The sequence below is a fragment of the Cetorhinus maximus genome, chromosome 6, assembly GCF_964194155.1.
Source record: "Cetorhinus maximus chromosome 6, sCetMax3.hap1.1, whole genome shotgun sequence".
NCBI lineage: Eukaryota > Metazoa > Chordata > Chondrichthyes > Lamniformes > Cetorhinidae > Cetorhinus > Cetorhinus maximus.
In genome coordinates this window covers 69,106,201-69,178,289 of record NC_135884.1, presented here as the reverse complement: position 1 = coordinate 69,178,289, position 72,089 = coordinate 69,106,201, and the positions used below count along the sequence as shown (strand labels likewise).

At 44.4% G+C, this 72,089-nt stretch overlaps 1 protein-coding gene across 1 annotated transcript; it reads left to right on the top strand.

The window, feature by feature from the left end:
- Nucleotides 1–42,593: 42,593 nt before the first annotated feature.
- Nucleotides 42,594–71,863, top strand: LOC144681809 (MAP kinase-activated protein kinase 3-like). Its single transcript, XM_078543828.1, has 10 exons — nucleotides 42,594–42,671; nucleotides 43,567–43,706; nucleotides 53,009–53,073; nucleotides 53,982–54,061; nucleotides 56,195–56,321; nucleotides 61,395–61,470; nucleotides 62,863–62,987; nucleotides 65,385–65,470; nucleotides 66,187–66,267; nucleotides 70,721–71,863. Exons 2-10 carry the CDS (start codon nucleotides 43,600–43,602, stop codon nucleotides 70,874–70,876), a joined length of 903 nt encoding a protein of 300 aa, XP_078399954.1. The 5' UTR covers nucleotides 42,594–42,671; nucleotides 43,567–43,599; the 3' UTR covers nucleotides 70,877–71,863.
- The last annotated feature ends 226 nt before the right edge of the window (nucleotides 71,864–72,089 follow it).

Below are 72,089 nucleotides of genomic sequence, written 5' to 3'. Positions count from 1 at the left end.
CTAGTCTGCTGAGTGACTGCTGAATCTCAGCCCGATGTTCCGCGCCTGTTGTTGCATCTCCAGCTAAGATTTGGCGGCCGCTTCCAGAGGCTCATCATCTGACTTGGACTGAGCAGGTGGCTGGTCTCCAGCAGCCCTCTGAGTGCCGGAGACCTGGGCTGTCCCTGCCTCCCACTGCTGTGGGGTTGTGTCAGTGAGGTGTTCCTCAGAAAGTGAGCCTGAAGCCTAGCCTACATCTGTGCCCCACCGATGTGTGTGTGTCTCTGAGCTGGCGGAGGGTGTGTGTGAGCACCATGACTGTTCTTCTGGAGCTCCCTTCTCAGATGTAGTCTGGGCGCTTGCACTGGTGCTGGACTGGCTTGGGGACCTCGATCTGCTGGTGCCTAGAAAACAGAAAATAGAGTTTCAGCTAATGAGCCTGAGCTAGATGAGACTGCATGTGACTCGCTGTGATTGTCAGGGTTTGATGAAGTGATGGAGCTGTGATCCATACTAGGTTGCAGGGAGAGGCCGATCTCCCCTTCCCCACAGGATCAATCCCTGTCCTCCCCAGCCTCCTCAAACTCAGTGAGGGCGATGATGTCGGCCGTCCCTCACCCGTTCTGCGCTCTCTCGTGCCTGTTGTGCGCTAGCTTGGCCTGTATGAAGAAGAAAGAAAGGCGTGTGATGAGAAGGGATGGAGCAGAGGTTGGGTGAGATGCATGTCCCCTGTGTGTGGTGAGCCCTCCCCAGAAGGGTCAGAGGATGGGTTGTGAGCAACATGACAAATGCAATGTTGGTGATGTGAAAGTGTCGGTGAGAGAACGAGTGTTGATGTGTCCCCCACTAATGGTTGTTTGAGACCCTTGAAGGGAGTAGCCATTTGAGTGCATGACGCCATGATGAGAGTTTGATATCGGAGGGTGTTGAAGGTTGACTTACCCTGGCGGTGCAGATGAGATCATTCATCCTCTTCCTGCATTTCAAGCACGGGTGCCAGCTGCACTGGCCTGCTCCATGACGGCCTCTCAGGCCGAAGAGATGAGGCTGCTGTGCTTCCTACAACCATCCCTGGGATAGAGCATGTTGCCTGTGAGCCTGTACCCCTCTGATCAAGGCCTGGGGAGCCTGGTGCATGAAATGGGGTGGTGCCTTCCTGTTCAGGCTCTTGGCCTTCCTCTTCTGGCTGCCAGACACGGGCTGGGATAAGTGAGTGAGATAAGTGTGTTGGACTGGCCTTTAAAAATGGCGCCTGGACCTGCAAACCCACCAGCTGACGGCGGCCACAGAAATCGACTCCAAACCTGCCGGGTGATTCGGACTGATATGTGCCTTCGCATAATTGCTGAGACTCCAAGCGCAGAATCAGGCGTGAGCCCCCGCCATTCCAGTGGGTAGGGTGGGCAGTGTCAAAACTGCCCGCCACCGCACTTAGTCTCATTTATGGAAAATGCCACCCTGAGACTCATTCTCAATTGCAACGGCAAATGGAAAAAATGATCTGCTCTGAAGACCCGGGATTTGTAGAAGTGCATCGAAAAGATCAGAGACTCTGGGTTTGATTCCCTGCTCATGTGAAATTAGCTGATCTCGGAGTGGCTTTAAGGAAGTTACTATTGACCTCGATAGCTCTGGGGCTACTCTCACAGCCTGGGTGTGTTTTTTGCTCTCTTTCTCTCTCTCTCTGTTAAAATGTTAATTTTTTTAAAGTGGAAAGTAGCTCAGTATACTATTAATTACCCCTCTTGTAAAAGTGAACTGCAGCTGAGAGCACCAGTAAAACAATAATTTAGTGAAAACTTAAAAGCAAAGAAAACATCCAAAATCCTGAAACATATTCTCCAGGTTATTCAAAACTCACGTGTTTTCAGCTCTGTGAAGAGGATGTACAGATTTGTGTTTAATGTTCCTGCTAAACTGAATGGATTCATTGATACTTGCAGTGTGTCCCAGATGGCGTTAATTGTGTTAGTAATAATACGATAGTTAACCGAATCCTGCTGGCTCCACTGTTTGGGTGGTACTCTCACCCAGGTTTCCTGTCTTTGGCACAAAACAAACCAATGCCATTGGGACATTTTTCTGCAGCAAAGGAGAACAAGCAGCGACTGGAGATCAGAGGGTTCAGATCAGACAGCTGGTGTGCTGCGGTGTCTATCCACCTCCTTTACATCCCTGCTGCCACTGATGGCCTCCATTTTGACTTGCTGACATGGGAGCAGATTTTCCAGTCCCCGGTGGGGTGAGAACAGAGGCAGGACAGTAGAAAAATGGCCAGCGAGGAGCACAGCCAGATGTCCAGCCTCCGTTTCTGCCCTCCACCAATTTCCTGAGGCAGGGAAGGGAACAAGCCTAACAGGCCTGCTCCAATTAGTGAGGTACTTTGTTGTGGGTATGTTTAAGAGCCCATCCCCACTAAGTGTTTTTAAAATTTTTAGTGAGGCGGCTGGACTTCAGCTGTCTTGTATCAGACCAGCTCAGTGGAGGGACGGGCAGGGTTGACTGTAAGCTTATAGGAGAAGTTGCAGTTTGAAGTGGCAATGAAGAGGCTGAGTGTGGCGGAGGGGTTGATGCCTACTTTAAAAAAAAAAATCATAAACTTTAAAGAACACGACACCAGCCTAACCTGTCTCAGGTCCCAGGCCTCCCACTGCCCTCCGAAATGTGGGAAATTTTAACTTTGCCAATTTTTGTCCTAAAACATTCATACGCAAACAGCAGCTGCGGCATGAGCTGCCGAGCAGGGTCAAAACATGACCCACCTTTTTGACTGACCCGTTTCTGTTCCCACGTTCTTGTGGCGGCTCATTGAACGACAGGCCCGTCCCGTAGGCAATTAACTTGCCGACTCGGTCAAAATAGCAGCCGCCTCCTGTTTCATGTTGGTGCTGGATTTGTGACCCAGAATTGAACTCGTCTCCCGATTCCCACCTCCAACGGAAAAACCAGCCCATAGTGTCAGCAGTGGCTCACCTCTGAGTGGGAAGGTCGTGGGTTCAAATCACATTCCAGGAGCTGGAGCTCTAAATCTAGGCTGACACTGAGCACTGAGTGCTGCACTGTTGGAGGAGTTGGCTTTAAGCTGAATTGTTAAATTGGGGCCCAGTCTTCCCACTTAGGTGGGCGTAAAAGATCCCAAGGCACTCTTTAAAGAAGAGCAGGGGAGTTCTCCCCAGTGTCCTGGCCAATATCTACCTCTCAGCCAACATCACTAAAGCAGATTATTCAGTCATTATCGCATTGCTGCTTGTGGGAGCTTGCTGTGCACAGATTGGCTGCTGCGCTTCCTACTCTACAACAGTGACTGCACCAAGAAATACTTAATTGGCTGAAAAGCACTTTGGAGGTCATGAAAAGCAAGTCTTTCTTTTTGACTCGCTAATGGTATTTTTTTAAATAAAGTTCTCAATTTATAAAGGCCAAACATCTTGCACACAGCAGTGCACAGCCACTGTTTGTTTGTCTTTGTATTGCTGGTAGTATGTGTTAGCGTGGTTCAGTTCATAGCACTCTCAACTTTGAATCACAGGATTCCTGGTTCAAGTCTAATTCCAGGGCTTGAGCAGAAAAATCAAGGCTGACACTCCAGTGCAGTACTGAGGGAGAGCTCCACTGTAGGAGGTGCCATCTGTAGTATAATGGAATATTTTAGACTAAGTCCCATCAAAGGTCAACTGTAACAGTCTTTGATGTCATGGAAGGAAGTGACTGATATGATCTGAGGCTTGAGGAGAGTATAGTCAGAAGCTAGTGTAGGGTTTCCTTATAGCTGTTAATATGTTGCAATAAAGTTAGTGTTTTGCAGCCAGCAGTCTGAAAATTTATTGAAACTACTCCAACCCTACAGCACAATAATATACCATCTTTCGGATGAGACATTAAACTGAGGCCCCATCTGCCTGTTTGGTTAGATGTAAAAGATCCCATGTCATTATTTCGAAGCAGAGCAGGGGAGTTATTCCTGCTGCGCTGCTCAATATTTTTCCCTCAATCAAACTTACACAAAAAAAACAGATTATCTGGTCATTAGCACAATAAATGCAAGCCTTTTTCTTTTCTTTGCAACCCACCTCCAATGTAGGCGAAATAAAAACAGAAAATGCTGGAAAAACTCAGCAGGTCTGGCAGCATCTGTGGAGAGAGAAACAAAGTTAACGTTTCGAGTCCAATATGACTCTTATTCCAATGTAGGTGAGGTAGGTTCAATGGAACAAGGAGCACCAGCTCTTCTATAATATGAAAGTGATATGAGGTTAAAAAGCCAACACTAAGCATCTCATCTCCCTGCTTTTTCCCTTATCAGACCCACTGTTCCTCGTGTGTTGCAGTGCTCTCCATGCACATAACTGTGGAACTTTTATTATGCAGGCTGTCATTTCTATGGGCCTGTCCATAATTCAAGGGGAAATGAAGGGAAAATCCAGTCAGTTGAAACCTACCATAGTCCCCATGGAGGGTGGGGATTTCCTCATTTACAAGTTGTGCAGAGTCATAAACACAAATGTAAAATTGAACACAGTTCTTGATTGCACAGGTAATCTTCACCCTTTCCTCTTGAGGTGGCAATGCAACTGGCCTTAGCCAGATCTTTCTACAATAGAATGGCTTTTTCAAGTTGACAGGAGTTGATGGAGAGGCCTCCTGAAGTAACCTGTGCCAAAAACTGGGAAAGTGTAAAACTGCAGGATTGCTCTTCCAGATTGGGGAAGGTAGTCAAGAAATTAGAGAGGATTGCTGTTCGAATCTTAAGAGTTTATCACTGGGTGTGAAACTTGAGGGTCTGCCCCTTCACAGGTCTATGGTATGGAGTTATGGGTGTGTACATAGTTCGGGGGGAGAGAGAAGTTTTTTTTTGAAGAGTGTGGTAATTTCCCTGCAGCTCTGTCTGTGTTGATAAGTTATAGATCTACCACATACAGCTTGTGGATGACTTTGATACAAGTTATGTGTCTCACTTCCTATGGGCAGTGAGGTGCACAAGAAGAATTGCACAAAGCAATTGTCACTTCAGGGAAGAACCGGCCAAGAGTCTGTAGGATGAACAATACACCACAGAATAAAAGCCGTTCGGCCCATCTAATTAGCCCCATGAATTACAAGCTTTTCCTTTTTCAAATACCTATCCAATTCCCTTTTGAAAGTTGCTTTTGAACCTGCTTCCACCATCTCTTCAGATAGTGAGTTTTTATTATCTGGAACGTACTATGTAAAATAGTGGTCCTCATCTACGTCCTCTGGTTCTAGTAGTTATTTGGTGGTACAGAACTTGAGTATTGCTGAGAAAAAGACACTTTTTTTTGTTGAAGCTTTTCATCTTGCACTCATCAGGACAATTTTCCAGAAAATACCAGGGGAATAGTCAGGGGAAGTAACATATTTATATGGTATGAGAAAAGAGTGCTGATTGGTTGACAAGTGGACTCTGGTAGAGGCGTTGCCATGGAGAATGCACCAGTGGATGGAGACTGATAGTTCACTGCCAAGCATTGTTGAATTCAAACCAGGGAGCATAACTCTGGTCAAGACATTGCCCTGGGGGAATGAACCAACAAATGGCTGTCATTTATTTTGTTTAGCTGAAACAGGTTCAATGTGTGTACATGTTATTTCTGTCTGCAAAGAACAGGTATTAATATACGTAGCTTCCAGTACACGCAAATGTGCCAAACTGAGAGCCCAGCTAACAATCTTAAATTGGTTGTCAGCGTAATTCTTAACAAACTGAGGATTATTTAGCAAATGTTGTCCAATCACAGAATCACATCTAATGTTGGACACTGTGTTTTGAGTTTTGCAAGCATGGGCTGGTTGGATACAGTCCGAAACTTGCCAGTTGCAAACAGCGGAAGGGACATGCCATTTTGATATGATCTACCAGTCTTTGGGATGTACAGCCTACATATCTAGCATCACACTGGCACTGAAATTCATGCACCATATTACTCATGTGTGAGATAGGCAAAATGTCTTTTTGGCTTGACAGCAGTATCCTTTTAGTGGCAAATACCACTCGTGTTGCTACTGCATAGTAGCAGCGTGAACCAGCTGGCTTCACCTGTTGCTCAAATTTATGAGATAGCTTGCCCTTCCAGGGTAATCAGAGGTAGACTGGACACTTTTCAGGCTGAAATTGAGGGCCTTAGGCCTGTTCATGAGTTTGTGTGATATACAGTGTGAAATAATCTGATCAGGATAGCCATTATCCCACATAATATCTTTCTTGGGCCCCATTTCAGCATTAAGCTTGCATGGTGAGCAAATGACTCAGCCCTATTTATGATATTGCCAGTAAAGCCAATCTTATAGCGTGTGGAGCTGTAAGAATCCCAACGTGTGTATTGACCAGTGAAGGTAGGCTTGCGGTAGACCGTGGTAGAGAATTCCCTGGTAGATTTCTCAGCTAGTACATCAAGGAAAGGGAGTTCATTTGACTGCTCCATTTCATTGGTCAATTTGAGCGCAAGATGGAGCCCATTAAGACATGCAAGAAAATTATTACATGCAGCTGTAGATTTAAATATAGCAAACATATCATCCACATTTCGGAACTATGCGGGGGGTAGGAGGTTGGGTGTCATTCCATCAAAGACGTGTTTCTCATGGAACCCAATAAATGTTTGCAAGAGCTGGGCCTAGAGGGGATCCTGTGGCAACACCGTCTATTTGGGCATACATGGTGTCATTAAAGCTGAACTCAACTGCGTGAGTTGCCAAGTTCATAAGTTTAATGAATACTGATTCCCGCAATGGTGGCGGGTCTAGATCACCATGATATAGCGCTGCAGCGCAAATATCTATGGCTTCCTTAAGTAGAACATTGGTGAATAGGCTAGCAGTGTTAAATCAGCACATGGACACAGGATTGCCATTGATAAGCAAGTCCTGTATGGTCTTTGCAAATGTGAAGGAATCCTTTACTGTGTATGTGGAAAACTTACTCAAAAAACTGGTTGTAACAAATTGCCCAACCATTTGGCCAATTTGAGCTGTCCAGAACCGGTCATAGATAAGACAGGGCATAAAGGGACATCACCTTATTGTGTATTTGGTAGCCCATTAATACGCAGACACAGCAAGCCGTGAGGATGAACCCTATCTTATATATCGCGTGGCAGCCTATCGCTCTTACATAAGTCCAGTAAGAGGTTTTTTAACCACATTACTCATTTGTGTGATAGGTAGAATGTCTTTTTGACTTGATGGCAGCATCCTGTAAGTGATGAATACCACTTGTGTTATTACTGCATACTCACAATGTGCTTCATCTGTTGTTGAAATTTTTGGGTTAGCTTGCCCTTCCAGGGTAATCGGACGTAGACTGGGCACTTTTTTCAGGGTTGAAAGTAAGTTTAAAAAATCTCTTGTTGGACTTGTGTAAGAGCAATGGGCTGCTGCGTGATATATTTGACAGGGTTCGTCGTCACGGCTCACTGCATCTGTGTATGTATGAGCTGCCCAAGACACACACAAGTGACGTCTCTTTGTGTCCTGTCTTATCTATGACCAGTTCTGCATAGCTCAAATTGGCCAAATGGTTGGGCGAATTGTTACAACCAGTTTTGAGCAAGGTTTCCAAACACATGGCAAAGGATTCCTTCAAATTTGCGAAGACTATACAGAGACTTGCATATCAATAGAAATGCTGTGTCCATGTGCTCATTTGACACTGCTAGCCTATTCACCAATGTTCTACTTAAGGAAGCCATAGATATTTGCGCTGCAGCACTATATCATGGTGATCTAGACCTGCCACCATTGCGGGAATCAGTATTTATTGAACTTAAGAACTTGGCAACTCTCACAATTGAGTTCAGCTTTAATGACATCATGTATGTCCAAATAGACGGTGTTGCCATGGGATCCCCTCTAGGCCCATCTCTCGCAAACACCTTTATTGTGTTCCATGAGAAACATGCCTTTGATGGAATGACACCCAACCTCCTACCCCTTTCATATTTTCAACATATGGATGATATGTTTGTTATATTTAAATCCGCAGCCGCATGTAATAATTTCCTTACATGTCTTAATGGGCTCCATTTTGCACTCAAATTCATCTATGAAATGGAGCAGTCAAACGAACTCCCCTTCCTTGATGTACAAGCTGAGAAATCCACCAGGGAGTTCTCTACCACGGTCTACCACAAGCCTACCTTCACTGGTCAATACACACGTTGGGATTCTTACAGCTCCACACGCTATAAGATTGGCATTATTGGCAACATCATAAATAGGGCTGAGCCATTTGCTCACCATGCAAGCTTAATGCTGAATTGGGGCCCAACAAAGACATCATGTGGGATAATGGCTATCCTGATTAGATCATTCACACTGTATATCATGCAAACTGATGAATGGATCCCAGGCCATCACCTTTGGCCCTGAGAAGTGCCCCATCTACCTCTGATTACCCTGGAAGGGCAAGCTATCTCAAAACTTTGAGTAACAGGTGAAGTTGGCTGGTTCACGCTGTTACTGTGCAGTAACAACACGAGTGGTACTTGCCACTAAAAGGATACTGCCGTCAAGCCAAAAAGACGTTCTGTCTATCGCACAAATGAGTAATGTGGTATATGAATTTCAATGCCAGTGTGATGCTCGGTGTGTAGGCCGTACGTCCCAAAGACTGGCGGATCGTATCAAACAGCATGTCCCAGCCGCTGTTCACAACTTGCAAAACTCAAAACACAGTGTCCAACATTAGATGTGATTCCGCGATTGGACATCTACGAAATAATCCTCAGTGTGTTAAAAATTATGCTGCCAACCTATTTAAGATTGTCAGTCGGGATCACAGTGTGGTGCATTTGCGTGTACTGGAAGTTACATATATTAATACCTGTTCTTTGCAGACAGAAAGAACATGTACAGACATTGCACCTGTTTCAGCTAAACAAAATAAGTGACAGCCTTTGCTGGTTCATTCCCCCAGGGCAATGTCTTGACCAGAGTTATGCTCCCTGGTTTGAATTTCGACAATGCTTAGCAGTGAACTGTCAGTCACCATCCACTGGTATGTTCTCCATGGCAACGCCTCTAACAATCAGAGTCCACTTGCCAACCAATCAACACTCTCTTCCAATACAGTGTGTATGTATATATTGTTTCCCCTGACATTGATATTTTCTGGAAAATTATCCTGGTGAGTGCAAGACGCAAAGCTTTGACCAAAAACTGTCCCTTTATTTTTTCAGTGATTCTCTGGTTCTTTTGCCAATTGTCTTAAATATGTGTCCTCTGGTTACTAAACTCTGTGCCAAGTTGAAACTGTCTATTTACTCTTTACAAAAAGAGTTAAATTTAATCTGTTAATGGGCGGACTAGTGACCAATGAAACTCAATAAGGATAATTGTAAAGTGTTGCACATAGGAAGAAATAAACCAGCAACAAATACACTTTATGACTGGTGTTGAAATAGCTCAGAATGAAGTTGAAAGAAATCAAATGATTGGAGTAGACTCCCTGTGCGGAGCATCAATCACTGAGAGAAATCAAATGTTTAGCTGTATAGCCAAATCAAAAGAGCATTATCAGGAAAAGAAATCATTTTTGACCCGTATTATGCTCCAGTTAGACCATACCTTGAGTACAGGGTAAATCTGGCACATCACTTCATTAAATAGGACAAGATGGCAAAAGTTGAAATTTGTGAACGATAGATTTATGACCAAAGTCAAGAAGCTCTTCAAAGAGTGATCAACCTGTGGGATGGAGCTCTAGACAGGGTGAAACCCTGGAACCAATGAGATGTTCTGATGGGGGAAGGGGAACAGTAGGAACGGTAATGAATAGACTGAAGGGTCTTTTTTGCAGGCAGAGATCTGATAACAGATCCCCTTATATGCCACAAACATCAGGGTGAAGAGAACCGAGAAAGTAGAAGCCCAATGCCCTTTGTTTACACAATACATCAACTGAAGAAAGTCCAAATAATAATCAATAGAAATGACCAAATAATTAGGATGAAAGGTTACAACTTTGTTCTGTAACCTTCTGTCTTCTACTTTCCCTCATTCATGTTCAGCTGCTTGCTGACCATCCGTAGGCAGAAGTCAGCTTCCGTGTCTATGCCAGCAGCAGTAACTGTACCTCTCTATCATTTCCTTTCACGTCCTGACAACTTGTGTGCTGCCTGTCTAAAGGCGTGGCATGAGCTAGAATTTGTATCAATTGAATGTCAGAAGCTGTTCCTTTCTTGTCAAAAAAAAACCCTCCACTCCCTTTCCACTGTCCTCATCGTGATCTCTGGTTGCTCTCAGGCTGCTCCAAGCAATGATGTCCTATTCAATGCAGGTGAGTTTTAAGTCCCCAATCCTTAATCCCAGTTTTGCAACATTAAGACCTGTCTCTGCCCTTACCTCATCCTCACTGCTTCCAAAGATCTTGCCCACAGTTTTGTTAGCTGGTGTCTGCGAGCTAGGTCATTACATCCAATTTTTAAAATAGATTCAACAACACAAACTTTGGAAAATAGAATCATCAGTAAGCTGTACTTTATAACATTTTGTGCTCCTCGTCTAATGGATTCAAAGGTAATAGATTTCAATTTTTACCTACAGTTGGTTTCTGCCCATGATAAAAATATAAGGTAACACCGTCATCATCAATGCCATGGTCCTACTGGTAGAGGGTCTGGATGAGTAACAAATTACTACTTAAGTATTGCTGAAAAAAGAGACCCCATGTTGTTGAAGCTTTTTCTCTTGCACCCCACAGGACAGATGCAAAAATGCCAAATATCAAAGGGAGCAACAATTTATATTGCATGAGAAAAGGGTGCTGAATGCGCCTTTTTATTTAATTTAAACAAAAGCACGGGGATCATTCTCCATGGCAACATCTTGACCAATCACAGTCAGCTTGTTAACAGCTGAGCTGTTCCAGTATAGCTACAACACTGACAACTACCCGACAATATGGAAAATTGCCCAGGTATGTCCTATCCACAAAAAACAGGGCAAACCCAACCTGGCCAATTACCAAGATGACAACTCTCTATCATCAGCAAAGTGATGGAAGAAGTCATCATCAGCGCTATCAAGTGTCACTTGCTTAGCAATAACCTGCTCACTGATGCTCAGTTGGGGTTGTGCCAGGGCCATTCAGCTCCTGACTTCATTACAGCCTTGGTCCAAACATGGCCAAAAGAGCTGAACTCAAGGGGTGAGGTGCGAGTGACTGCCCTTGATGTCAAATGAGTATTTGATCCAGTGTAGCATCAAAGAGCCCTGGCAAAATTGAAGTCAATGAGAATCGGGGTGGTGGTGGAGGGACTTTCCACTGGTTGGAGTCATACCTAGCACAAAGGAAGATGGTTGTGGTTGCTGCAGGCCAATCGTCTTGGACCCAGGACATTGCTGCAGGAGCCCCTCAGGCCCAACTATCTTCATCACCTGCTTCATCAATGACTTTCCTTCCATCCTAAGGTCAGAAGTGGGGATGTTTGTTGCTGAGTGCATAATGTTCAGTACCATTCACAACTCCTCAGATACTGAAACAGTCTGTGCTAATATGCAGCAAGATCTGGACAACATTCAGGCTTGGGCTGATAAGTGGCCAGTAACATTCGCACCACACAAGTGCCAGGCAACGATGATGATCTCCAACAAGAGAGAATCTAACCATCTCCATCGCTGAATCCCCCACTATCAACATCCTGGGAGTTACCATTGATCAGAAACTGAACTGGACTAGCCACATAAATGCTGTGGCTACAAGAGCAGGTCAAAGGCTGGGCATTCAGCGGCAAGTGACACTGCAAAGCCTGTCTACCATCTACAAAGTACAAGTCAGGAGTGTGATGGAATACTCTCCACTTGCCTGGATGAGTGTGGCTCCAACAGCACTCAAGAAGCTCAATGCCATCCAGGACAAATCAGCCGCTTGATCGGAACCCCATTCCCCAACTTAAACATTCACTCCTTCCACCACCAGTGCAGTGGTAGCAATGTGCACCGTCTACAATAGGCTTGTCCAACCCATGGCCTGGGGGTAGATTGTGGCCCCCGGAGCGATTGTTCAAAATGCTAGTGAGACCGGTAATCAAAATTGAAGATTTCTGCAAGGGCCTTCTCCTCCATTCGCAGGCTGTTCCTCTCCCGTGTTTGCTGCCTATCAGCTGCAGATGCAGGAGAGGAACAGCCTGTGATTGGGGGAGCAGCAAACAGTGGCAGCTGCAGGTATATCGAGGAAAAAAAGAGAGAAATTCAGGACGGGCAGAGATAGAGAGAATGTGTGTGTGTGTGTGTGTGTCCTGAGAGGGAGAGAGAGTGTCTTTTCCTCACTCCCAGTCTCAGGGTTCTAATTCACCCTCACTCCCACATACCAACACATGCTCTCGCCCACACTCAATGGTCATCTTTATTAATTACTCTTAATTTCATTTATCAATTTATTGCTTTAACATTGCTCTATTTTTGCTCAGCAAGTTGTTTCTTTTGTTCATAGCTCATTTTTGTTTTGAAATTCATGGTGGTGAGATTTGCTCAACAGCCCCTTTAAATGAGAGAAAAATGGAAATGTGACCGCGCCCCCCCCCCCACCCCCAACGCAAAGGTTGGATAAGCCTGATCTGCAAGATGCACTCCAGCAACTTGGCAGGGTTCCTTCAACAGCACCTTCCAAACCTGTGACCTCTACCACCTAGAAGGACAAGGGCAAGACACATGGGAACACCACCACCTGCAAGTTCCCCTCCAAGTCACTCACCATCCTGACTTGGAACTATATCACCTTTCCTTCAGTGTTTTTATCTCCAACTGCACTCTTCCACCCCACCTCCCATGACCCTTGCCTGATTTGATCCTCCATTGAAGTCAGTGAAGACTAATATTGAGGGGGGTGGGGACAGCTGACATTCCACCCAATCATGTGGAGTTCCTGCCCAGCCAGTTAGTTAAAGAGAGCCCCTTTCTGTCTGTTCTCTTAAACTGATCTTTCCCACTTCAGAAAGCATAGCTTTGAGTATATTTGTACAGAAATTTTATGTTCCCATTGTCTTCCTTGTACTATCTTGTTGAAGAAGGAATAAAGGTTGATGAGATCATGTATTTCATCTGATTCTAATGATTGGACTTTTGAGCTTTGATTGCATCATGTACCTTATCCATATTTTATATAAAATAACAGGAAGGGCAAGCTGTTTGTGTAGTTTGCTTATTGAAAGTTTTCAAATCCCTGCCTCCACAGTCTGCTCAAGGTAATAGAGATATGATTAATGTGTTACCTGATCCTCTTGAGGTTAATGCAATGTAATCAGCTCAGAGCTACGCAAGCAGCTGAACCAAAGAGCTGTGACAGCTCTTCTGTTGAAAGCATGAGGCAACTGTGCTGGGAAGGTCACATCTAGCTCTCACTGAAGTGTGTGTGTGTGTGTGTGTGTGTGTGTGTGTGTGTGTGTGTGTGTGTGTGTGTGTGAGTGTATGTAAGCGTGTGAGTGTATGTAAGCGTGTGAGTGTATGTAAGCGTGTGAGTGTATGTAAGCGTGTGAGTGTATGTAAGCGTGTGAGCGTATGTAAGCGTGTGAGCGTACGTAAGCGTGTGAGCGTACGTAAGCGTGTGAGCGTACGTAAGCGTGTGAGCGTACGTAAGCGTGTGAGCGTACGTAAGCCTGCTTATGAAGCAGATAGAACTGGGATAAAAAAGGCTATCATGAGAAGGAAGGCAAGACTGAAGATTCAATCAGAGAGATTCTGACAGAGTGTGATAACATAGATTAAAGGAAGAGAAGACATTGAGAGCAATACATAATTCCGAGGGAGAGGAAATCTGTGGTTTTTTAATGTTGGGCAGTTTCACAATTTACAACTTCAAAAACTGTAACCATGCAATAAAAATGTAATGAATTGAAAATATGGCTCCGTTGCAGAGAGTTAGTGAGTCAAGAGATGAAGAAGCCCAAATTAATTCAGACAATGCTGGAAATATAGTGCCGTACAGTCATCAGTCGTCTGTAAAGAGAAAAGACAAGTGAACACTTTGGTGTAAAATCTTCATTAGATTCAGAAACCATAAAGATAACCATACCTCTTACTAGAACTGAAAGGATGAAAAAAACAAAGGGGGAGACAAAGCAAGACAGTGGATTGAAAAACTGTGAAGAGGTGAAAATGGATGGAAAATCATCTTCGTTAAGAAGGCCACAGTTTTTCCTGATTCCATCCTTCAAACGCTCCTTAGAAAAATGGGAAAGTATGAAGGAAAATCTGGATTTAAAAACCAGAAAATGCTGAACCCACACAGCAGGCTAAACATGTAAAGAGGACAGCCCTATACCCTGGGAGCAGACCCTGTCCAAGAACTGTATTTCAGTAAAGAGTTCACACTATCAGTGCAAATCTCTCTCCCAACCCCATCCCACCTCTAGATAAATGGGAGACATAGCCAAGGTCTGACTGCACAAGTGCCAGGCAAGGACCATCTCCAACAAGAGAGAATCTAACCATCTCCCCTGGACATTCAACAGCATTACCATCGCTGAATCCCCCAATATCAACATTCTGGGGTTACCATTGACCAGGAACTTAACTGGACCAGCCGCATAAATACTGTGACCACAAGAGCAGATCAGAGGCTGGGAATTCTGCAGTGATTATCTCACCTCCTGACTCCTCAAGACACAAGTCAGGAGTGTGATGGAATACTCTCCACTTGCCTAGATGAGTGCAGCTTCAACAACAGTTAAGAAACTCAACACTATCCTGGACAAAGCAGCCATTTGATTGGCACCCAATTCAGCACCTTAAACATTCACTACCTCCACCACAGTTGCACCATGGCTACACTGTGTACTGTCTACAAGATGTTCTATAGCACCTTGCCAAGGATCCTTCAAAGGCACCTTCAAAAATGCCACCTAGAAGAACTACGGGAGTAGGCCACCACCTGCAAGTTCCCCTCCAAGCTACATACTATCTTGACTTGGAAATATATCACTGTTCCTTTGCCACTGGGTCAAAATCCAGGGCAAGGCTTTTCCTGTGGGCTTCTCAGCCCCGGCATCAGGCTCAAATATAGGTCAGAAGCCCGTTGAGTGTGGGAGTTAGTCACTCAATGTGATTTTCCCCAGAGGGTCAATTAATGGCCAAAGGGCAGAGTCACTCTGCAATTAAGGATGGCAGATGTGCTCTTGAAGCTGGAGAGCCAGTTGGTTGCCTTTGAGGTTGAAAGTAGCAGCAGGATATGGTGGAAGAGGTAGGTGAGGGGGAGGGCCCTTTCTCCAACTCCTTCAAACTTTAAATAAACACTGGCCTTTGCTGCTGGACCACCACTACTGGGAAGGGGAGCCCCTCTTGGTGTCCTGTGACTGCTTACCCAGGCATGCAGGAAGGGCCTCTGGGCATGCCTTGAGTGTTGGGAATATCTGCCACTGGGAGGCTATCTCCGGGCAGCTCCCCCACCGGCTTCCGGATGGTGTGTGGCTTGGAGGGGAACTTGCAGCAGGTGGTGTCCCCATGTGCCTGCTGCACCTTGTCCTTGTAGTGGTAGAAGTCGCGGGTTTGGAAGGTGCTGTCAAAGGAGCCTTGGTGAGTTGCTGCTGTGCATCTTCTATATAGTGCACACTGCTGCCACTGTGTGGAGGGAGTGAATGCTTAAGGTGGTGGATGGGGTGCCAATCAAGCGGGCTGCAAGTTATTCCTGTGTAAGTGTCGTTTGATAGTACTGTCGACATCACCTTCCGTCACTTTGCTGATAATCGAGAGTAGACTGATGGGGCAGTAATTGGTCGGGTTGGATTTGTCCTGTTTTTTATGGACAGGACATACCTGGGCAATTTTCCACATAACTGGGTAGATGCCAGTGTTGTAACTGTACTGGAACAGTTTGGCTAGGGGCGCGGCAAGTTCTGGAGCACAAGTCTTCAGTACCATTGCCGGAATATTGTCAGGGCCCATAGCCTTTGCAATATCCAGTGCCTTCAGCTGTTTCTTGACATAATTTGAAGTGAATCGAATTGGCTGAAGACTGGCATCTGTGACGCTGGGGACCTCAGGAGGAGGCCAAGATGGATCATCCACTCTGCACTTCTGGCTGAAGATTGTTGCATATGCTTTGGCCTTGTATTTTGCACTGATGTACTGGGCTCCTTCATCATTGAGGATGGGGATATTTGTGGAGCCTCCTCCTCCAGTGAGTTGTTTACTTGTGCGCCACCATTCATGACTGGATGTGGCAGGATTGTAGAGCTTTGATCTGATCTGTTGGTTGTAGGATTGCTTAGCTGTGTCTATTGCATGCTGCTTTTGCTGTTTGACATGCAAGTAGTCCTGTGTTATAGCTTCACCAGGTTGACACCTCATTTTTAGGTATGCCTGGTGCTGCTCCTGGCATGCCCTCCTGCACTCTTCATTAAACTGGGGTTGATCCCCTGGCTTAATGGTAATGGAAGAGTGGGGGATATGCCAGGCTATGAGGTACAGATTATGGTTGAGTACAATTCTGCTGTTGCTGATGGCCTATTGCACTGCTAGTTGCCTAGTTTTGAGCTGCTGGATTTGTTCTGACTCACCCTCCATTGTGTTGTGTGGCACTACTACTGTACTAAATGGGGAATGTTCATTGTGAAGACAGGACTTGGTCATCACAAGGATTGTGTGTTGGTCACTCCTACCTATACTGTCATGGACAGATGCATCTGCAGTAGGTAGATTGATGAGGACAAGATCTAGTAGCTTTTTTGGTCTTGTTGGTTCCCCCACCACCTGCTGCAGGCCCAGTGTGGCAGATGTGTCCTCCAGGATGCGGCCAGCTTGGTCAACAGTGGTGCTGCTGAGCCACTAGGTGTACAGTCTACGTCCTTTCTACTCTCAATGCTTCCTCCAATTGGTGTTCAACATGGAGTCAGCTGAGGGAGGGCAATCGGTGGTAATCAGGAGGCTTTTTTTGCCCATGTTTGACCTCTTGCCATGAGACTTCATGGGGTCCAGAGTCAATGTTGAGGACTCCCAAGGCATCTTGTTCGTGACTGTGTATCACTGTGCTGCTGCTGCTGCTGCCTCTGCTGGGGTCTGTCGTGCTGATGCGATAGGACATACCCAGGGATGGTGGTGATGATGTCAGGGAAGGTATGAATCTGTGTTGATTTGTTGATATAAGGTAAAGTTCCACTGACAGAAGGTTAACTCTGAAATACACCAGCCATTAAGAATGTTGGTTAGCATGGCACAGTAGAACACCAGACAAAGCAGCATCAAATTGTGCAATTTTATGTCCCGTTATTTTCAAACAATAGGTATTTGTTCAGTTTCTTCCACAACAACTCATACCCTGATGGTAGAATGGCTGTTATTCATTGTGCCTGACAGGGGCTTAATTGAATGACTATTTAGGTGCAACTAAATTCTATGCCAGTACAATAACTTTGATTGGCAACTAGGCACACCAATTCTTGTCTCTCAAAGTTAAAGGAGGGGTCCGGAGACATCTGTTTCTTCTGTTTTTTTTTTTCTCTCTTTTGCAATTTTAGTCGGTCAGTAACATAGGCCAATCTCACTCTAGTCATGTAGGCAAGTTGAAAGACTCCGGGCTGAGGTATGGACACCAAACCGGTCAGAGAAAAGGTTAGTGTCTGTTTGTTAAAGACTGTTGACTTGGAAGTTTAACCCATAACAGGGGAACAACTTTTCTATTGGGCGTTATGATGTAAAGAATGATAGGATGCTTTTTCAGCATTATTATCACATTGTGCTTGTGAGACCTTTGAAGAGTGCTGGTTGCTTTAAATAAAGTGAGTGTTGGTCCTATAGAAAGTGTGTCTGGGGAATTGATAATGGAAAGTAGGGAGATGGCGGATGAATTAAACAGGTATTTTGCTTCGGTCTTCCCTATAGAAGACAGTAGTAGCATCCTGGAAGTAGATGTAAATCAGGAAATGGAAGGGATGGAGGAACTCGGAAAATTACAATCACCAGGGAAGTGGTATTGAGCAAATTGTTGGGGCTGCGAGCTGATAAACCCCCAGGTCCAAATAGACTTCACCCTAAGGTATTGAAAGAAGTACCTAGTGAGATAGTTGATGCATTGGTTTTAATTTTCCAAAATTCCCTAGGTTCGGGGAAGGTCCCATTAGATTGGAAAATAGCAAATGTAACTCCTTTATACAAAAAGGGAGGGAGACAGAAAGCAGGAAACTACAGGCCAGTTAGCTTAACATCTGTCATAGGGAAAACGTTAGAAGCTATTATTAAAGATGTTATAGGAGAGCACTTAGATAAATTCAAGGCAATTAGGCAGAGTCAACATGGTTTTCTGAAAGGGAAATCATGTTTAACCGATTTATTGGAGTCCTTTGAAGGAGTCACGTGTCCTGTGGATAAAGGGGATCCAGGGAATGTACTGTACTTAGATTTCCAGAAAGCATTTGATAAGATGCCTCATCAAAGGTTATTGTGGAAAATAAAAGCTCATGGTGTAGGGGGTAACATATTGGCATGGATAGACGATTGGCTAGCTAACAGGAAATGGACAGTAGGCATAAATGGGTCTTTTTCCAGTTGGTGGGATGTGACGAGTGGTGTTCCACAGAGATCAATGTTGGAGACTCAACTTTTTACAATTCATATGAATGATTTGGATGAAGGGACCGAGGAATGGTTGCTAAATTTGCTGACGACACAAAGATAGGTAGGAAAGTAAATTGTGAAGAGGACACAAGGAGGCTACAAAGTAACAAAGATAGGTTAAGTGAATAGGCAAAGATCCTAGCAAATGGAGTAGAATATGGGTAAATGTGAAATTGTCCATTTTGGCAGGAAGAATAAAAACGAAGCTTATTATCTAAATGGTGAGAGGTGGCAGAGCTCTGAGATGCAGAGGGATCTGGGTGTCCAAGTGCATGAATGACAGAAGGCTAGTATGCAGGTTTAGCAAGTAATTAGGAAAGTTAATAAACTGTTATCGTTTATTGTGAGGGGAATTGATTACAAAAGAAGGGAGGTTATGCTTCACTGGTGAGACCACATCTGGAGTACTGTGTACAGTCCTGCTCGCCTTATTCAAGGAAGGATGTAAATGCATTAGAAGTAGTTCAGAGAAGGTTTACTAGACTAATACCAGGAATGAGTGGGTTGTGTTACAAGGAAAGGTTGGACAGGTTAGGCTTGTATCTACTGGAATTTAGAAGAATAAGAGGCGACTTGATTGAAACCTTTAAGATCCTGAGGGGTCTTGACAGGGTGGATGTGGAGATGTGGCAAAGATTAGTGGTAAGCCAGAGGATTGGGAAAGTTTTAAAAACCAAAAAAAAAGGGAGAAAATAGACTTTGACGGTAAACTAGCAAGTGATATAAAAATGGACAGTAAGATCTTCTTTAAATATATAAAAAGGAAGAGAGAGGCCAAAGTGAACATAGGCCCCTTAGAAAATGAGGCTGGGGAAATAATAATGGAGAATCAGGAAATGGCAGAGGAGTTGAATAAATACTTTGCTTCAGTCTTCATGGTAGAAGATACTAATAGCATTCCAAAAATACTAAATAATCAAGGGGCAAAAGTGGGAAGGAAATAAATACAATAACTATCACTAGAGAAAAAATACTGGGGAAACTAATGGGGCTAAAGGCTGATAAGTCCCCTGGACCTGATGGGTTGCATCCTAGGATATTAAAGGAAGTAGCTACAGAGATAGTGAATGCACTGGTAGTAATCTTCCAAGAATCCTTAGATTCTGGAAAAGTCCCAGAGGATTGGAGAACGGCCAATTCAAAAAGGGAGGGAGACCAGAAACAGGTAACCATAGGCCAGTTAGCTTAACATCTGTCACCCGGAAAATGTTGGAGTCTATTATAAAGGATGTAATAGCAGAGCATTTAGAAATACATAATCTAGTCAAGCAGAGTCAGCATGGCTTCATGAAGGGGATATTATGCCTAACAAATTTATTAGAATTCTTTGAGGAGGAACAAGCAGGATAGATAAAGGGGAATCAGTAGATGTAATATATTCAGATTTCCAAAAGGCGTTCGATAAGGTGCCGCACATAAGTGTACTTAGTAAGATAAGAGCCCATGGTGTTGGGGGGTAGTATATCAGCATGGATAGAGGATTGGCTAACTAATAGAAGACAGAGAGTTGGAATAAGGGGAGCATTTTCAGGATGGCAACCTGTAACTAGTGGAGTGCCACAGGGATCAGTGCTGTGCCCTCAATTATTTACAATATATATTAATGACATAGATGAGGGAAGTAAATGTACTATCGCCAAGTTTGCGGATGACACAAAAATAGGTGGGAAGGCAAGTGGTGAGGATGACACAGAGTCTACAGAGGGATATAGACAGGTTAAGTGAGTGGCCAAAAACATGGCACATGGAATATAATGTGGGAAAATGTGAGGTTATGCACTTTGGCAGGAAGAATAGAGGAGCTGAATATTATTTAATTGGAGAAAGGCTGCAGCACAGAGGGATTTGGGAGTCCTTGTGCATGAATCCCAAAAAGCTAACATACAAGTTCAGCAGGCAATAGGGAAGGCAAATGGAATGTTGGCTTTTATTTCAAAGGGAATGGAGTATAAAAATAGACCACACCTAGAATACGGTAAACAATTTTGGTCCCCTTATCTAAGGAAAGATAAACTGGCATTGGAGGCAGTCCAGAGAAAATTCACTAGGTTGATCCCAGCTATTGAGGGATTTTCTTATGAGGAGCGGTTGAGTAGGTTGCGCCTGTATTCATTGGAGTTTAGAAGAATGAGAGGCGACCTTATTGAAACATATAAGATTCTTAGGGGGCTTGATATGGTAGATGCTGAGAGGTTGTTTCCCTTTATTGGAGAGTCTAGGACCAGAGAGCATAATCTTATTGAATGTCGGAGCAGACTCGATGGGCCGAATGGCCTACTTCTGTTCCTATGTCTTATGGTAAGGATGTTTCGCTTTGTGGGAGAATCTAGAACAAGGGGTCACTGTTTAAGAATAAGAGGTTGCCCATTTAAGACAGAGATGAGGAGAATTTTTCTCTGAGGGTTGAGTCTTTGGAACTCCCTTCCTCAAAAAGCAATGCAAGCAGAGTCTTTGAATATCTTTAAGGCAGAGTTATAAGGATTCTTGATTAGCAAGGTGGTGAAAGGTTACCGGAGGTAGGCAGGAATGTGGGGTTGAGGTTACAATCAGATCAAGCATGATCTTATTGAATGGCGGAGCAGGCTCGAGGGGCTGAGTGGCCTACTCCTGCTCCTAATTTGTATGTTTGTAGGTATCTACTGCACCCCTTGTGATACAGCTTTCAGTTAAGGAAAGCACAAATCTATACATCCACCAAGAAGGACAAGAGCAGCAATGTCATGAGAACACCATCACCGCCAAATTCTCTTCCAAGTTCCACACCATCTTGACGCGAACATGTATTGCCCTCCTTTCATCATCACTCAAACAATGCCCTGAAAATCCTAACCTAATACCAGTGTGGGTGGACCTGTCCATCAGCACAGGGACTGTAGTTGTTCATGGAGAAGGACTACCACCACCACCTTCAGGGAACTAGGGCTGAGCAATAAATGCAGCCTTGCCAATGTCATCTATATCCTGAGAACAATTTTTTAAAAACTGTCTGCCACAACAGTCACTAAAAATAACCTGGACCTGGCCCACAAACTGCAGCTGTATTCCACTTTGTCATTTTTATAGTGGGAAGGCTGGTTGGCCGGACAACTAGCTGTGGGTTGGATTAACGCCAACAGCATGGGGTTCAATCCCTTTTTCAGCTGAGGCAGACTCGGGGCCTACCTTTGGGGCCTACCTTTGTGTCCTACCTGTAATAAAAAAAATCACGGTAGTTTGCTGTGGTTCAGTGAATACTCGCCAAGGACCTGCCTTCAAGCAGAGAACTGGGAAGAGGAATCTTTATAGTGTGTAACAGACCCCTAGCTAATGACGTCAATTGTATGCTTCTATATTGATGTCACAGTGTAGGTTTTCTCCCAATCCAGTATAGGATATAACCCAGGGAGAAACCTAGAGAGAGAGTACCTAATCTTAATACTGTGCTAAAGAGCAATATATGGCTCAAGTCAGAATAGTGAGAGAGTCAGAGGGGATCTTGGAGATTATGGGGTCCCTGTGACATTGTTCCTGTTGCCCTTGGTTGTCGGGAGGATGGGACTGTTGAAGTAGCTTTCCTGAGTTGCTGCGTTGCATGCCATAGATGGCAGCCACAATGCTAATGCTAGGGGCAGGGGAAACACTGACACTCTCGTGCAGTACCAAGGGAGTGCTGCACTGTTGGAGTGCCATCTTTTGGATGAGACATTAGACCTGGGCCCCATCTGCCTGCCCGGGTGGGTATACTATTTCAAAGAAGAGCAGGGGAGGTCTCCTGGTATTCTGGCCAATATTTATCCCTTAACCAACATCACAAAGAAACATTCATTATTGCATATCAGGAAACAGCTGAAGGCACTGGATACTGCAAAGGCTATGGAACCTGACAATATTCCAGCAATAGTACTGAAGACTTGTGCTCCAGAAGTACCCGTTCCTCTAGCAAAGCTGATCCAGTACAGCTACAACACAGGTATCTAGCCAGCAATTTGAAAAATTGCCCAGGTATGTCCTGACCACACAAAGCAGGACAAATCCAACCTGGCCAATTAATGCCCCATCAGTCTACTCTTGAGCATCAGTAAAGTGATGGAAGGTACCATCAATAGTGCTAATAAGCGGCTTTTACTTAGCAATAACCTGCTCACTGACGCTCCGTTTGAATTCTGCCAAGGCTACTCAGCTCCTGACCTCCTTACAGCCTTGGATCATACATGAACAAAAGGGCTGAACTTAAGTGATGAAGTGGGGGTGATTGCCCTTGACAACAAGGCAACAGTTGACGGATCAGTTAGTATCAAGGAACCCCAGGAAAACTGGAGTCAGTGGAAATCAGAGGGGAAAATCTCCATTGGTTGGAGTCATACCTAGCACAAAGGAAGATGGTGCTGTTTGTTGGAGGTCAATCATCTCAGTTCCAGGACATCACTGCAGGAGTTCCTCAGGGTAGTGTCCTAGGCCCAACCATCTTCAGTTGCTTCATCAATGAGCTTCCTCCCATCATAAGGTCAGAAGTGGGGATGTTCGCTGATGATTGCACAATGTTCAGCATCATTCGTGATGACTCAGATACTGAAGCAGTCCATGTCCAAATGCAGCAAAACCTGGACAATATGCAGGCTTGGGCTGACAAGTGGCAAGTAACATTCATGCCACACAAGTGCCAGGCAATGACCATCTCCAACAAGAGAGAATCCAACCATCACCCTGACATTCAATGGTATTACCAGTGCTGAATACCCTACCGTCAGCACTCTGGGGATTATTATTGACCAGAAACTGAACTGGACTAGCCATACAAATACTGTGACTGCAAGAGCAGGTCAGAAGCTAGGAATCCTGCAACGAGTAACCCACCTCCTGACTCCCCAAAGCCTGCCCACTATCTACATGGCACAAGTCAGCAGTGTGATTGAATATTCTCCACTTGCCTGGATGAGTGCAGCTCCCACAGCACTCAAGCTCAACATTATCCAGGACAAAGCAGCCTGCTTGATCAACACCCCATCCACCAACTTAAACATTCACTCTCTCTGCCACAGTGGAGTAGTGCATACTATATACAAGATTCACTGCAGGAACTCAGCAAGGCTCGTTCATTAACACCTTCCAAACCCACAACCACTATCATCTAGAAGGACAAGGGCAGCAGGCACATGGGAACACGACCACCTGCAAGTTCCCCTCCAAGCCACTCACCATCCTGACTTGGAAATATATTGCCGTTCCTTCACTGTCACTGGGTCAAAATCCTGGAACTCCCTTCCTAACAGCACTGTGGGTGTACCTACACCACATGAACTGCAGCGGTTCAAGAAGGCAGCTCACCACCACCTTCTCAAGGGCAATTGGGGATGGGCAATAAATGCTGGTCTAGCCAGGGATGTCCACACCCTGTGAAATAATAAATTAAAAATAATGTAAAGCTATTGTGAAGGGTTTTGCATTAGGGAAACAAACAGTCCTAAGTGTCGATTATACTCCTGCTTTTGTCCTTGAGCAAAGAAAGAATCCTAGGATGTAAAAGCAAAGAACTGCGGATGCTGGAAATCCAAAACAAAAACAAAAACAAAAATACTTGGAAAAACTCAGCAGGTCTGGCAGCATCTGTGGAGAGGAATACAGTTGACGTTTCGAGTCTTCATGACCCTTCAACAGAACTAAGTAAAAATAGAAAAGGGGTGAAATATAAGCTGGTTTAAGGGGGTGGGGGACAAGAAGAGCTAGGTAGAGGGCCAGTGATAGGTGGAGATAACCAAAAGATGTCACAGACAAAAGGACAAAGAGGTGTTGAAGGTGGTAATATTATCTAAAGGAATGTGCTAATTAAAGGTAGAAAGCAGGACGAGCAAGGTACAGATAGCCCTAGTGGGGGTGGGGTGGGGTGAAGGAATCTAAAAAGGCTAAAAGGTAGAGATAAAACAATGGATGGAAATACATTTAAAAATAATGGAAATAGATGGGAAAAGAAAAATCTATATAAATTATTGGAAAAAACAAAAAGGAGGGGGAAAAAACGGAAAGGGGGTGGGGATGGAGGAGAGAGTTCATGATGTAAAATTGTTGAACTCAATATTCAGTCCGGAAGGCTGTAAAGTGCCTAGTCGGAAGATGAGGTGCTGTTCCTCCAGTTTGCGTTGAGCTTCACTGGAACAATGCAGCAGGCCAAAGACGGACATGTGGGCATGAGAGCAGGGTGGAGTGTTAAAATGGCAAGCGACAGGGAGGTCTGGGTAATGCTTGCGGACCGACCGAAGATGTTCTGCAAAGGAGTCACCCAGTCTGCGTTTGGTCTCTCCAATGTAGAGGAAACCGCATTGGGAGCAACGAATGCAGTAGACTAAGTTGAGAGAAGTGCAAGTGAAATGCTGCTTCACTTGAAAAGAGTGATTGGGCTCTTGGACGGTGAGGAGAGGGGAAGTGAAGGGGCAGGTGTTGCATCTTCTGTGGTTGCATGGGAAGGTGCCTGGGGAGGGGTTTGAGGAGCAGGGGGTGATGGAGGAGTGGACCAGGGTGTCATGGAGGGAATGATCCCTACGGAATGCCACCGGGGGGGGTGAAGGGAAGATGTGTTTGGTGGTGGCATCATGCTGGAGTTGGCGGAAATGGCGGAGGATGATCCTTTGAATGCGGAGGCTGGTGGGGTGACCCTGGCGGCATTCCGTAGGGATCGTTCCCTTCGTGACACCCTGGACAATCCTCCATCACTCCCTACTCCTCAACCCCCTCCCCAGGCACCTTCCCATGCAACCGCAGAAGATGCAACACCTGCCCCTTCACTTCCCCTCTCCTCACCGTCCAAGGGCCCAAATACTCTTTTCAAGTGAAGCAGCATTTCACTTGCACTTCCCTCAACTTAGTCTACTGCATTCGTTGCTCCCAATGCAGTTTCCTCTACATTGGAGAGACCAAACGCAGACTGGGTGGCCACTTTGCAGAACACCTTCGGTCTGTCCGCAAGCATTACCCAGACCTCCCTGTCGCTTGCCATTTCAACACTTCACCCTGCTCTCATGCCCACATGTCCGTCCTTGGCTTGCTGCATTGTTCCAGTGAAGCTCAACGCAAACTGGAGGAACAGCACCTCATCTTCCGACTAGGCACTTTACAGCCTTCCGGACTGAATATTGAGTTCAACAATTTTACATCATGAGCTCTCTCCTCCATCCCCACCCCCTTTCCGTTTTTTCCCCCTCCTTTTTGTTTTTTCCAATAATTTATATAGATTTTTCTTTTCCCACCTATTTCCATTATTTTTAAATGTATTTCCATCCATTGTTTTATCTCTACCTTTTAGCCTTTTTAGATTCCTTCACCCCACCCCACCCCCACTAGGGCTATCTGTACCTTACTCGTCCTGCTTTCTACCTTTAATTAGCACATTCCTTTAGATAATATTACCACCTTCAACACCTCTTTGTCCTTTTGTCTGTGACATCTTTTGGTTATCTCCACCTATCACTGGCCCTCTACCTAGCTCTTCTTGTCCCCCACCCCCTTAAACCAGCTTATATTTCACCCCTTTTCTATTTTTACTTAGTTCTGTTGAAGGGTCATGAAGACTCGAAACGTCAACTGTATTCCTCTCCACAGATGCTGCCAAACCTGCTGAGTTTTTCCAGGTATTTTTGTTTTTGTTTTTGTTTTGGATTTCCAGCATCCGCAGTTCTTTGCTTTTACATCCTAGGATTCTTTCTTTGCTCAAGGACAAAAGCAGGAGTATAATCGACACTTAGGACTGTTTGTTTCCCTAATGCAAAACCCAGACCTGCTGAGCTTTTCCAGGTACTTTTGTTTTCGTTTTTATCCTAGGATGTAATTTTGTCAGTGGCGTGCTATTCCCAAGGCGTAACCAGAAGTGTTTGCCACTTCCGCTCTTTTGCTTTTTCCCATTTCCCACATGATTACAATTAAAATTTAAAGTGTCGGCAGCATGCATGGGAAATACATGCAATTCGGGGGGGCTGCTTTTCAGTGATGAAACCTGCCATCAGCAGACAATGCTGCAGCTAGGGTGGGTTATTAAAGAGCCTCCTGTCAAACAGGGAGACTCTGCATCATGGCTTCAACTTTCCTGCCCAACTTTGTTGCCATCAATGTAAGACTTATTGAGAGCACAAAGGTGATAAGGGTGTTTTTTTTTCCAAAATTAAATTTCACTTGTAAATATTCACATCAGATTGGTTCCACTTTATTCTGGGTGTGAGATCAGACAGTGTGTAAGTTGGAGAGGATGGACCCAGTGGGATCAGACATTGTGTAACCGGGGAGGATGTGCATCATCGTTATTTATTGAGACTAGCTTAGTCAGAGAGCTAAATGTACTGGCGTGTCTCATGATAGGCACGTATTGATAGTTACAGGAGTTAGAGACCTTCCCTTTATTGTGGAATAAACAATGTGCTTTTTTTTGTTTTTGTTCACTCTTTTTTTATCTCATGTTCATGTTAGTGCCCAGTGTTCCACTCTCCACTCTGTGGGACAGGGCTGGACTTGCAGGCTCAGCTGGCCTTCCCTCCTACTCATTGTAAAGGACATTGTCCGAGATCACTCTCAGCTGGGACATTTGAAATGTTGTAGGTGAACTCAACGCCCTGTAAGGACTCGGCCAGCCAACACCCTGAGATGGACCTACGTTTGGACAATAGTGACACTGCCCTTTAGGCCGCTCATTTTCTTACCTTGACCGACAGTCCGCAGTGCCACACCCAGGGCGCCAGGCCCTTCCCACTTCGTGTCCCTGACTCTAACCTCTGTCCTCCCTTGGATCCCTCTTTCATTCCTCCACTCCCCCGACCCCACTCCACATGCCTGCTTGCCGGTGCCGAGCCTTCTTGAAAGCTGCCATTCTCCTGCTCCCCTCCCTCGTGCTGCAGGGTCTAACAAGGAAAACCGCTGACCTTACACAAAGCCGACTGGTGCTGACCATCTTTTAAACAAACGTGAGCTGGCTGCCACGAGGTTCTTGTGTGCCGCTGACTTTACCTCGAAGGTAGGAATTTATCAAAAAAATGTTCACACTCATGAGTACTCTTGGCTTGTAAGTGTATTACAAATATGAAGCCGCCACAGGCCAGCATGAGGCCCGACATGCCACAAACACATCGCTGAGTTTATCTCTGCATCTCAACCCGCCATCAAGGAATCGAAATTTCACATCCCACCTAATTCAGTCACCCGGCATGTCATAGTTCCCGCTCTTATGGGCTCCATACAATCCAAACCACACACACACCCCCACCCCCAACCGCCACCCACCCCAGAGATCATACATTCCCTTCAAGTCCTCATTTAATCATCCTCTAGCAGACTGCTGTCAGGGATATTGAATCTAGCCTGTAAAAGTGTTAGTTTGAGTGCTTCCTTTGTGAGTCGGATTAAGGTCCAAGGTTTCATTAACTCAGACCCTTGCAGTTGCAGGTTCCTGATGAATGTCAGGAAGTGGAATCTCTTTGGTTGTGTAAAACTGTCAGACACACAAACAAGTGTAAACTCAGGATGTAAGCTAACTGCACTGAACTTCAGGAATGACAAGACAGTTTAATGAAATCATGCAACAGAATTTTCCACAAAAGTTTGCGATGTACTCTCAGTTTCTCTTCCTCAAAGCCTAGTTCTTGTGAACAACAAACAAGGCGTAGGATTACATAACGGATGATAGGGGATTCTGAGAGGGGGAGTGGAAATGAGGGGCCCTGGAGTGTACGTCTACAGATCCCTGAAGGTAGCAAGACAGCTAGATAAAGTGGTCAAGAAGGGATAGAGGATACCTTCCTCTATTAGCCCAGGCCGAGAGTATAAGAGCAGGGAGGTTATGCTAGAACTGTATAAAATACTAATTAGCTTGAGTACTGCATACAGTTCTAGTCACCACCTTATGGGTGATCACATTGGAGAGGGTACAGGGAGATTTACGAGGATGTTGCCAGGAATGGAGAATTTTAAATGAGTAAAGATTGGATAGGCTGACATTGTTTTCTTTGGAAGACAGAGATCTCTAAGGGGAGATTTATTTGAAATGTATAAGATTTTGAAGGTCCTAGATAGAGTGGATAGCAGGGACCTATTTCTGTAAATAGACAGATCAATACCTAGGGGTATGGATTTAACTTAATTGGTGGAAGGATTAGATGAGAACTGAGCAATTATTCACCCAGATGGTAGTGGGGGCGGGTCTGGAACTTGCTGCCTGAAAGAGTGGTGAGGCAGAAACCCTCATTGCAGTTAAATACTTTGATGTGCACTTGAGGTTCTGGAACCTACAGGGCTGCGGACCAAGAACTGGAAGGTGCGATTTGACTGGACAACTCTCTTTCAACCTGCAGAGACGTGATGGGCTGAATGGCCTCCTGCTGTTGCATAAATCTTTCTATGTTTCTCAAGCAGATTCCCTCCTGAGAGGCTGTGGGGCCTGCTCCAGTCCTAAGGTTTTTGACCTCCATTTGGGATTGAAGGAAGTCTACCTAAACTGTTCTGCCTCTCTTTAATCACACTATGGTTTCAACAGATATTTGCTCTCCTGTCATTCGCTGGGGGGGGTGTAATTAACTCCAGTGATCTGGACTGGGATCCCACCCATGTTTCAGGAGGATGTCCTCCTCCCATTGCGGCTGACTTGCTGAGAGATGGTCCCTTGGGCACCGATCTTCATCTGTGAACCTAAACAACAAATGAAGATGGACAGTTCATGCAGAGCAACAGGCCCGACCTCACTGACCACCGGGTAGAGATCGGGGCACCAGGCTTGTCCTGGGGTGCTGAAGGTGCAACCCAGCTAACTCAGCGCTGACTAGGGCTCCAACCTGGGACCTTTTCTGATCTGTGTGGATCAGTTACGTGATGGAATCTGAGTTTCCAAGCTGAGTCATGGGGAAGCTGTGAACTATCACTCTAATGACACATCAAGGGTTTGGGGTTTGTTAGGAAGTATTGAGAAAACCCCTGACCTAAATACCAAGTAGATTTCAAAATGACCACTCAAGGTTGCGAGATGTTGCAAGTTCCTGTGAATTTACCAACAAATTCATCCTGTGGTGAAATCCCTCCCAGTTTGTACCGGATGAGGAAGTTACAGGACTTATTTATTATCCTTCCAACAGCACGAAATGAATTGGTATTTTTATTAATGTTTATTACCAGTTTCATGACCAAGTAGCTAATGAGTCCTTTCAATAGATAAAGCAGCCTAAAAAAGAATTGAAATATACCCCAGTGAGTAACTCAGGCATTTAAACCAGGAAGGTGCCAATTTTAATAACTTCCATGTGTATAGTGGCTTTTATGCAGAAAAACATCCAAAGGTGCTCTACAGGAGTGTAACCTGACAAAAATTGACACCAAACCAAAGAAGACAATACTAAGGCAGGTAACTAAAACAAATACACCAGATTTTTCAGACCTATTAAAGGAGGAGAGATAAATAGAACAGAGGAAATAGGAGCAGGAGTAGGCCATTCGGCCCCTCGAGCCTGCTCTGCCATTCAACTTGATCATAGCTGATCTTCTGCCTCAGCACCATTTTCCTGCATTATCCCCATGTCCCTTGATATCTTTTAATAGCTAGAGATTAGAGAGAGAGTAGAGGTAGAGAGGTGAAGAGATTTAAGAAGGGAATGTCCTTCTGCCATCTTTACCTGTTCTGGCCAACCTGTGATTTCAGACCCACAGCTGTGGTTGACTCTTAACTGCCCTCTGAAATGGCCTAGCGAGCCACTCTGTTCAAGGCAATTAGGGATGGTCAACAAATGCTGGCCTTGCCTGTGATGCCCACATCCCATCAAAGAATAAATGGAAAATAAATTCCAGAACACGGGCATAAATAGCTGAAGTCAGGGCTGCCAATGATGGGATGAAGGGATTGGGGAATGTCCCTGCTTAGTCGGTTGATCTCAGGGTTAAGGTAATATAACTGCTCACAGTATTCCTATACTAGAGAGGTGGAGAATCAGTCAGCTTCTATGCTTGGTCATTATCCAATGACCCTTGCTGGAACATCTGCCTGTGTGAACGTTCAGTGATAATGAGATCAGGCCAGACTGTGATGCTCTTCTTTCGATATCATCAACTAAAACTTGTACAACGCTAACAACTGGCGTGTGTAACCATACAAATCGCAAAAACATATGTACCATATCCTCCCCACCTCAGATACATTTTATATCAGTCTCCAGTAGAATAGCTGACTCTGGGTATATTCCTGGAGATTTCATCACATGATCATCACTTGAAGGGTCTTATTGTGGAGAGGATGTTTCCTCTTGTGGGAGAATCTAGAATTAGGGGTCATTGTTTAAAAATAAGGGGTTGCTCATTTAAGACAGAGATGAGGAAAAATTTTTCTGAGGGTTGTGAGTCTTTGGAACTCTCTTCCTCAAAAGGTTGTGGAAGCAGAGTTTTTGAATATTCAGAGCTAGATAGATTCTTGACTAACAAGGGGGCAACAGGTTATCGGGGGTAGGCAGGAATGTGGGGTTGAGGTTACATTCAGATCTGTCATGATCTTATTGAATGGCAGAACAGGCTCGAGGGGCCGAGTGGCCTACTCCTGCTCCTAATTCGTATGTTCGTATCACCCTGCCCAGTTAAACAGCCTCCTCCCCCCACCATCTTCAATATTTTTATAATTAATAAACAAATGTGTTCAAAGAAAATTGGGGGAAAAATTATTTCTCCTTGATTTTCCTCTGTGCTTTGCTGACAGCAGTATCCCGCAGGCTCATCTTGAATTCTTGGAGAGTCCAGGGCAATCCCAGGGGGCTGGTATAACCCATCCCATGGTATAACTTGTGGGATCTCTCTCTCTCTCCAATGTATTTCCCTCTTAAGGTGGCCATTTCATTGCGAACAAGTGCAGGGGATGTCACCTGATTGCGCAGCTGCATATATGCTCAAATTTTGCTCATGTGTAACTCATTCTGAGTGATCTCTCATTGTAAAACTGTGTAGGACAATAAAATATAACAGGACTTTAGCTGTCGAGTGCTGACACGTTGGACCCGGTCCATAGAATCCTGATTTAAATGTGTGGTGCCATGTCATGGGTTGATGAGCAAAGTTATCAATTAAAGTTTCTGTTGGTATCTGGACGAGAAATTAAAATTTCAGATTCGACAGTGATGCATGGTCTGAGTTTTTAAACTCCCAACTATTGTGTCAGAAAACCACGGGAAATGGTTTTAAATAAGTTGCTCCTTACATAATGAGCTCCATGTTCAGAATTAAATGCTGCTGCATCAGTGAATGTGGAAGAAAACATCGAATGTTTGCGGCACAGAAGGGGGCCATTCAGCCCATTGTGTCCACACCGGCCTAAAAAACCATCCAGCCTAATCCCACTTTCCAGATTTTGGTCCTTTGCCCGATAGGTTGCGGCACTGCAGGTGCACCTCCAAATATTCTTTAAATGTGATGAAGGTTTCTGCCTCTACCACCCTTCCGTTATTGAGTTCCAGACCACCACTACCCCCTGGGTAAAAAGATTTGCCATAAGTGGATTGTGAAGTCAGCATCAAAAGGCTGAGCAGAGTGAAGGTGGAAAGTTAACCCTAAACACTGGTCTACTTGGACAAGAGTAAGCAGTCAGAGAAACGCCTGTTGCCACTGAATGCCATAATTGGGTACCACGTGATTATCTGTTCATTCACACACATGTGCTGAGTGTTCTAGGGCAGGGATGGAAACAAATGCTGAGGAATGGATATAAGACCCAGTCAGAAGCCCTGACTACTGGTCTAAAATGCAGATGGTTGGCACGTAAGAAGGAGGTGGGGGTGTAGCTAGAGACATGGTTGGGATGTAAGGCTGTAGAGGTGTAATTGAACAGGGAGCTGGTCAAGGAGCCCTGGGGTGAGAGGATGAATAAGACTTTGTATGGGATAGGATGTCAAGGACAGAGAGCAGAGATCTGGATAACATTGGAGTTCTTGTAGGGTAGTGTCACGACTCACTGGGGATAGTGTGCTGCAATATCAAGCCCCACTGCTCCCCAAGCCACAACAAATGTGAAAAGTTTGATCAACCCACCTAACTGTGTAATTTAGGTCAACAGAATATGAGAACCAGGTTTATAAACTTAATAAGTAAATAACTGTTTATTGAACAAATTGTCTTCAGCCAGTGGCAAAAGAAAGAAATTAGCAGTTCATATTTCTAACTCTACAACCTAAACTCTGCCCCTTCTTAAATCGCTAAGACACATAAGACACAAAAACATGGATTTTAAGGGTGGGATAAAACAATTCAATAGCACCAATTCCGGAGTACAGGATTCGATGGGTTGATTTTGATCAATGTATTCCAAATTCCTTTCAGTTCTTTGTTGATGACATGAGGCGGTCTTTCAGCACTTTCAGTATTTAGTTCACTGGTTGAGCACTTGCCTTTCAATGTCTCTAATGGTGATTTTCCCCTTTGCCTCTTGACAGGGGTTATTCAGAGAGAGAGAGCAGGTTATAGAGATATGAGGGAAAAAAAACAAAACCAGCTAGCTTTGTTGTAGAATTGCTGGAATCTTACAGGAGAAAGAGGATTTTGGTTTTTTCTGTTTTCAGGCTAGGAGATTTTTTGTGCTGCACTGCTCTCGCACAAACTCTGCTGACTTGGTTAGGAGCCAATTAAAATGTTGCCAGTCAGTTCCCCGTTAGACCGGACTCCTCCTCTGCACCACCCTGTGCTTCATGGCACACTCTGTTTCGGGACTGCAACATTGTATATATGCCTCGCGCTGTTCCAGTAGACATGTCTTTCAAACTGCAGCCATTGTAATTTTAATCCATAGTTCAACAGAAAAAAAAATGTTCTTTACAGTAGTCAGGCATGACAACCTAAAGATTTGTGGAAGCATAGAACGTTGATTGTTTTTGTACTGACTGAATTAAGCAAGCTTGTTCATAACTTGTATTCTAAATGTCTCTGTGAAATAAAGAAGTTTAAACATTTATATCTCACTGTACTTTGCCAAGTGTTTGCTCAGTCCACCTTTGCAGAGTTTAGAAAAGCACACATGAGGACATGAACGAAAAGCACAATATCCAACATTCTAGTATGTCAAGGAGCAGGTGCATTGATTCATCCCCTGGTTGATACTATTGTATAAGTAAATATTGGACAGTGTGAATCAACCCTGAAACATAAGGGGTGTGCGATTGGTCTATAGGAGTGATCAATGCTGCTGAATTTGAGAAGGTACTCAATGGTTTATTCTACACTTTTAAAGTTCTCTAGTCCCAATTGCAGCTTTAAACCCACAACTTTCTGATTAGAACAAGCTGACACAAGTAGCAGTCCACCTTGCCACCTTTGGATGGGTTGGTGTGAGCAAAGGATGGAGTAAGGACTCCAAAGGAGAAAGGAGAAAATATCTATTTATATAAACTTCTTCCTGATACTGAAGTTCCCACTGCTGAGAAAAAGTTTGGGTCTCTATATGTATTTATACATGAGGCACATTCCAATAAGCGTTGATTACCTGTACCTTGCCTAACTCTGTCACCATTCTTCACAGTGAAAGGTGAACGCTGAGCATCAGCAGGCGATGACTTGCTGGGGGAGATAACTACACAGTTAAATCCGATCTAATTCACACCTGTTATCCATTGCCCAAGACTTTCATCAGGCGTTAAAGGATATCGGGTATAGGAGATCCGCTGCATTTTCTTCTTCCTAGCCCCAATTTTACAATGTATTTACAGAGCAGTGGAAGCTTCTGTAAATTGCATTTCTGCTATTTCACATTATACCAGTTTGGACTTCATCCTAGGGCCTTGAAAGAATTGCCTAGTGAGATAGTTGATGCATTGGTTCTAATTTTCCAAAACTCCCTAGAGATGGTGAAAGTTCCATTAGGTTTGCAAATAGCAAATGTAACTCCTTATTTCAAAAAGGGGGGCAGTGGGGCGGGGAGACAGAAAGCAGGTAACAGGCCAGTGAGTTTAACATCTGTCATAGGGAAAATGTTATTAAAGATCTTACAGCAGGGCACTTAGAAAAATTCAAGACAATCAGGCAGAGTCAACATGGTTTTGTGAAAGGAAAATTATGTTTAACTAATTTATTGGAGTTCCTTGGAGGAGTCACATGTTGTGGATAAAGGGGAAGTAGCGGGTGAACTGCACTTAGATTTCCAGAAGGCATTTGACAAAGTGCCAGACCAAAGGTTATTGTGGCAAATAAAAGCTCATGGGGCAGAATTTTGTGCTTGACATGTGGGGTGGGGGGGGCGGGTCCCCCATGTCAGCGTGTAAAATGACACGCGGTGACGTCGGGTGAGTGTCCAGACGTCACCGCGCATCATCGCGATATTTCGCTGGGCGGGTGCGCGATGAAGTTCGACGCACTCCCGCCATTAATTAACGGGTTAGTTAAGGCCCTTAAATCAGCAATCGACGCCGATTTTCAGGCGCCCGTGCGATCTTCGGGTCAGCGCATGGACGCAACGGGCAGGCAGGTAAGAGACTTTTTAATAAAACTCATTCACGGGCGGGATAGGAGGGCTCAGTGGGGTTGTCAATCTGGTCTGTGAGTATTTATTGCAGAAAGGTTTTTAAACGTGCCTGTGTGATCTGCAGCAGTTCAGAACAAATTCCAGCAACTTTCTGTGTACTTTTAACCTTCAGGTTATCCCCCTGCAGTCAGTAATCTTTATCGGGCCTGCAGCTTTCCAGACACCTCCCCTTAGCCTGGGTATGGCTTCTGACATGTCTACAGGAGGCAGCTCCTCTGAGGAGGAAGGGAGGGCTAGAAGAGGGAGGAGGCCAGGAGTGCGCATTCAGCCTCCTGGGGAGCCACCTTTGGGAGTACAGGCGCAGGCACAAGGGGTGCAGGGCCAAGAGGTAGCCCAAGGTGGAAGGGGCCGCAGAAGACGCCACTATCCTGCTGCCAGGGTTTACAGGCGGTGAAGCAGCTACCTCAATATGACTGAGGTGCAGTGTCAAAGGAGGCTCTGACTGTCAAGGGAGACAGTACAGTACATCTGTCAGATGATTGGCCCTGAGATCTCTCCTAACTGTGTGGGCGGACTACCCATGCAAGCGGCTCTGAAGGTCACAGTTACCCTCAACTTCAATGCCTCTGGCTCCTTCCAGGGCTCGGTGGGTGATCTTTGCGGTGTCTCCCAATCAGCTGTGCACACTTGTGTCAAGCAGGTCACAGATACTTTGTTCAGGCGTGCATTGACCTTCATCCACTACCACTGGGACCAGGCAAGCCAGGCACAGTGAGCCAGAGGCTTCGGAGCCATTGCTGGCTTCCCCCGCGTCCAGGGTGCTACAGACTGTACACATGTGGCCATCAAGGCACCAGCAGGTGAGCCCGGTGCCTTCATCAACAGGAAGGGCTTCCACTCCATGAACGTGCAGATAGTGTGTGATCACAGGATGCTGATTCTACAAGTCTGTGCAAGGTACCCAGGCAGCTCCCATGACGCCTACATCCTCAGACACTCCCAGGTGCCAGGGCTCTTCAGTGCTCCGGCCCGGCTGGATGGATGGCTTCTGGGTGACGAGGGCTATCCCCTCAGAAGGTGGATCAGGACGCCTCTCCGCCATCCAATATCAGAAGCTGAGCAGCGGTACAATAGGAGCCACACCTCCACAAGGGCTGTGGTGGAGAGAGCCATCGGCCTCCTCAAGATGCACTTCCGATGCCTGGACCGCTCAGGGTGCGCACTCCAGTACCCCCCAGATCGTGTGTCGGTGATAGTGGTTGCATTCTGCACTCTCCACAATCTTGCGCTGGAAAGGGGGGACGCAGTGGATGATGAAGACGTTGACGCAGTGGATGTGGCTGCACACGATGAGTCCAGCATCGATTCGGAGGATGAGGAAGCACAGGGGAATGATGAGGGGCTGAACGCTGACCTGGGACTACACCAAGGAGGCAGGGACACCCAAGAGACTTTAATCCAATGAACCTTCAGCTAGTTCCACAAAAATGGATCAGCAGGACCAGCCTTGCCTGGCGCTTCCCTACTCGGCACTTAAGTGCTAAATCTGCCACTTCATCAGCTGCAACTAAGGGCTTTGGACATAAACTTCAATGTCCACTCAAACACTCATGACATGTCTGTAAAACATACAAATGCAGCACAAAAGAGCCACCCTCAGCCATGGTAACACATCTGGATTTAATTTTCACCATCAGAAGTTCTCACAAAGTCAAAACAAAACGTTATTCAAGCAGAAACAAATAATAATTCCCTAATCTAGGGCCAACACAAAAGCACCAGTGAGAAACCCACGGTGTGCCTAAGGTGCCTTATGCTTACGTTTACGGGTACTACATCTTGGTGCCGCCCCATCGCTCGGAGTGGCATCTGAGACAGCCTGCTGACTCTGCTGTCCTGTTAGTCTTGATGACCTTGGCAGCCGTCCTCTGGCCCGTGGAGCCTGTGCTGGCCCCGCCTGGGAGGGATCTGCCGGGTCCATAGCTGGCATCTCCCCAGTCATCGCAGCCTCACCCGATGAAGCAGTCACTAGGAGAGGGGTGGAACAGCTCATCCGGAGCGCCATGAGAGGAGCCCGCTGATACGACAGGCAGCTGCTCCGTCGATGTGAGGTCACCCCGGACCTCCCTGCTCACCGTCAATGGATGGGTAAACGAGCTGGGAAGCTTGAAGCCCACACCATCTCCCACATTGGCAATGATCAGCTGTGGCCACTGGTGCTGTGAGGGCTTGCAGGTCCGAGCACAACCCCAGGAGAAGCTGCTTGTTCTCCTGGAGGCCCCTCTCCACAAGAGTTGCCACTCTCTCCATGGAGGAAGCATGATGCTCTGACATGAGGCTCATTGTATCACTCATGCTCCGCGTGGACTTCTCCACCACGGATACCAAGTGAAGCATCGTCTCATGTATCACTCCCAGATGCTCCCGCACACCCGGCTGCATTTCCTGCAGCTGCTGCATCGCGGACGACTACAGAGGCACATCATCATGCCCCAACTCAGCATATGCCTGGTCCCCTCCAGTCCTCCGACTGCTGGCGCCATTGGCACTCTCTGTCTCTGCCATCTCCTCCAGTGATTGTGAAGTGTCCTCTCCACTGTGCCCCTGGACACTAGCTGATGTTGCAATTCCCACCGATGTACTTGTTTCTGCGCTGGTGCCTGCCTCACAGAAATGGTGTGACGCAGGTGACAGTTCATGGCCCTCAGGTGTGAGAGGGGGCATCTGTAATGGAGCCTGGTCGCCAGCCTCTGATGATGTTGAAAATAACAACAAGGACAGTGGATCAGTTAGCGTGCACACAGTGACACACTTCATCCCTTTCCCCCTGGCTTATTATGTGCTCAACCTTCCAGAACCTACGGAGATGAATATTGGTGGGGTGGCAAATAGTCAGGAGGAGGCCTAAACATTACAGGCGGATACAGATGGGCTGGTCAGATGGGCTAAGGAATGCCAAATGGAATGTTATGTAGATAAGTGTGAGGTGATGCACTTGAGCAGGACAAACAAGGCATGGGAATACACGATGAATGGTTGGACCATGGAAAGCAAGGAGGATCAGAGGGAACTTGCTAGGCATGTTGACAGGCCCGTTAAGGTAGCGGGACAGGTACATAAGGTGTATAAGAAGGTAAATGCCATATTTGCCTTTATTAGCCGAAGAATAGAACATAGGAACAGGGAGGTCATGTTGCAAGTGCAGAAAACGCTGCCTAGGCCACAGCTATAGTTTTGCATGCAGTTGTGAAATACGCTTCACGGGAGGGATGTGATTGGAGTGGAGAAAGTGCAAAGGTCGCTGACCAGGATGCATGCTGGGCTGGAGAGTTGGAGTTATGAAGAGGCATAGCATAGACTGGGGTTATTTCCCCTGGAGCAGTGGAGATTGAGGGGTGACATTATTGAGCTTCATAACATTATGAGGGGCATAGATAGGGTTGGCAGAAAGGAACTTTTCCCCCCGGCAGAGGGATGACTAACCTGGTGGCATTTATTTAAAGTAAGGGGCATGAGTTTGACAGGTGAGGTGATGAGGAATTCTTGCACACAGTAATGTGGGATGCACTGCCTGAAAGGGTGGTGGACGCAGAAACCCTCCTAACATGTAATAAGGATTTGGATGTGCAGTTGCGATGCCATAGCATACAAGGCCATGGGGATAGTGGTCAGAAATGGGATAAGGCGACTTTGGAAGGTGCTGGACACACGCATCTTCGAAGGGCTGGGGGACCTTTGTCTATGACCCACACGTATGACTATCAGTTTGTGTATGAGCAGTGTTGCTACATTAACGATTCCAACAATCATCAGTGCTTTGGATGGTGGGAAGACAGAGTGAATGTCACTGTGAGCCTCAAATACCTGGCCGCTCCATCCCATCCTCACCGACACCTGTGGACCTGGGCGCATGGCACCTCTCAAGCTCCAGGGCCTCCTGCTCGAATCAGCTCAAAATGATCAGCTGGGCCTGGCCACCTCCAGTGTGCAAACGCTAATAAGCATTGTGCACATTTTTCTCCTGAAAAATGGAGACCACCATTCAGTGGGGCTAATTGCACATGGACTCTGCACGTGCACATGCACGCCGCACCCCAACCACAGTGGCCCATATCAGGCCTCCAGTGCCTCCTGTCCACGCTACTGCTGATCAGTCTCACAAAGATAGTATGCCTGCTCCCAACCCCCCCAACGGCCACCTTGGACACATTCTGCATACATCACTTTCAGAAACACGGTCTTAGCTCCCATGGCAAGGAGGCGCAACTAGATGCGGTGCCAAGGGCACCAGATGGCTCTTGGCCACGAGACCTTGAGGCTTCCCTTCCACAATCTCATCACCGTGAATAGGACATGTATTGGAGTGAATAGGACATGTATTGGAGTTCTGAGTATGCGCCTAGCTGCATCTCCTGCAAGTTGCCCCCTGACTAGTCATGTGCGACTAAGAGCAACACATGGTGTGGAAGAGAACCCTTCCCCTCATGAACCACTCAGGCTGATGTGAGCATGGGCACTATCTGCTTGCCCACCCAGCGTGTGACAAATGCCCAACATGATTCAATGCAATCATGACAGTAAGACTTGCCTTCAAAGGCTAAGGCTAAGGGTCCCTGCTGGGTGAAATGCCCAACACCAACTTGGTACTCACCCTTCCAGAGCGCAACAAATCGTTGAAGCGTTTACGGCACTGGATCCAGGTGCGCCGCACCACATCACGGGAGCTTAGCACCTCCACCACCTCCTCCCAGGCACGTTTGGTCATGTGGGGGGGCCTCCTCCTCCCATCTTGGAGGACCAACACCTCCCGCCGTGCTGCCACCTCCTTGAGAAGGGCAGCAAGAGAGTCATCAGAAAAGTGAGAGGCACATTGCCCCCCCGCTGGCCTACCCTGCAGCCTGCCCTGCTCCTGTGGCAGACCCTGCAGCCTGCCCTTCTCCCCTGGCCTTCCCTCCAGAGTGCCCTGCTGAGCAGACCCCCTGCGGTTGGATCTCCAGGTGGCCATTGCGAGCAGCCTACAGGAGGCTGCCAGGCCTTCTTTTAAATAGACTGCTAGGTCGCCATTGGACCCGGAGGTCTGTGCACGCCCACCACAGCCCGCACACTCCCGCTATCCTCGGGAGTCGGAAATGCGCTGGGCGGGCCTTAATTGACCCGTCCACGCAAAATGGCGGAGCGGACTCGATTTCGGGCGCCGATCAGGTCCACACCTGCCCGCGTATGCTCCTGCTCTGCCTGCCTGCCAAACGGAAAATTTTGGCCATGGTGTAGGGGGTAACCTATTGGCACGGATAGAGGATTGGCTAGCTAACAGGAAATGGAGGGTAGCCGTCATGTGGGGGGGGCGGGGGGCCTCCTCCTCCCATCCTGGGGGACCAACACCTCCCGCTGTGCTGCCACCTCCTCGAGGAGGGCAGCAAGGCATTTATCAGAAAAGCCAGAGTTTATCAGAATGCCATAGTGCAGGGGCCTCAACCTTTTACAATTTATATAAATGACTTAGATGAAGGAATGAAGGTATGTTTGCTCAATTTGCTGACGAGACAAAGATAGGAAAGTAAATTGTGAAGAGGACATAAGGAGGTTACAATGTGGCATAGATAGGTTAAGTGAGTTGGTAAAGATCTGGCAAATGGAGTATAATGTGGGAAATGTGAAATTGCTAATTTTGGCAGAAAGAATGAAAAAGAAACATTATCTAAATGGCGAGAGGGTCCAGAGCTCTGAGATTCAGAGGGATCTGGGTATCCAGTGCATGAATCACAAAAGTTAAGTATGCAGGTTAGCAAGTAATTAGGAAAACTAATAGAATGTTATCATTTATTGTGAGGGGAATTGATTACAAAAGTAGGGAGGTTATGCTTCAGTTGCACATAAATGACGATGTGAGGGGTAGGATTAGTAAGTTTGTGGATGACACAAAGATTGGCCGGGTGGTTAACAGTGAGGTTGAGTGTCTTGGGCTACAGGAAGATATAGATGGGATGGTGAAATGGGCAGATAAGTGGCAGATGGAATTTAACCCTGAAAAGTGTGAGGTGATACACTTTGGAAGGAATAGTTTGACAAGGAAGTATTCAATGAATGGCATGACACTAGGAAGTTCTGAGGAACAAAGGGACCTTGGCATGTGTGTCCATAGATCTCTGAAGGCGGAGGGGCATGTTAGTGGGGTGATGAAAAAGGCATATAGGACACTTGCCTTTATCAATTGAGGCATAGATTACAAAAGTAGGGAGGTCATGTTGGAGTTGTATAGAACCTTGGTAAGGCTACAGCTGGAGTACTGTGTGCAGTTCTGGTCGCCACATTATAGGAAGGATGTGATTGCACTGGAGGGGGTGCAGAGGAGATTCACCAGAATGTTGCCTGGGATGAAACATTTAAGTTATGAAGAGAGGTTGGATAGAGTTGGGTTGTTTTTGTTGGAGCAGAGAAGACTGAGGGGCGACCTGATCGAGGTGTACAAGATTATGAGGGGCATGGACAGGGTGGATAGGGAGCAGCTGTTCCCCTTAGTTGAAGGGTCAGTCACAAGGGTACATAAAAGGTGAGGGGCAGGAAGTTTAGGGGGAATGTGAGGAAAAACTTTTTAACCCAGAGGGCGGTGACGGTCTGGAATGCGCTGTCTGGGAGGGTGGTGGAGGTGGGTTGCCTCACATCCTTTAAAAAGTACCTGGATGTGCACTTGGCACAACATAACATTCAAGGCTATGGACCAAGTGCTGGTAAATGGAATTAGGTAGGTAGGTCAGGTGTTTCTCACGTGTCGGTGCGGACTCGATGGGCCGAAGAGCCTCTTCTGCACTGTGGCAAAAATCCAGGCCTCTGTTTCTCTCCACGGACGCTGCCTGACCTGTAGAGTTTTTCCAGCAGTTTTGTTTTTTTTTATTTCTTAATCTCATGATTCTAAGCTTGTAAAAGATTGCTGTTTTGTTTCTGTGATTCTGTACAGGGCACTGGTGAGACCACATCTGGAGTACTGTGTACAGTATTAGTCTCCTTATTTAAGGAAGGATGTAAATGCAATGGAAGCAGTTCAGGGAAGGTTTACTAGACTAATACCAGGAATAGGTGGGTTGTGTTATGAGGTAAGGTTGGACAGGTTAGGCTTGTATCCTCTGGAGTTTAGAAGAGTAAGAGGTGACTTGATTAAAACATCTAAGATCCTGAGGGGTCTTGACAGGGTGGATGTGGAGAGAGTGTTTCCTCTTGTGGGAGAATCTAGAACCTGGGGTCACTGTTTAAAAATTAGGGGTCACACACTTAAGACAGAGATCAGGAGAAATTTTTTCTGAGGGTTGTGAGTATTTGGAACTCCTTCCCTCAAAAGGCGGTGGAAGCAGAGTCTTTGAATAACTTTAAGGCAGAGATAGAAAGGTTCTTGATATCTTTTCACCCCCTTGTTTATCAGGGGTAGGCAGGAATGTGGAGTGGAGGTTACAATCAGATCAGCCATGATCTTATTGAATGGCGGAGCAGTCTCGAGGGGCCGAGTGGCCTACTCCTGCTCCTAATTCGTATGTTCATGTTTGTTTCTTGTCTTGTCATTTGTGGCTCACCAATCTGCTCGCTGAGGTTCTCAGGGCTGATGGGCTGTGCTTTGTTGTGGGCGTGTTAAAAGCTGGAGAAGATTTCCAACCTTCGAAGCTGGGTTAATATTCCTGTTACTGGCAGGGTTCATTCTCAGCCTTTTGAAACACCTACGGCTCTGGTAGGGAAAAAACAAGTGAACCATTTTAATCCCTGAGCATGAAAACCACTTAATTTTAGTCGAAATTGGTCTTTACATTTCCTGGTTGTGTAAAAATTCCAAAATCATTCCCCTCTCACTTTGAGAAATGTGGTTTATTTTGAATTGGGGAACCCCACATGCGAACCATGAATTTCTCTGGCAAGTTACAGGATAACTTTGGGCCAGTGTTGTGAACTTTAACCATATTGAGCAATGAACCTAAAACACGTAGGGACTATAGTTTGTGCTTCTAGTTTTCTGTTGCTTTGGGTCTGTATGCTCCACATATTGCGTTTGCTCTTGGGCTGTCAGACGTAGAAACTTTAGCCACTAGCAAAAGATCAAATGAGTTGGTTTTGAGTAACTGGACGTAGGTTTGCTAAAATTCAGGGGCTTGATGTCGGCACATGAATTGCACATGACCCCTATGACCTAATGTTTTGCTGCACAATGCGTTGGCACTCCAGTAGACTTAAGCATGAGTTAGAATGGCAGGCAAGTGCAAGGAATCTTAGCCCAAACACAGACACAAAGAAGAAGATGTAAGATGGTGTGTATGGAGACTAAGAGATGAATGTTGAGAGGAATGATTTATTTCGTAACTATAAACCAGAGAGAAAACTGAGATGAGAAAGAATGTGCAAACCCAACTAAAGATGCAGAAAATCTTTGCTGAGCTTTCGAAGGATTTAAACTGAACCCAATAACTGCCTTACCATAGAAACGCAGAAGGATTTAATATACTGAAGAAAGCCAGTCTTATCTGTTAAATCATTCTGAAAAATTCCATATTGTGTAGAGGTAACACCAGGAGTGAGCACATATGCATTGCTACTTCTCATTTCCTAGTGTCCCCATTCTTCTTTCTTTTCAGATTCTCTACGATAGTCCAAAGGCGCGACGTGAGATGGACATGCACTGGAGGGCCTCCAGCACCCTCCACATTGTCCGAATAATTAACATCTATGAGAACATGCACCATGGAAAGCGGTGTCTCTTGATAGTGATGGAATGGTGAGTAAGAAGCCAAGGTGAAAGGACAAGGTCAGTGAGTACAGGAGAATAACTATATTGAAAAGAGTAGGAGAGAAAAAACGCCAAATAAAGAAGTGATTACACTGTGAGGTTAGAGGAAGGGGAAGCTGCTGAGATGATGCTGGTACCTAGTATTGTTTCCCTGCCTGTTGCCATTTGGTCACTTCAATTCTTGGGACTCACTCTTCATTTATATCCCATCCCTTAGTGATGCCTTCCATAAGCACAAGATCATCTTCCATGTACATTGATGCCTCTTGGCTTCCTCAGTCAATTCCAAAATTAAGACCTGGTTGAGGCAATGTTTCTCCATTTTAATGTTGCCAAAACTCAAGCAACACGGCTTCTGAGGACAAAAGTCCTGCCTGATCTACTTTCTGGACTTCTTTAGGAATTGATAATTTGAGTAGGTTTCCAGAGGATTTGACAAAGTTCCACGTGAAAGGCTGCTGGATAGTTCAACGCTTTGGAGATTTAGTTACATTGGGGAATTGACAAAATAAATTGTCTCAAGGGTAAAGAAAAAGTAATGAATACTTTTCAGGCATTCATTTCAGGGTTGGAGGGTGCAAGGTGAGTACTGAATTTCGTGTCCTTTGGGACTACTACAGTTTCTAATTAGCATCAATGACTTGAATTCAGAAGACAGGAATAGGATTAGGCCATTCAGCCTCTCTAGCCTATACTGCCATTCAATTAGATCATGCTAAATAGAGTTAGATGAAGAAGAGCAGAAGTTTGTTTACAGCATAAATATTAGTATGGAACAATTGGGTTCAATGGCATGTTTCTTTTCATAAATTCTATGTAATTCCATGATCTGTATCTTAACTCCATCTACCGAGGGTCAAATCAAAGTACAGTATTAGTTTTACAAGATAGTGAGAGGGGAGAACAGTGACAGACGAAATCCAGTCCAGGCAAGTGTAAAGTATTGGATATTGGAAGGAAAAAATTACTATAGAAAATTCCGTGTGTAATGTTTAAATGACAAAAGGTGAAGTTGAAATAGACCTACGAATGCAGAGTATTTCTTAAATGGTGAGTGACTGAGAAGTGTTGATGTCCAAAGAGACCTGGGTGTCCTTGTTCATGAGTCACTAAAAGCTAATGTACAGGTGCAGCAAGCAATTAGGAAGGCAAATGGCGTGTTAGCCTGTGTTGCAAGAGGATTTGAATACAGGAGGTAAGGAAGTCTTGCTGCAGTTGTACAGAGCCTTGATGAGACCACACCTGGAGTATTGTGTGCAATTTTGGTGGTCTTACCTAAGGAAGGATATGCTGGCCATAGAAGGAGTGCAACAAAGATTCACCAGACCAATCCCTGGGATGGCGGGATTGCCTTATGAGGAGAGATTGAGGAAACTGGGCTTGTATTCTCTAGAGTTTTGAAGAATGAGAGGGGATCTCATTGAAGTGTATAAAATTCTTACAGGATGTGACAGGGTATATGCAGGAAGGACGTATCCTCTAGTTGGTGGGGGGTGGCGGTGGTGGGGTCTAGAACCAGGGGACACAGTCTCAGAATCAGAGGTAGGCCATTTAGGACCGAGATAAGGAGGAATTTCTTCAGTCAGAGGATGGTGAATCTTTGGAATTCTCTACCCCAGAGGGCTATAGAGGCTCAGTCATTGAGTATGTTCAAAGAAAAGATTGACAGATTTCTAGATACCCATCAAGGGATATGGGGATAGTCTAAGAAGATGGCGTTGAGATAGAAGATCAGCCATGATCCAGTTTGAGTAGTGGAGCAGGCTCGATGGGCCGAATGGCCTATTCCTGCCCCTATGTTCCTAAGATATTAGTAGGCTTTACATAGGCTAGACATGTTGAGTGTTAAGAAGATTTAACAAAGCCAATAGGATGATAAACTCTATGGTCAAAAGACAAGTCAGAGCTCTAAGCTGTAATCAGACTGTGCATTCCCTGGTCAGACTGCACCTTAAATACTACATCCAGCTCTTGGTACAAAAAAATAAGAAAGGCATTTGATTGCTGAATACACTACAGAGAAAAGTTGTGAGCCTGTACCTAGCATAAAAGGGCTGAGTTATAAAGGAAAGATTGGAAAAACTTAGAATTTCAGTCTAGAACTGAGGCATCTTAAATGTGAAATCACATTGTACAGCATTGCTTTGGGAATGGGAAAGGTAAATCTGGAATGTTACTTAAATTAGATTGTTAAAGTAAAACAAGGAGACACGCGCTAGGAATAAAAGAGCCCCTTGAGCCTGTTCCACTATTCAATGAGATCATGGTTGATCTGAAACCTAACTCTATATACCTGCCTTTGCAATTTTAAAATCTCCCTTTGTGTAGAAGTGTTTCCTAATTTCACTTCTGAAAGGTCTGGCTTCAACTTTAGGACTTAGGAGCAGGAGTAGGCCATTCAGCCCTTCAAGCCTGTTCCACCATTCAATAAATTAATGGCTGACCTGACTGTAGCCTCAGCTCCACTTTTCTGTCTGCCCCCAATAACCCATGACTGTCTGGTCTATCATCAAGAATCTATCTAACTGTGCCTCTAATTCAATTACCCAACCTCCACTCATCTCTATCTATAATGGGGGGCGCCTTATTTTTAAACTGTGTCCACCTAACTCTAGTCTCCCCCATAAGAGGGAACATCCTCCTGGTATCCACCCTATTAAGTCCCCTCAAGACCTTATATGTTTCAATAAGATCACCTCTCATTCTTCTAAACTCCATTGGGTATAGGCCCAAGCTGTACAGCCTTTCTTAAGATAAGCCTCTCATCCCTGGTGTGAGTCAAGTGAACTTTCTCTGCACCGCTTCTAATGCAGTTATATGCTTTTTCAGATAAGGACACTAGAACTGTACACACAACTCCAAATGCGGTCTAACCAATGCCCTGTGCAGCTGAAGCAAAACTTCCCTACTTTTATATTCCATTGCCCTTGCAAAAAAAAACATTCGATTTGCTTTCCTAGTCACTTGTGATACCTTCATACTAACCTTTTGTGATTCATGTACCAGGACACCCAGATCCCTCTGTACTGTAGAGTTTTGTAATCTCTCTCTCTCTGATCAGCTAATTTTCAATCTGCTGGAACTCTTCCAAAATCTAAGGAAATTTGGAAGATTGTAACCAATGCATCTACTATCTCTGCAGCCTTGTCTTTTAAGGCCCCAGGATGCAGGCCATCAGGTCCTGGGCACTTGTCAGCCTTTACTTCTAATAGTTTTCCCAGTACCTTTTCCCTGGTGATGGTGATTGTTTTAAGTTCCTCCCTCCTTTTCACATTTTGATTTTCAAATATTTTTGGGAAGTTTTCTAAGTCTTCTAAAGTGAAGACAGATACAAAATACCCGTTCAATGCCTCTGCCATTTCCTTGTTTTCCCCAGACTCTCTCTCTCTCTCTCTCTGGAGGACCAACACTAGCTTTAATTACTCTTTTCCTATTTAAATACTTGTTGGAACTCTTACTATCTGTTTTTATATTGCTAGCTTTCTCTCATACTCTTCTTTCTCCCTCTTTATCTTTTTCTGAAATCATTCTTTGCTGGTTAGTCAAATTTTCTTAAAATTTGACCAACCTTCTGACCTATCACTAATCTCTGCAGAATTTTAATGTTTCTTTCAATTTGATGCTATCCTTAACTTCTTTATTTAGCTATGGATGATGCATCCTTCTCAAAGAGCTTTCCTGAGAGTTATTAAATATCTCCTTAAAAGTCTGCCACTGCATCTCTACTCTCTTACCTTTTAACCAAGTTTCCCAATTCACTTTAGCTAGATCTGCTTTTATACCCTTATAATTACCTTTATTCATATTTAAAACACTAGTCTTAGACTCTGTTATGACATGGAATGTGGTATTTGCCATGCTGACCAAATCCATAAGGGAAACTTGGCCACACTATCACAATGGTTTTGCAATTTGTATTTATTATGAGAAGGTTTGTGTACTAGATTCAGAAGTAATGAATCCACTAACACCTTTAGAGATTTTAAAAATTGAATTAAAACATTTATTAACAAAAAAAAATGAAGCACATACACAAGATTACACGGTTACTTTATATTATAACAATTCCCAAAATTCCTAGTTAACCATACTCCCAACTACACACCCTCTTTAAGGCAACAGTCCAAAATAGATTTTAAATTTATAGAGGTAATCCAGCATTCAGCAAGGTTACCACAAGCACCCACCAACAGTAGAATTCTAAAAAATTCTAATACAACTTTGGTTATGGAATAGCAGATTTCTACAAAGTGGCTAGAGGTTTTTCCCCAAGCCTGCTTCGCACGGTGTATCTTTCACGGCAACCCCTCGCATAGCTTTCCATCCTTCTTTAAATATATTTTTCCCTCTTTAATCTGTCAATCCTGTTGTTCCCCCATATCTTTGGAATTTGCTTTTGCCATAATATAAAAATCTTTTATGTTGTCATTATGGCCAGCACTTTTGGGAAAAATCAACATCATAACCTGTCTTACTTAGCTTGTTAGTTATAAACATCCTACCATGTCTCTTTGAAAACCAAACGCCTCTCCACTTATCTTAAAATGCAGATTTCATTCACACCCTATCTGCTGACTTTACCCTAGCTCACTCATCAGCATTTCAAATGCCCTTTTCACATCTAATTCTTTTTTGATAATTTCAATCTTAGTCTATCCGTCTCTAATTAAATTAGTCACACAGACAGAACCATACACACACACACACACACACACACACACACACACACAAACATAAGGCTACTTTACAATATCCCACAATAATATAATGAAAAATACGATAGTTTTGTGACAACTCTTAGTTCTTCCTTTCAAACTGAACATGAAATTCTATCCTGCTATGATCACTGTCACTTAAAGGCTCCTTTACCATGAAGTTATTGACTAAGCTTGTCTCATTACCACGATCAGGATAGCCTGCTCCCTGGTTGGCTCTAGAATGTACTGTTCTAAGAAATTGTCCCAAATACACTCTATGGACTCATGGCTACCTTTGCCAATCTGATTCACCCAGTCTACCTGCAGAAGAAAGTCACCCATGATTATTGCAGTACCTTCCTTAATAACCCATTCATTACTTCCTGTATACCCTGTCCTACTGTGCAACTACTGTTAGGAGGGCCTATAATCTACTTCCACAAGTGACCTCTTACCTTTCCTATTTCGTATCTCTACCCAAACTGATTCTACAGCTGGAATTTTCCAGCACTCCCACGGTGGTTTCCCCCGCGGCAGGGCCGGCGAGCCATTGAATTCTCCATTCACATCGGCAGGACCAGAAGATCCCACCAGCATGAGGGGCCTGGAAAGTTCCAGCCTACATCTTGCTCTTTTGAACTAAGATATCTCTCACTTCTGTACTAATGAAATCCTTAAGAAACAATTAGATGCAGCGATAGAACATATGCCCTTTCTAGATGGATGAATGAAAATAGGCCAAAAATCTTGGTTTTCAGAAGCAGCTATGTTTCTCTAGCCTTGACTCCATCTTCCTCAGGTTATGTTCAGAGATGTGGACTCAGTGAACTACTTACCCCAGAGATGAATTTCCCCCATTACTGCCGGATCACTAATCTATGTGTTTGTTATCCTCAAGGCTGCATTTCTCCAAATTTCTAGCTCACCACCCACTATCTCAATTTTTTGCCCTTCATCCACACATCCATAGCCACACGTGGTCAACATTCCTACGAACCCCATACTCTTCAAACTCCACTGGTTCTCCATTCTTCAGTAAATTAACTTTTAAGTTCCCCATTATTCCTTTTCAAACCCTACAGAATCTTGCCTCACTCTGCCTCCAGCATTTTCTCCACCCCACACATTCCCAGACACATGCTGCACTTATCCAATAAAAGCAAAATACTACAGATGCTGAATATCTGAAATAAAAACAGAAAATGCTGGAAAAACTCAGCAGGTCTGGCAGCATCTGTGGAGACAGAAACGGAGTTAATGTTTCGAGTCCAATATGTCTCTTCTTCAGAACTGAATTATCTTATCCAACATTGATTGCAACATTACCCAACACTGGATTACTCCTTGTTCCCTGTGCTCTCTTCATTCCATCATCAATAACCACTTTCTCAGGTGCTGTGCTCCTGTCCTCAGGAATCTCCTCCTCAATCCCACCAATTTGTCTCCTCCCGGCTTTTAATAACCTCCTAAAGATCATCAACTGCATGTACTGTAGCAGGTACAGGCTATGTTACTGGTATTGTAATCCAGAGGCCTTGACTAATAATCTGGAGATTACCATGGCAGCTGGGGAATTTAAATTCTGTTGCTGTATTAAATGAATCTGTAATAAAAATCTAGCATCAGTAATGGTGACTATGAAATCACCTGATTGTTGTAAAAATCCATGTGGTTCACCTATTTCATTCAGAGAGGGAAATCTGTCGCCCTTACCTGATCTGGCCTATATGTGACTCCAGAGCAATGTGGTCAACTCTTAACACCCTCTGAAATGTCGAGCAAGGCACCCAGCTGTATAGGGATGGGCAACAAATGCTGCCCTGCCAGCGATGTCCACATCCTGTGAATGAATAAAAACATTTCAGAGAGGCTGTCTTGGGGAAGGTGGCATTGTGACTGCTCTCCACCCCGAAGGAAGAGGAGGGGGAAGGTGGGTATATAAGGCAAAAACCAGAAGATTCATTCTGGAACAAGAGAGAGAAGGCAAAAGTGATGCTGTGGTTATCAGCTTGTTACTACTATATTACTAGTTACGTTGTACGCTCTGTTTCAAGTTGTTTCCTGAAGAAACTGAAAAGCCTGTTATCTACTGCTTACAGGGACTTCTGCACACGCCACCACATCCCACCAACCTTTTCATTTTCCTGTCCATGGTTTTTCCAGGCTCTGTAGAATGCGCTGAGATACATTTCAACAGTACTTCATGTATAAAATGTAAACTGGGCTGTTGTACTAAATATGCGTTCCTTTATTTCTTTTCATACATCTCCCCTCCTATCCTGCAGTTGAGGTTGGGAGTGAATTTGGTAAATCCACAAGGCTCTCACAAGCAATCGCCATAACTTTGGTGGACACCTTAGGGAGGATGAATTGGCCTTGGAGGGAATGGATTGTAGTTTTACCAGCATGATAGCAGAACTCCAGGGGTTTAAATTACAAGGAGAGATTACACATATTAGGGTTGTATTCCATGGAATTTTGAAGGTTAAGGGGTGATTTCAAGATATTAAGGGGAACTGATAGGATAGAGACAGACAAACTGTTTCTACTGTTTGAAGAGTATAGGACTAGCGGGCATAGTCTAAAAATTAGAGCCAGACCTTTCAGAAATGAAATTAGGAAACATTGCTACACACAAAGGATGGTAGAAGTTTGGAACTCACGTCTGCAAATGTCAGTTGATGCTAGATCAATTGTAAATTTTAAATCTGAGATTGACTGTGTTACGATTCCCGTAGAGACCGATAACATTTAGAAAGAAATTCAAACTTTCAGTTAATAGCTGAAAGAATGACATGTCAAGATTTATCATTTTAAGATGTTTACTGTAATAAATGACGAAAAACATTATTAACTAAACACTATCTTTGTAGGCAACTTACATTTTAAACCACATAACGGAATACCCCCTTCTCATTCTTAAATAGCTGAGGAAACACACTTCACAGGTATACTTTACACTGTCCTTTTATGTATACATTCAATTTTCTCAGAATCAATCCAAAGTGATTATAGTTCCCATGGGTTTATTCCTGGCCTTTTCTTTTCTCAGCCTGGTAACTTGCAGCCTTGGAACTGTCTTTCACAGTGAGGTTTTCTTTTCCCGGAGACTGTCCCTCTAACCCAAGCCAGGGGTGACTCTTCCAGTTTTGCTTTAACTCCCCACAAATTTGGTTTTCTCAATCCAAGCGTGAGTTTTCACCCACATTACTGCATGGTGAACCACAAAGACTTTTTTGGCCTCTAGCTGGTCCTTCTCTTCTAGATCCAGGCATGCTCCAGTGTCTATGATATTCTAGGAATGCCTGTAACCTTATCTTTACAGTGGTTTCCCCTGCATCCTTCCCTTGGCATTGTGAATCACATGGGCCTTGTATCTGGGTAGAAATGCTAATTAGCTATCCTCAAGAGCCCAACCTTCGTTCATCTTGGAACTAAATGGACAGCTTAAAGCACCACTGTTTACAACCTGACATTCCCAACACTTGTCTTGGACTTTGGAGACCCACAGTCTTCATTGTGAACACACAGGCTGCTGCTATTGTCTTCAAGGGTAAATACCTTGTACCATCTTCCCAGTAAAACAATCTAAGCCTTTGATCTCTAACAATCAATCCACCAGGCTTACTATCAGAGAGACTCCAGAACAGGTCACATGACCCCTTAAATTTAAAGACAGTCCCAAAACATAATCTTATAAACCTCATAATTGTAACGATATATTTAAGTTATTAAGGGATATGGGGCAAAGATGGGCATGTGGAGTTAGGTTATAGATCAGCCATGATTTCATTGAATGACAGAACAGGCTCGGGGTTAAATGGCCTCCTCTTGTTCCTATGTTCACACTGGAACCACTGGGGAAACAGCCCCATTTCTTTGGGGTTTCCACGCTCATCCACGAAGCTATGGTGGCTTTTCGAGAGAATGCCTGCAAAAACGTAACCCTGCTGACTCTTGAGGGATGTGGCTTGATGAGTGCAGCAAACTCCTAACACCTTACCCAAATGGCCACTTTTCACATGGGAATTTAGTTATTCAACTATAGTGGGCACCTTCAGCTGATCCTGTCCTTAGTCAACATTAGGTGGCAGGGTGAGGTGAGTAACTGGACAGTGATCAGAGGTGGGAACCCTGGCTGATTTATTTTCTCTCCCAAGCTCCGGGATGCTGAGGCTAAATACCCTTACTGCCTAGGCTAACTAGCTGAGCACAGACTGGGAATCAGACATGGGGTTTCTGGTTTATACAGCTTGGTATTGAAGGTATTTCCTTTATCTGGTAGGCTGTTGGAGGAGATCATACATTTTTTTTATGGAGTCGTTTAATAAGCTCCTTATTAGTGTAACTGAGATAGATTTGTCTCTGGTCAGCCTGGTTAATGACCTTAAATGACTGGAACAAGGTATTTTGTCATTCCATATCTCAGCTAGCACCCTGCACTATTTTTAGGGGCTACAAACTCTCACATCATTTTGAAAGTTAAAAAATACAGAATACTGTGCGTCAAACCCTCTGGGTAATTGCCAGTCAAGTCCCCTTACTAACTCTATGCTTTCTCTCTCTATCTGACTCTCTGTCGCTCCCTGACAGTATGGAAGGAGGTGAATTATTCAACAGGATCCAGGATCGGGGTGATCAGGCATTTACCGAGAGGGGTAAGTTATGAGACACGACATTTAACACCGTTTCACTTGTTGTCCTCATTACAACCTGTGACCTTCCCTCATTGCCAGACAAACAACAGGGGAACTAACCACGGTTATAAATATCACACATTGGTGTCAGTCAAACCCGAGGGCGCAGTTCTAGTTATCTAATCGTAGAAAGAATGTGACAGCCCTTTAAAGGATACAGAGGCGAGTGGCCAATTCCAGATATCGGGAATTTAAGCTGCCAGGAAAGGTTGAGGAACTGGTGTCTATTTAAAAATGAGATGATCTCTATGTTCAAGTGCAAGCAAATTGTTCACTGCACTGGGTGAAGCAGCATCATACACTACAGGACGTATGTTAACAATTCGCAAGTTAGAGTAACAAGAAGCGGCAGGTTGAACCTGTTTTATACAGAGGGTCATGGAGCCATATAATTTACTGAGTTAGCTGATCTCAGCTAAATAAAAAGTATAGAGGCACTACAACTGGCGTCAGCATCTCTGAATTAGAGAGTTGGGAAATCAATCAGGGTCCCCTCTGTCGATTCAGGGTGCAATAGAAATACCCTTCTCGGATTGGGGCTCATTGCAGCATGCTTTACTCTGTAATTGTTATACACGTATTCGGCTTGGAGGTGCTTGGTGCTGGCATGTCCGTGAAATGAAAAATGTTCTATTCCCACATCTCTCAATTGGAGCATTATAAAACCAAGATAAATTTCTGAATTGTACATCACAGGTCAGACTACAGAATCTGAAGTAAAGACCCTGCTCCTTGTTTAACACACACACAGCCACTAATAGTTTACTTGAAACCTGACATTCTGTATATTGATGGTCTCTGGAATATTTTGCTTACAAATGTGCAGCTGTCCAGTGAACCATCTACATCTTCCTTTGTGTGTTTTACAGAGGCCTCAGAAATAATGAGGGATATAGGAAGTGCTATTCAGTACCTCCATGCAATGAACATTGCTCACCGGGATGTCAAGGTAACTTCTGCAAATTCTCCATGTCTTGAGCAGGTGCAGTTGGTGAACATGTTGGGCTAAGGCAGAAGCCCCTTATCTTCAACTAATTCAAATGTTCTAACAGCATCTATTTGTAACTAAAAACCAATTGCGAGAAAAATGAGATAGGCTAGAGTTGGGAGATATACTATATGAAAGGTGAGGGACTGGACGGGGGTGGAGAAATACACTAAGGAAAGGAGATGGACTGAAGTGTGAAGATAGGAAAGTGATGAGACAGGCCAGGAAGGAAAAGAAATATCTTACATTTCTCTCGCACCTTTCATTACTGCAGGAAGTCAAAAAATGTTTTACAGCCAATGAAGTACCTTTGAACTGTAGCCACAGTTGTGGAAAATATGGCAGCTAATTTGCACACAGCAAGATCCCATAGCAGCAATGAAATAGCGACCATATAATCTGCTCTCGTGATGTCGGTTGAGCAGTAAATATTGGCTAGCACACCGGGGAGAACTCCACTGCTCTTCTTCGAATAGTGCCGTGGGATCTTATCTGTCCACCTAAGCGGGCTGACGGGACCTCGGTTTAAACTCTCATCCAAAAGCTGGCACCTCCAACAGTGCAGCATATCCTCAGTACTGCACTAGAGGGTTGGCATGGATTTTGTGTTCAAGTCTCTAGAGTGGCATTTAAACACTTCATCTGTGGGAGGAAAACAAAAGGATAGGTCATAGCAAAGGACAGGTGTGAGTGAGCTTTAGTGCTACTATCAGAAGGTGTTTGAGACATAAAATTAGGCTACTCAGTCCATCATATCTTTGTGATACCAGCTCTAATTTTGAACAGTGCAATACTTGGAAGTGTTGAATTAACTAACCTGTTTTGGTGGTGTTGGGAGTATTCAGTTAGTTTGTTGTGTTTGACTTGGCTTCAGTCATTACTCGTGGTAAACAATTTCATGGGCAGAATTTTAGGTCCCATGGGCACCTGACCCAATGGGGTGTAAAAAGGCGGGCGATTATGTCGGGCGAGCATCCCGACGTCATTGCGCACTCGTGCAAGATTTCGGTCGGTGGGCGCATGCGAGAGTTGGCAGCGTGCCCTCCGATAATTAAGAGGCCTATTAAGGCCATTAAAGTATTAAATAACAGCAATTTTTTTCGCTGCCCATCCAACCTTACGGTTGGCAGGCGGGCAAATCAGCCAGGCGGCCTTTGCATTTTTGAGGAAACCTCTTCCATGGGCGGGATGAAGTTTCCAACATTAATTTAAAAAAAATGTTTTGACATTTTTATTCTGTTTCTGTTCATGTGAGTGAGTCCTATGTTGGGACATTTTTTTCATAATATTTATTTTTGATTTTAACATTCTTCAGATCCCTGTCTTCAGGGAGCTTTCAGTGTGTGTTCCCCGCGCATGCGCAGACTTTTGCGCTCGCACTCCTCCCACCCCCACCCCACCAGCGCTGAGCATTTCAGCGCGCCTTTCACGCTGGTTGGCCGTTAATTGGCCAGCCAGTGAGAAATCGCGGTCGGGGGCCATTTCCTGGCTGCTCCTGCCCAACAACCTAAAAATCCTGCCCCATATTCTGGCCATCCTTTAAATTTATAAAAATCCTTCTAACCTTTCCTGGTGGTTGTGGTTGTCAAGTTCAATGAATAATCCCATTGACAAGACTTCAGTCTCACCTCTTGAGTCAGGAAGCCCCACTCCAGGACTGCACTAACGGTAGTAATGAAAGAGGTGCTGCATTGTAGGAGGTGCTATCTTGCGGATGAGACATTAAAATGAGACCCCACCTGCCTGATTAGATAGATGTTAAAGATCCTTTGGTACTGTTCAAAGAAGATCAGGGAGCTTTCCTGCCATTCTGGCTAACACCAAAACAGGTGACCTGGTTTTATGGTTACTGAGGGCTATTTGCAGGATTTTGCTGTGTGCAGATTTTGTCAGCTATGTTTGCCAGTGAATGCACTTTGTGTAATGTGTTGTATGTGAAGCATTTCTGAAAGGTGCATGTTTAGTGGTTCACTAGTTGATGGCATGTGTTGGGGTGATACAAATCAAAGGACCATGTCCAATTCTGCTATTTGTTTATTTTATTTAAGACGAGGAATCTCCCTGACTCCCTTGACATTCATTTGAATTTTGCAGCCGGAAAACCTGTTGTATACTTCGAAAGATTTGACCGCAATCCTCAAACTCACGGATTTTGGGTTTGCTAAAGAAACAACACTTCACAACTCTCTGGCAACGCCCTGCTACACACCGTACTATGTCGGTTAGTATCAAGAGAGTCCTTCTCATACTTTCTCTGATATGAATATCTGTCAAGAATAACAGCAAGGTCAATTAACTGGAAACATGAGAACCAGTGAACAACTGTTTGGTACCCGAGTGCTGACTTTTTTTTTAAATTAAGAGACTGAGCTGAAGGGCCGAGATCCACAGTGCAGGTCAAACCTCAGATTGCATGAGGTGAAATAGAAACCCCCTACCGAACAACATTGTAGGAGTGCCTGGGAAGACGGTGGCATAGTGGTAAGGTCACTGGACCAGTAATCCAGAGGCCCAGGCTCTGGTGGAATTTGAATTCAGTTAATTAAAAAATCTGGAATATAAAGCTAGTCTCAGTGATAGTGACCATGAAACTATCATCGATTCTTGTAAACCCATCTGGTTCACTAATGTCCTTTAGGGAAGGAGATCTGCCATCTTTACCTGGTCTGGCCTACATGTGACTCCAGGCCCACAGCAATATGGTTGACTCTTAACTGCCCTCTGAAATGACCTAGCAAGGTCAATTTAAGGGCAATTAGGGATGGGCAACAAAGGCTGGTTTGCAAGCGATACCCACATCCCATGAAAGAATAAAAAAAACCTTCATCACGCGGGTTACAGTACTTCAAGAAGGCCACCACCTCCTTCTCTAGGGCAATAAATGCCAAGTTTCCCAACAATGCCCACATCCTGAAGGGTGATAATAGATAAGTGGGGAATTTGTGATTAGTGGATTCCATACTTGGGTTTTAAAAGCCAAAGGATTTTGCAAGGATGGGAAGGGAAGACCGAGGGAAAGTGTTCCAAGTTTTTGAAGCCTCGGGGAAGACTGAGTTATGGAAAAGGGTGGGGGGATCAGTCTTGATTTTGGCATAGGGAGGAGCAACAGTGCATAAGTTTCTTAGAATTGGAGATTCCACAATGTAGCAAGGGTGGAGCTCTCCATTTCTCTGTTTGCCATCCCATAACTTTAATGGGAGGATATCCATGATGCAACAAGCCAGGTGTGGAAAATCCTGGACAGGGAGCATAGTTTCCTGCCGGCCTATATCAGTAGACCTCATCCTTTGTTTCTGTAATCAATCATTATGATTGTCCAAATAATAGAGAATTTATTCAGCAGGCAATTTTTCATGAGGCTCTGTACTCTGAGCCTCACATGCACGTGCAGCTTAGTGGAAAACTGAAGCCAGTAATTTTCCAGTTAGCCTCCTGCTGCAGGCAAGATCCAGCTGGTGACATGGAGCCTCGGAAAATTCCACCTCACTTTCTAAAGCAGATTTCTGCAGTGAAGTACCTACTCTTCCTCAGTCAAGATGGATGAGAGGTTCCTCACTTGTTGCATCAATGACACTCTTACCCTATAACCAGATGTTTCGAGGTGATCAGAAGTGATTTGTCCTCTAACGTTCCGCTCCACAGCTTTCATTGAGCTTCTCTCCTTGACAGCACTGGGAGGTCACAGCTTCTGTAAGTGATGCAAACAATATGCAAAGGCTTCCAGACTGACAGGGAAAGCAAAACACAGAGCTACGGTGCTGGTACTGCGAGAAAATGCTGTGTGTTTGTATGGGACATCTACATGGATCCATGGCACGTCCTACATCCTGCCTTCACAAGTGTGAGGTCTGACCTGAGTGCTAGTAGTTCGTAAGGCAATTTGGTCTCAGTCTTGCAGAGAACTAACATTCTGACCACATCTGATACTGTGAAAAGTATCTTCTGCTGTGGGAGAGCACATCCTTATCAAGTATATTGACCGGCATGGCTTTGGATTCAAGGGGTCAGCGAACAAAAGATGTTGGCAGCACAATTACTTGGGTTGTGATCCCAGCAGTCAAACTAGTATTGACCCCACCAGAGTCTGTGGCTCAGTGGGAAGGATACCTCATTTGCAAGGGACAGGCAGGTGCAAGCACCACTTAAGACACATCTGCAGTGCCATGCTCCCAGTTCCTTTTCTATATATTACAAAAATAATAATTCAAATGTATTTCTGTGGCTGTAAAGCACATTAGGGTGTCCTGAGGTCACGAAAGTCATGTTAGAGATACAAATTCTTTCTTGCTTTGGTCTGAAACCCATGGCCCTATTAAGTGTTGGATTGGCGAATAACCCCTGAAAGGCCTGTTCTTTCCAGTCCCACCTTTCCACCAGTTTTATAAGCCTTTGTTTCAATCTGTTTGCTCCAAGCAGAAACCATTACTAAGCCAGGGAACAGAATGATATTTGCTAATCTGATAGAGTAGAGATTGACACATCACAGTCCAGATCTTTCTCAGTAGAGTTAGTCACCTAGTGTTGACTCTAACGTGACATTTGTCTACCAATACCCAAATACGAACATATGAGTTAGGAGCAGGACTAGGCCACTCGGCCTCTCAAGCCTGCTCCACCATTCAATAAGATCGTGGCTGATCTGAGTGTAACCTCAACCCCACATCGGCCTGCTTGCCAATGCGTAAGATGACGTCATCCCACCCCATTTAATTTTCAGGAAGGCGGGGGTGCAGTACAATCAGCTGTGGGCCCGCCGATCTGTCAATGGCCAATTGAGGCCATTGACAGGATAATTTAAACAATTAAAGAACTTGCCCGTCCAACCTTAAGGTTAGCAGGCAGGCCAGGAGCCCCGGCGGCAAATAGAGAAAACATGAAACCTCCGGCAGGGTGAGGTTTCATGCAGGGTTTAAAAAATTTTAATAAAGTTATTCTGTAAATTGTAAACATGTCCCATCTCATGTGACATTGTCACATGAGGGGGACATGTTAGGGAATTTTTTTTGTTCTATTTTTAATATTTTTCAAAATGGAAGCGATCTCCCTGAGGCTGCACTTAGCCTCAGGGAGATGTGCGCTCTTTCATGCGCATGCGCGAAAGAGCGCACTCTCGCTTTTAGGGAATTCCCCTCCACCCGCACAGGAAGCGCATAGCTCTTCCTGCCGGACGTCACGCTGGGCAGGCCTTAATTGGCCTGCCCACGTAAAATGGTGGCAGGGCCCGCTTCTCCAGCAGGGATCGGCTCCCCGCCCGCCAGAGATTGGGTCGGGTCTGCCCGCCTGACAGGCAGAAAATTCTCCCCCTGGTATTAGTCTAGTAAACCTTCTCCGAACTGCTTCTAACACATTTACATCTTTAATTAAATAAGGAGACCAGTCCTATGCACAATACTTCAGATGTGGTCTCACCAGGACCCTGTATAATGACACATAACCTCCCTATTTTTGTAATCAATTCCCCTCACAATAAATAATAACATTCTATTAGCTTTCCTAATTACTTACTAAACCTGCATACTCGCCTTTTGTGATTCATGTACTAGGACACCCAGGTCCCTCAATCTGAGAACTCTGCATTTAGGTAATAAGCTATTTCTTTATTCTTCCTGCCAAAGGGGACAATCTAACATTTGCCCACATTATACTCCATTTGCCAGATCGTTTCCCACTCACTTAGCCTATGTCCCTTTGTAGCGTCCTTATGTCCTCTTCGCAATTTACTTTCCTACCTATGTTTGTGTCGTCAGCAAATTTAGCCACCATTCCTTTGGTCCCTTCATCCAAGTCATTCATATGAATTGTAAAAAGTTGAGGCTCCAGCACTGATCCCTGTGGTACACCACACGTCACATCCTGTCAACCAGAAAAAGACCCATTTATACCAACTCTCTGCTTCCTGTTAGCTAGCCAATCTTCTATCCATGCCAATATGTTACCCTCTACACCATGAGCTTTTATTTTCCACAATAACCTTTGATGTGGCACTTTATCAAATGCCTTCTAGAAATCTAAGTACAGTATATCCACTGGTTCCCCTTTATCCACAGGACACATGACTCCTTCAAAGAACTCCAATAAATTGGTTAAACATGATTTCCCTTTCACACAGCCATGTTTGCTGTGCCTGAGTGCCTTGAATTTTTCTAAGTGCCCTGCTATAACATCTTTAATAATAGCTTCTAACATTTTCCCTATGACAGATGTTAGGCTAACTGGCCTGTAGTTTCCTGCTTTCTGTCTCCTTCCCTTTTTGAATAAAGGAATTACATTTGCTATTTTCCAATCTAATGGGACCTTCCCCGAATCTAGAGAATTTTGGAAAATTAAAAGCGATGCATCAACTATCTCACTAACCACTTCTTTCAAGACCTTAGGGTGAAGTCCACCTGGACCTGGGGATTTGTCAGCTCGCAGCTCCAACAATTTGTTCAATATCACTTTCCTGGTGATTGTAATTTTCCTGAGTTCCTCCCTCTCTTCCATTTCCTGATTTACAGCCATTTCCACGATGTTACTTGTGTCCTCTTTAGGAAAGACCGAAGCAAAATACCTGTTTAATTCATCCGCCATCTCCCTACTTTCCATTATCAAATCCCCAGACACACTTTCTATAGGACCAACACTCACTTTATTAACTCTCTTATTTAAATATTTATAGAAACTCTTATTATGTCTTTATATTACTAGCTAGCTAGCCTTCTCTTGTACTCTAATTTTTCCCTCCTGATCAATCTTTTTGTCATTCTTTGCTGTTCTTTATATTCTTTCCAATGTTCTGACCTGCCACCCTTCTTTGCGTAATTATATGTTTTTTCTTTAAGTTTGATACTGTCTTTAACTTTTTTAGTTAACCACGAATGGTGGCTCTTCCCCTTGGAATTTTTCTTTCCCATTGGAATGTATCTATTCTGTGTATTCCGAAATGTCCCTTTAAATGTCTGTCACTGAACTCTATTGACCTATCCCTTAACCTCATTTGCCAGTTCACTTTAGCTAGCTCTGCCTTCATGCCCTCATAATTGCCTTTATATAAGTTTAAAATACTAGTCTTGGACACACTCGTTTCTCCCTCAAAATGAATGCAAAATTCAGTTATATTATGATCACTGCTACCTAGGGGTGCCTTCACTGTGAGGAAATTCATTGCTCAATGCCAGGTCTAGTATATCATGCAGTACAATGATATTTCCATTCCCCTTAAGGATTTATTCCCTTTGGAACATGTTTTTATTTTCAAATCAGTTTGGTTGGCATTGCCCTGGATTGTTATTCATATTCCCATATGTTGTCACAGCTCCAGAGGTGCTGGGCCCAGAGAAATACGACAAGTCGTGTGACATGTGGTCCCTGGGAGTGATCATGTATATTCTGTAAGTAGCTGCTTCATTCCTCTCCATTGCTTCTCTTTACCTATTTCCTCTTGATTTTGTCCACTGTTCTCCATGAACCCTTTCTGAGTGGCCAGCCGTTATAGCAATGTTATATGGCAGACAGTCCATTTGCTGAGCAGCAAACTTTAATCAGGACAATTCAGTGACCCGGGATTTTCTGGATTGCACCCATGCTGAAACCTACAATGGTTTCTACGTTGATGTGACCAATGGAAACTTGCATCCAAATTACACCAGCATATATCAAAATGTAAAATCCACGCAGGGTGTGTAGAAATAAATATAAACATTGGAGCTGGAGGAAAGTGTGGAATACACACCAGCTTCCTCCTTTACATTACTTTTTATCATATTGATGTTTTGAAAATTTAAGTTTGAAGCTATTAAACTGACATTTATGCACTTTAAGCACAGCATGTTTTGGAAAATACCATTGTAGAAGCCTTCCTTTTAAATATTAGTGATTCTGATGCCATGAAAATATATCCAGAGATATTAAACATACAGTGCATATCTCAGTAACCAGATTTTTAAAAAATTGCCATAAAACACCAAAATTAGCCAACATATAGTCCTTCTGCACCTAGACTTCTTGGCTGCAAATTTAAACTCACTCAGAATGGGTGTAACTTCAGGGAATGTTCACTCGCTGGTGTTGTGCATGGGGACAGGGCCAGGTTACTGAGCTGTGTGGGGTTTCGGTGGAAGTAACTAGGAAGCAGCGCAAATAATCAGGGAAATTTGCTCATAGAGATGTTTCACGTTAAAACGATTCAAATCAGTCACACACACATTTTCTCAGCGGAAAAAGACAACACAACTCAGGACATAATGCTAAAACATTCGGAGAAACTTCAGGCTGGTGTTGCAGTTCACTTTGGCTAACGAGGTATGCTGATGTTTCAGTGGGTAAGTGTACCATCCAGTTTGATGTGGACTAGAGGGTCAAAGTTTCCCTCTATGGCCTGTGATGAGGCACCAAATCTCTAGGATCAGTGGTAACAGCTGACTAGAGAGGCGGGAGAATACTTAGTCAGGAAACGATGCCACCCACATCCCAGTCTTCCACAACCCCTCTGTGCTTTTGACTGCCATTTTTTGATTTCTTCTGGAAATGTGTGCAAAGCTGTAAAAAGGGTATGGCTTGACTAAGATTCCTGTTACAGTCAAATAGTCTGTTGGTTTGCTTTATCTATGCGCGTGCACAAAAATTAGCCACTTGGGTGAGGTACCAGAGGGTTGTCAGTATCTATTCCTCTGCAGTAGTAAGCTCCTTGAAGGGAGATGAGGAGTTACTTGGGGTAACAAAACAGTTTGCCTCTGTACATAGTTAGCAAAGAGCACTGCTAAACAACATACCTGTGCCCGCAGGCTGTGTGGGTATCCTCCGTTCTACTCCAATCATGGCCTGGCCATTTCTCCTGGTATGAAGAAGAGGATTCGGATGGGGCAGTATGAGTTTCCAAACCCAGAGTGGTCAGATGTCTCCGAGGAAGGTAACTGGATACGCAGAACTTGAAGCCCATTGTCTCCACATTGTATTACCTATTAGCATAGGCCTAGTGGTGCTGGGTCAGGTTCATTCCAGCAGGTTTCGAATGTAATGCTCAGCAAATGTTCCATTCAATGTGTTAGTTCATGCTTTTTTCGTTTTGTCAATATTTGGCAAATTGATTCTCATCAAAACCATTAAACTATCACTTCTTCCCAGTGATAGGGAATCAACTTAATATATCATTCACTGAATAAGAATAAGATCCATTAAGAATAAAATAAACCAGCAGGTCCACACATAAAGACACTCCTCCATTAAAATTTCACATAGATTGTTTTCTATAATAATCCGACAGTCATTACTTTTTTGTTAAGTGATTGCAGGATTCAGAGGATATGTAGGAAGAAATTAAGGACCTCCAAGCACAAGTTAACTCCCTATACATGTGGGTTAGATGCAGAGTAAAGTTCCATAGGACCCAATACAGGAGCTTTACTTTGTATCTAACCCCGTGCTGTACCTGACCTGGGAGTATTTGATGGGGACAGTGTAGAGGAAGCTTTACTCCGTATCTAACCCTGTGCTGTACCTGACCTGGGAGTATTTGATGGGGACAGTGTAGAGAGAGCTTTACTCTGTATCTAACCCCGTGCTGTACCTGACCTGCGAGTATTTGATGGGGACAGTGTAGAGGGAGCTTTACTCTGTATCTAACCCCGCGCTGTACCTGACCTGGGAGTGTTTGATGGGGACAGTGTAGAGGGAGCTTTACACTGTATCTAACCCCGTGCTGAACCTGTCCAGCGAGTGTTTGATGGGGACAGTGTAGAGGAAGCTTTACGCTTATCTAACCCCGTGCATTACTTGTTCTGGGAGTGTCTAATGGGGACGGCGTAGAGTGAGCTTTACTCTGTATCTAACCCCGTGCTGTACCTGACCTGGGAGTGTTTGATGGGGACAGTGTAGAGGAAGCTTTACTCTGTATCTAACCCCGTACTGTACCTGACCTGGGAGTGTTTGATGGGGACAGTGTAGAGGGAGCTTTACTCTGTATCTAACCCCGTGCTGTACCTGACCTGGGAGTATTTGATGGGGACAGTGTAGAGGAAGCGCACAATGCAACATCTCACTGAACAAACCACTAGGTCAGAAACAACTGCCAGCTTTTGAAAGTTTTGTACTTTGTTTCAATCAGAAGCTGGCAAGTTCATCAAATCAGGTGATTTTTTTGTAGACCTTGGCGAGTGCTGTGATAAATGATCTTGTGTAATAGCAGCGACAGGTCATAGGTCTGATGCTTGGTGAAACAACCTTAGGCACTTAAATCAAACAAGTTAGAAACATGACATTGTCCTGCAAGAAGCTACATCAAACAAGAATGTGAGAGAGAGCAGTGAGACTCTGTAGGAATGGCACCAATATAAAGCTCCCCCTTTTTAGTCAGTGTTAATATTGTTTACCATTCATATTTATACAGACAATGACAATAATGATTAAACAGACAGCTGATATCAGAGTAGTCAGCTGTTCTGTACTAAACCATGTTCAGTTCTTGGCTGTACAATTAATTTATTCCAAGAATACTCGACAGATGTGATTGAGTTGGAGCAGTTCGAATGAAAGTGAGCTGATCAAACACCACTTCCATCCACCCTGCGGCACACTTTCAGATTTTAAAATCATCAGTTAGGTTCCTCAATAGCAAATTGCCTTCAGTGTGGAACTGAGTCAAACAAATCAGAGTGCTTGGGTTCATTTGCACAAGAAGCCCTTGCACCTGGGAGGAGAGAGATCAGTCAGAGTTCCCTCTCCTTTTTAATATTCAATTTCAAGCTGGCAAGGGCTCATCTCTAGTTGCCCCATAGGTGGTATCGTCCTTGAATGGCTGGGAGAGGTTTGATACAACTAAGTTGCTAAACCGCTTCAGAGGGCACTTAAGAGGAACCACATTGTTACAGGTTGGAGTCACATGCTGGCCAGCCTTGGTAAAGGACAGCAAGTTTCTTTTCCAAAAGGACATCTAGTTGGATTTCTATAACAATTTGACAGCTTCATGGCCACTTTTACTGATATCGCAGGTTTTAAAAGCTAAATTCAGATTCTCAAGCAGGTATGGTGAAATTTGAACTCTCATTCTCTCTCTGGACTATTTGTCCAGGCTTCTGGATTACTACTCCAGTAACTATCCAGAGACTAACACTGAGAAGCGTATGTATACTCGCCAGGTGGGGCCTTTGCTATAGTCTAGTACCCAGCCCAAATTGTGATGCTGGCTGCACTCAGGCCTCCAATCAGTATCTGGAATTTTGGAGTAGTGTTTGTCCTCAGTTTTTGCAGGTTGAACTGGTGTATTGATGGCAGTCAGTTCTTGTAACTGTTAAATTTCCCTTTTGTGCAGCGAAAGATCTGATCCGGCAGGTGCTGAAGACCGATCCCACAGAGCGAATGACGATCACCGAGTTTATGAACCATCCCTGGATTAACGTAGGTCTCGGCAAACTCCAGCCTTCTTGTCCTTGACGTCACACAGCAGTGCAGCTGCATGGGATCGATACCATACTCTGCATTTTTACAGGAGCATATTTGAATTCTGCAGTTGTACTGATGTATCTGAGAGTAATAGAGCTGTCCGATCTAAAAGGGGTTTGCGTGGGTGTGCATTTGTGTGAGAGAGTGAGTAAAGGTGGCACATTGCTAGTGATTACAACGTGAGTACAAATAATGGCAACATCATGAGCAGCTCAAGGTAAGACTGTGCATTAGTCATGGATGTGCCACAACAGGAGAGAGACTGTAACAGGTCACCTATATTAAATGTTAAGTGTAGAAAATGCATTCCACTATCTACAGTTTTCTCCTTGCTTCTAAAGTTGTTTCAATTCAGGTTAGTCATTTTTCAATGTCTCACCCAGGCATCAGCTTACCTTGAAAATATCAGCAAGCTAACAGACTAGGAAAGTGTGTGGTGATGGAGCACCAGGGCCGAGTCTGACCCTGTTTTCACCAGGTGTCCTATCCAGGTGCTTCTGAATAACAACCAGAACCTGGTGGCTATGATATTCCCGGTTCCCAAACGGGCCATTATTGCACCCTTACTAAATTAATAGTGACATTTGAGGAGATTGTTGTACAAAAAAAAGGTCTTTCCACAAGCTGCTCTGCAACAGACCAGATCATTCAAATACCCTTTGTACTTCCAGCAATCGATGGTGGTTCCTCAGACTCCACTACATACGAGCAGGGTGCTCCAAGAAGAAAAAGATATGTGGGAGGAGGTGAAGGTCAGTGTGTTCTCATTCATATCATCAAACACAGCAGCATGGAATAGAACAAACAACAAATGAGTGCATTGTTATAAACAGTATGGTCAGTGATAAGAGAAAGAGTGATCCTGCATTTATATAGCACTGCTGGTCAAAGTTTCTGATCAATGGTCACACCCGGGATATTGATAGTGGGGTATTCAGCGATGGTAATGCCTTTGAACCTCAAGGGGCGATGGTTAAATTCTCTCTTGTTGGAGATAGTCATTGCCTGGGCTTGTGTGGTGCGAGTGTTACCTGCCACTTGTCAGCCCAAGCCTAGATATTGTCCAGGTCATGCTGTATTTGGACATGGACTGCTTCAGTATCTGAGGAGTTGTGAATGGTGCTGAACATTGTGCAATCATCAGCGAACATCCCTACTTCTGACCTTCTGATGGAAGGAAGGTCATTGATGAAGCAGCTGAAGGTGGTTGGGCCGAGGACACTACCCTGATGTCCTGGGACTGGGATGATTGGTCTCCAAAAGCCATGACCATCATGTTTAGACCCAAGTCTGGCTCCCTTTCCAATTGGTGGTGGGTCCTTGTGCTGACTAGGCCCCACCCGTTGGAATTCCCTTCCATACACTCTTGGGCTTTCCATCTCACTCTTCCCCTTTAAGATCCTCTAGAAGGCCAATCTTTGACCAAGTTTTTGGTCACTTTTCCTAATACCTCCTTTTTTTGCTTAGCGTCCTTTTCATTCCTTACAGCTCCACGAGACACCTTGTGACATTTTCCGTGTTAAACGTGCTATATTTGCCAAGTTCTTGTTGTCATTGTAATACATGACTGCATTCTGGCTTATTCCATCAATGAACCTATTAGGTGTGACTCTTCTCTATGCTTGGGCCTTGTGATTAGCTCAGATGCCCTGAAATGTGCCAATGCTACCTGCTTCAATCCTCAAGGATCAGAAGCAGCTAACCTCAGTAACACAGAGTAGTGAAATAATGTCAATCTGAGATTGGAAACAAGACAGGCATGTAAAAAAAAAACACTACACCCTGGTGTACAACTCCAGACAGACAAACTTAAGAAACATGACAGTTGAGCTTAGTTACACGTATTGGCAGGGATAGGGTCAATCACCCTTTTACCTCCTCTTTCATCACACTCCTTCCAGGTGATGCAACAAATTACTTGTGCTTCTTTCAATTTAGTCTACTCTATTTGCGGCTCACAATGCAGTCTCCAGTCTCCTCCACACTGGGGAGACCAAACGCAGATTGGGTGACTGCTTTGTAGAACTTCTCTGCTCAGTCCACAAGCATGACCCTGAGCTTCTGGTTGCTTGCCATTTTAATTCAGTACCTGGCTTTCATGCCCACATGTCCGTCCACGGCCTTCTGCATTGTTCCTGTGAAGCCTAATGCAAATTGGAGGAACAGCACCTCACCTTCTGATTAAGCACTTTACAGCCTTCTGAGCTCAACATTGAGTTCAACTGTCCCCTGTTTTGATTCTTTTTCTTGTCATGGACAGAGCTGTTCATCATTCTGCCATTCACACTCACTCTGGACAAATGCTTTGTTTCTTTACTGCAACCATTACCATTCCTTTGCCTTTTGTTCCATGACATCTTTATAATTTAATCTCTTGCTCTTTACCCTCTCCCCATCCCTCCTTTCGGTGACATAACCCATCATATTTCTACCCTCCAGTTCTGAAGAAGAATCATATTCACCACAAAATGTTAACTTTATTTCTCTCTGCACAGATGCTGCCAGACCTGCTGAGTGTTTTTATTTCAGATTTCCAGCATCAACAGTATTTTGCTTTAGTAATATTGGAGTGAGGGAGGTAGCCAGGGCTTTACTCAAGAATAAATATATCTAGGATAAATAACTTGCTTCAAAAAAAAAATGTGGAACATGCAAAGCAAGAAACAGCTAAGGTAAAATAAAAATGCAACATAGAATTACATAAAATCTACACCAGAAACAGGCTATTCAACTTCACTAGTCTATAACCAGCGATTATAATCTATACAAGCCTCCTCCCACTCTAACTCCTCTGCCCAACTTGGATTCCCTTCTACCTCATGTATGCATCAGGCATGCCCTGAAATGTATTAATGCTATCCTCTTTAACCATTTAATGCAGAGGCAAGTTCCACATCCTTGTCACTCTGAGTGTGTGCCATCTACAAGATGCACTGCAGGAATTCACCAAGGCTCCTTTGACAGCACCTTCCAAACCGATGACCACAACCATTTAGAAGCACAAGGGCAGCAGATAGATGGGAATACCACCATCTGGAAATTCCCCTCCAAGCCACTCACCATCCTGACTTGGAAATATATTGCCGTTCCTTCACTGTTGCTGGGTCAAAATCCTGAAACTCCCTCCCTAACATCACTGTGGGTGTACCTACACCACATGGACTGCAGCGGTTCAAGAAGGCAGCTCATCACCACCTTCTCAAGGGCAACTAGGGATGCGCAATAAATGCTGGCCTGGCCAACCAAGCCCACATCCCATGAATAAATTAAAAAACAGCTTGCATTCATATAGTACTTTTAACATAGTAAAACATCCCAAGGTGCTTCACAGAGGTATTATCAAACAAAATCTGACACCAAGCCACATCATGAGGTATTAAGACAGAGGTAGTTTCTTAAGGAGCATCTTAAAGGAAGAAAGAGAGGTAGAGAGGTTTGAGGAGGGAATTCCAGAGCTCAGGGTGTTGGCAGCTGAAGACATGGCTGCAAACAGTGGAGCAATTAAAATCAGGGATGCTCAGAAAGGCTAGAATTGTAGGAGTACAGATTCTCGGAGGTTATAGGGCTGGAGGAAATGATAGAGGTAGGGAGGAGGAGAGCGGCTGTGGAGAGATTTGAAAACAACAATGAGAATTTTAAAATCGAGGAATTGGGTAACCAATTAGCAGAAAAATTGAATGGAGGACCAGGAGGAAACGACAAATTTGTAGGGAGAATGGAAAGATGTTAAATTGATGGCTGACATAGAAGAATCTTGGGAAGGAGTTTTGCAATACTTCACTCAAAGGGTCGTGAATCTTTGGAATTCTCTACCCCAGAGGGTTGTGGATGCTCCATTGTTGAATGCATTTAAGATGGATAGACAGATTTTTGGTGTCTCAGGGAATGAAGGGATATGGAGAGTGGGTGGGAAATGGAGTTGAAGCCTAGATCAGCCGTGATGGTATTGGTCTACTCCTGCTCCTATTTCTTATGGGGACTGACATACAAGAACTTCCCCGGGGATCTGCAGCTCATCCAGAATTGATGTCCTTGTATCCTGAAGTAGACTTAAAAGTAATCCCACCTCTCAAAGTAACATTCATGTCTCCAAAGGAGGCTGCATTCAAGCCCTTAGCCCAGATCTTGTGTTATTCTGCATTGCTAGATAGTGTAAGATTGACAGGTCCATTGAGTTAAATTTGCACTGTAACCATATGTGATAAATTGAGGCCAAAAGCAGAGCTTTAAGCAGAAACCATAAAATAATTTAAGATGCAATTAGATGCTGCAGTGGTGGTGGGGCTGGGAAAGGGTGAATGCTAAGGTTTCTCTGGATGAATAAATTAAGATGGACACACAATTATCTGTTTCACCCTGCTTGGTGATAGATTGGATGCCATTGTGGTGATTGCTAGCACCTTCACTGAGGATGCCCCCAGATCAGCTACAAAAGAAACCCTGTCCTAATACCTGGGACTGCATCCATAGCCAGTCAGTGCCTTGTTCAGCATTGCAGGGGCTCAACACATTCAGATCTATGGCAATTCAGTGCAGAGTGTGGGAAGGTCCTGCTGTGGTTTTCACATAAGAACGAGCTGTAGGGCTGTTGTATGGACAAATGTGTACAGCACCAGGGAAATAGATGGTAGATGCTATGGGATCCAGCATGCATAGGTAACAAAATTCAAGCAGAAAATGCTGGAAATACTCATTAGGTCAGGCAGCATCTGTGGAGATGGAGAAAAAGTAATGTTTCAGGTCGATGGTCTCTCAGTACTGGATATTCCTTACTGAATGCTCTGACAAAAGGCCTCAACTTGAAACATTAACTCTTAGTTTCTCTCTCCACAAGAAGCTGCCTGGCCTGAGTATTTCCAGCATTTTCTGTTTTAATTTCAGATTTCCAGCATTTGCAATATTTTACTTTTGATGCAAAGATAATGCTATGGCCACATGCTGAGTTCTACCTGGGCTGGAGAATACATTCAACAGGGAGTGATGGACAAGCACAAATCTCTAATTGACAATATTTAGCACCAGTGGTCACCCATTTAAACTAACTCATTATTAGAGTGTAAGACAATGCTATTTCAAACCATTTGTTTGACTTCTTGAAAAAAATGGAATTGCTGCTGGTAATTTGCATTTTAAAACACAGATTTAAAACCTCAACATCCAAGATAGTAGTTTGCTGTAATGCTGTGTTCTGCATTGTGGTTTCAGGATGAAATGACAAGTGCACTCGCCACCATGCGTGTCGACTACGACCAGGTGACGATTAAGGACTTGGACAAAACCAGCAACCCTCTCTTGAACAAGAGACGAAAGAAGCAGACCTCATCAGCACGGACCTCATCAGCGATCTGCAGCAATCAGTGAAGGGAGGACCAGACAGCAACAGGACTGGGGATGCTTTTTAACACACAGCAAGAAACTGAAGGCTTATTAAACTCCAGCACAGCCGGTTCAGCCCGACCAAGGCTGGAGGTTCTCAACAACAATAGAGGATGGTTTCTGCTGGCATTGACAACACATCTGGGAAAGGGAAGGCAGCTCAGCTGTGCTCTGCTGTTCCCCAGGATCCCAAATCCCTTCCTTTCTGTACCGTTGTGTTGCTCCTTTTGTTCTGAACAGTTTTTAACCTGGTGTTTTAATTATGCTGAAACTTTGCATTGGCATTGATGAAAGAATGACAAAGATGGAGGGGGTAAGCAATGAAGATGTACATTAGTGCTGCAGGCTCACTTGAGTGGTAAGTGTGCTATTAACTGAACACACATATCACATACAGGACTTTTGGGTCCTTCTGCTATGAAGCAGCTAATGTTTGAAGTGCCACTTGTGATCAGTAGGGACTTTTAGAGTGTAGAATTGGGGGCTAGCTGAGAAGGTGGCCACCTCCCTGTCACTGACTCTGTACGGCAGCCATATATGTGCTGGTGGAGCTGCAACAGGAACTCTGGGCACTGAATGACACGTCTGTAAAGTAAACGTGATAATGGGGAGCCCAGGCTCATGTATGACGAATAGTCACTGGCAGCAGATACAGTGAGGCAGTTGCCTGTCATGGAATCTCTACCCAGGCAAGAGCCTTCAGGAGAGGAGTGGGAGAAAACAAGTGGAGCACTGTAAGGTTCAGAGTCAAAATCAAAGGTTAAACCAAAGGGCAGTGTCTGAGGCTTTTGTGATGATCCAAGGTTTGCTGAGGTACTAATGAAAGGCATGTAAGAATTTTTTTGAAAATGTTTTGCCATCAAGGTAAAACTATTCATTAAATTGTAGGCAAGGCAAACTTTGTCAGATTACAATAGGCAATTTTTTTTTATTTGTAATTAAAATTGCCACACAGTTGTCCTGATAAGTCAGAGATTTAAAAAAAAGACTGGCATTTTCTTTAAGCACCTTTTATGACCTTAGAAAGCACCAAAGCATTTTTCAGCCAGTGAAGTACTTTTGAATTGTAGTCGCTGTTGCAACGTAGGAAATGTGGTAACGGATTCTCACCTCAAGCCACTTCCACCATTCAATGCGATCATGGCTGACATTTGACCTAACTCCACGTATTCACCTTTGACCCATATCCCTCAATATC

What these genes read in the sequence shown, in the direction of transcription:
- LOC144681809 (XM_078543828.1), top strand. Translation starts at nt 43,600, where the DNA reads ATGGACATGCACTGGAGGGCCTCCAGCACCCTCCACATTGTCCGAATA. An exon ending in CTACACACCGTACTATGTCG is followed by an intron (nt 56,322 to 61,394) that starts GTTAGTATCAAG and finishes ATGTTGTCACAG; the next exon opens with CTCCAGAGGTGCTGGGCCCA. An exon ending in TGAACCATCCCTGGATTAAC is followed by an intron (nt 65,471 to 66,186) that starts GTAGGTCTCGGC and finishes TTGTACTTCCAG; the next exon opens with CAATCGATGGTGGTTCCTCA.